Genomic DNA, 72,089 nt, shown 5'->3' on the forward strand with positions numbered 1-72,089 from the left:
TCAACAGATAATTGGCATCACCTATGGCATACTTAGCAAAACTCGTACCTAAACACTGGAGACTCTTTACTTTGGCACGATGCTATGCCCTCCCCTCAGCTGATCTTGAAGGCTGATATAAGAAGATCCCCTATTCAGGCAGACTATGCACCTGTGACTCTGGCCAAATAGAAACAACAAAGCATGTATTACTCCAGTGCTCATACTACAGGGATATCCACCTCAGCCTTATCTTATCTCTACTGTATAAAGACCAAGGATACACAAGTCAATTCTACACTTCCTTGCTGCGTTTGGACACCAGTCTGGATATAACATATAATGTTGCCAGACTCTGTGCAGCTGTGGTTAAGATCTGTCAGGCAATGATCTCCACAGTAGGCTAGTATTAACCTTGCCCTGCCACACTGAATTTTAAAAGGAAATACTGTTTTTGCCTGGTTCTTACCTTGCTTTTACCATTACTTTCTTTTATTCTGTATCCTCAACAGCAAATGTCTGGAATCCTGTTGAGGCTATACTGTTTTTAACCTGTGTTTTTATCTTGTTTATATCTGGTTTTTACTCTGGTTTTACCTTGATTTTACCCTTGTTTTGACCTTCTTTTATTCTGTATACTCTTTTTACCTGTGCTGGTCTATGACTGTAATAAAAATGAACTATAATTAATTTTTGTGTTTATGCCCCAAAATATGAAATGACCACTGTCCAAGGTAACTTAAAAAGAGATGTAGACAGATTAATAAAGGAGGGGATTTATTAGCCGCAGCCTATTAGCCATGCAAGTTAAAATCAGGCAGCTTCTTCCAGCTCAGAATTTCCACATTGAATTTGATAATTTGGTATTGTAATAAACAGTGGAAATAATAGTCTACTCAGCTATAACCAGCCATAAAATGTGAATAATTTGGTTCACAGTTTTACTGGAAAATTTTATATTTAGGAATAAAGAGTAAAAAAAGAGTATTTCTTTCTTTTCTTTTTTTCCTCCAGTGAATGCTGCAAATCAGAAAGGCACAATATAGCAGAGAAGACTGACAGGAAATAACACAGAAGGGTGGCATTTAGTAATTTACAGATGGTCTTACTCTAGTTGTCTGAAACCATGGTGACTAGGTAATAGAAGTGGAATTCCAAATGCCTAAAGCTACCCCAGATGGTCCTGCAAACACTCTGGAGAATACAATTTAATAATCATTATACAGCATGTGTGACACTTGTGAAATTTGTCATTCAGCACCATCCCTGCACACTATTCCCTTGTGTGTAATTTAAGGACATATACTGTATCAGAGCTATGAACTGAAAGTGATTATAATTGCATTCTCATTTCACATCAGGTATGGGGGGGGGGGAGTGGAAAGTTAATCAACTTAAAAAGATAATTTTAGCAGATTTGGATTCTGTAATGACACTACTGATCAGAATGAGGCCATAATTTGGGCCACAAAGGAAAGCTGCTAATTATTTTGAAGGGAAAAAAATGATCTTCTAGTGTTCTGCAATCCAATGGATACTGCAAAGTCTAGAGTAAATCTTTTAAAAATTAAAACACAGATCCCTAATGAATCAACAGTATGGCTTTATTTAAATCAATTTTAGCAGCATGGATTTCAATGACATCCAGTTTTGAGTTGTGTTCATGCAAATCAATAAAGATAGATGCTCAGAACACCTTATATGGAAATCTCTGTAAGCACATGAAGAAGACTTTATGTTGTTCCCAGAATGATTCAGCCCTGCAAACAACATGACCAAAACCTACTCATTATTATTTAATGTTTTGCATAGGTTACAAAGCTGTTTCTTTTAAAAAGATTTTACATATCCATATCATTCTTCATATTAATACTCTGTATAGTTCCTTAATATATTGTTAGCCCTGCCTTCTGCTCAATTATTTACTATTCAAAGGAAAGAAGCAAAACAGAACTATAGCTATAAGACCAACACCTAGCATTGTACACACTTGCCATGCTTAATGTTAAAACAAAAACAACCTGGTTTTGACTCCAGTGTAAGCAGAGAATCTACTGCCCCTGCATCATGTAAGAAGATGGACTCAGCATTAGCTTTCATCAAAAAACTTCTGTCTCCCCCAACAACTTATGAAGTACAGGATGTGTCTCTCTTAATGTAAAATGCTTGGGACTGGTGTTTTGCATTTATTTATTTATTTATTTATTTTTGGGATGTTGGAATACTTGTACTTGTATATATGTACATAATGGAATATCTTAGAGATGGGACCCAAGTTTAAACACGAAATTCATTTATATTTCATATACACCTTATACACATAGCCTGAAGGTAAAATTATACAATATTTTAAATAATTTTGTGCCTGAAACAAAGTTTGTATATATCAAACCACCAGAAAGCAAAGATATCACTATCTTAGCCACCAATGAAAAATGTTTTGGATTTTGGAATATTTCAGGTTTCAGAATTCCAGATAAAGGAATTAAATTGTACTGCAAACAGGGTCTATTTTCTCATTTCTGAAAGCTGGAACATGTTATTCCAGTTTTGGTTTATATCCAAATTCTAATTTCCTAATTCTTCTTTACAACACTAACAACAACACCTAGTTTGCACAGGACACACATTACAAAAGAAAACATCCTAATAACAATTAATGTGTCAAATTCTAAAATAGGATAAAGTAGGGAAATATATTTATTTAATTAATCACTTTATATACTGATTACCAAACATGTCTAAAACAATATCCTGAAGCATTGTGCAAAAACAAGTGCTTTGAAATGCCCTATCATCATCATTTAATATATTATGTGCTTGTTGAAGGTGTTATATATTGTGGCTTGCTACAAGGGAGAAGCTTCATGAACATATGGGATAATTATTTTTAGTAATTAAAACTGCAATAATGTGAGGCATATTAATATTAGGCTTAATTGCAAATAACGGAAGCTCCAGAATCAAAGCCAATCTTTTCTAACTTCTGCATATTTAAATGTGTAGAAGGTGAGGTCATTATTACTGTACTGTTAAATATTTATGACCATCCTCCAAGGCTCAGAGTTTTTGCTCTGGGTAAATATGACTCACTTTTTTTGCATAAGCCCATTCTTAAAGTTTACCTTTTCAAGCTCTCATTTGGATAAAAACAAAGTCATTTAAAGTTTTCAGTGTATTAAATAATCAATGAAAACTCTACATACAACTGTGAGTGAACACATAGTCAATGTACAGTGGACCCTTGTTATACACTGGGGTTTGGTTCCAAGATCCCCCATGGATAACAAAATCCATGGATGTTCAAGTCCCATTAAATATAATGACATAGCAAAATGGTGTCCCTTATATAATTTGGAAAATCAAGGTTTGATATTTGAAATTTATACTTTTTTTGGAACATTTTCAAACCGTGGATGCTCGAATCCATGTATAAAAAAATCCGTGTATAAGACGGGACAACTGTACTACCAACTGTCTTCCTGGTTCTACAGAATCTACTTTTATTAAAATGTCCTCACTTTCATTAATGTACACTCAGCTGTATAAAAATTTATCAACATAGCTAGTAAAGTTCCATTCGGGCAGGCCTGGTGCCTAATAGCTTGATAGGATCCACAATAAAATCAAATACCTGGGAAAAAGAAAGAAGGCATCAAGGGAGACTATTTCATGCTGTGTACAATGGCAACAAGGTATACTATTATGGAATGTATTGTGTATTATGTATTCCATGTATTATAAAATTTTATACTGTTTTGGTTAGTTGATTTTAATTATTTTTAAATTTTTAATTGTAAAATTTTAAAATGGCTTTACTTATGAGCCACGTTGAGTCTCTTTCTGGGAGAAAAGGAGCATAGAAATTAATTAATTAATATTATATGTAACTTTGAAGAGGGACACAACATATTGAAGAAATTACACAGCATATTCCTGTTAATGGGTAATTATATATAGCTGAATTGATAAAAGAGATTAATATGGAGTGAACATTGGACTCTCTGGCTTTTCTTCGCGAACGAAGATTCAAGAAGGACTCATCCCGCGCTTTCTACAAGTGCGATGATGACTAAAAAGGCCAATCTGAGATAAACAAGTCCGGTTGCAGAGAGCACAGCAGAAAGTCTCCTTTGGTGATGTTTCCGGGTTGTGGTTCTTTCTGAGTTTTCAAAAAAGGCTGCAGCACTGTGGATAGTGCGTCTCCATGCCTCCCGATGTGAGTCCAGGGCGGACCATTGTTGGTGATCAATTTGGCCCAGCCTGAGGTGTTGTTTCAGGGAGTCCTTGTATCTCTTCTTTTGGGCGCCCCTCTTATGCTGACCCGTGGCGAGTTCACCGTAGAGTATTATTTTTGGGAGGTGAAAAAAAAAAGCATTGGACTATGACTCTGGAAACCAGTGTTCAAATCCCCTCTTGGCCATGGAAATCCTTTTGACAATCGCAGGAAAGTCACACTCTCTCAGCGTCAGAGAAAGGCAAGGACTACCCCATCTGAACAAATCTTAATAAGAAAACCCTGTGATAGGTTTGATGTAGGATTGCCATAAGTCAGAAATGACTTGAAGGCACATAATATACACACAGAGATAAACACACCTGAAAGCTTGGCAGGGGTGATTACAAGTCTAGACAAGCAAAGAAAGCTTGTGTATCTTCAGAAGTATTGCTGATATTCTAAGTTCTCAGAATTCATCATGATTACTCTTCTGCTTCTCTTCTTTACCTTCCAAGCATGGACGCTTGAAACAATATCCTACCATGCAAAAACACTGATAAATAAAGAATCAAGTATGGTCCATAGATGAAATCTAGACTTAAATTGTTACTGCTTCGACTGACTGCTCCTGTCCAGTTGACAAATGATTTTCAAAGCCTCATTTCCTTCATTCACAGCAGTAGTGTGTATGGAAGAATGTGTGCCACACATAGGCCAATATCTTGTTAGTGATGTAAGACTTATGTGTACATAAGTATCTTTTTGGAGAGAGTGTTCTCTTGCTCTTGTGCTTCATCTAAAAAACCTTTCACTGCCTAGTAGCTGTCAAGGGTGTGTGTGTGTTTGGGGGGGGGGGGGGCTGCTGTCTCTTACTAGTGAGGAAGGTAGAAGGCAGGAATGAAGCAATTCAGACCATGAGGTTTCAGCTTCTCTGGGCTCCTAAGAGAAAAAAGAGGGGAGTGAAATCTATTTTTGAGAGTGCAACCCCAGCCAAGGCCAGCTGCTTCTCTATGGTCTATATGAATTCCTTCCTCTCTCCCTTCCCACTAGATGAGAGCAGCAGAAGCCATTTCTGGGACTTGACAGAGTGTTGGGAGCAATATAGCATCTCTGCCATATTGTGTCAAACTGCAGGCCCTGAGCCAATGATTTGCTATAGCAGCACAACTGTAGTTGGTCTTTCATCTTCATTCATCTCTCCTGCAAAATGAAATGTGGCTTTTCATCTACTGCTTAGTCTTCTGAAGCAAAACAGAACATTAGTCCTAACCACATTATTTTAGTCATCACATATATTTAGATATACTTTTGAAAGTCTGCTCACAGTGTCCGTCAGTAAGTGCCCCTGTTATTCCACCCACAGTTAAGCTATGTTAGGAATCTCACTGAGGAATGAATTTTGGTAAGCAATAGCTTGGAAGAGAGGGAGATATGTACAGAAGGAAGCCCAGAGTAGGGAGCTAATGGAAATTGTTCAAAACAAGTGAGACTTTAAAATCCCCCCCCCGCCCCCAGTTTTGAAGTATATGAAATGAAACTTGAAATCCCTAAAGGAACATTTTAGTAGCATTCTTACATTTCTCTTATGAATCCCTCTGCTGATTTTTAAAGTCTGTAGTTAACATTATCATGGTGAGTCATCTGAACAGGTGTAGCTGACTTGAATACCTTTGTACATAAAATAAAACATGCACAAAGTATTTGGCATGCTTCAATAATCTTGCAACAGGGTATACTTTGCCAAACCAAAGTTATTAGTTGGCTTGCATGTTCATATTCTTTTGTCTCCATGTTCTTAGGAAATCAGTAAGTAAACCTCTGAATACCATAACTGCAATACAGAGATTCTCAAACCTGTGTTTTGTTGTTCTCTCTTCTCCTATTTGAACTTGAAACTTAAATTAGGTGTATATTTACCCCAGAAGTCTATCATCATACTGTAGCCAGTAAAAGTAGTGGAAATACAGAAAAAAAAATAATACCAGAGTGTTTATAACTTATTCTTTAGAAGCTTTAATTAAATTTCTATGATTTTATGTCATCATGTTTAATGGATCTCTTTTGCTTGGGCTATGAAAAAAAGAAAAAAAAAACCCAAATAATTTTGAACATGCTCAAAGCATTGTTTTGATGTCACGTCTACAAGGATTTCAGTCAATCATGTGTTGTTGTTAGATGTCCTCAAATTGACATTGACTCATAGTGACTGTGGATAAGACACCTCCAAGACCCCTGTCTTCAATGTCTCTGCTCAGGTCCTGCAGCTCCAAGCACATGTCCTCCCTGAATGAGTCTAATCATCTGGCATGTGGTCTTTCTACAGCCCTCAACCTTTCCTAGCATCCATTGTCTTTTCTAATGACTCATTTTTTCTCATGATGTGGCAAAAATACAACAGCCTCAGTTTAGTTCTTGGCTTCCAAAGACATTTCAGGCTTGATCTGTTCTAGAACCCATTTGTTTATCTTCTTGACCACAAATGGTATTCTCAGTACTTTTCTCCAGCACCACATTTGATTTTCTACCTATTGACTTTTCATTTACTATAGTTTTTTTGTGGGCTTTTGGGCCATCAGCAGTAGCAGAACATATTGTAAACCAACCTGGGCATAAAATGCTATTTAAAACACTGAAATTCTGGACCAATTCAATTCAGAATGCACAGAGAAGCCATTGAAATCCACAAACACTTGGACAACTTCCAACAGAAAAGTAGAAATTCTGAAAATAAACAAAGTTTGGCTATCAGTCCTGAAAAACACCAAAATGAAGACTCAGCACATGCAAATGAACATCACCCAGGGTCAGGGAGTTTCCCAGCAGACAATGGATCACTAATTAAATAGATGCATATCCTCCCTCCCTGAGACCATACCATTCATCAACAGACCAACACACAGATTAACATGTAAATTACTTCCTCTCAACCAAGGGTCACACAGTATATATACCCTCCCCACCATACCACCAGTCTGTGAAGATGCCAGCCACAGTTGCAGGCGAAACATCATGAATAAATTCTTCCAGCATATGGACACATAGCCCCCAAAACCCCCCACAAAAAATCTTTCCAATCCTAGTCTTCCCCTGGCTTCTTGACTTTAGTCTCCATTCTGATCACTATTTGAACCAAGGTATGGGAAGTATTTGTTTCATTTTTTTCATCGTGGTTATTATTATTATTCTTTTAATGTTCAGCATTAATCCAGCCATGACACTTTTCCTCTTTGCCCTTCTTCAGTAATTGCTCCAGGTCTTTGTTTCTGTTAGTAGTCTTGTATCACTTACCTAAGGTTGTTAATGTTCCTTCCTCCTATCTTCAGCCCTCTTACCTCTGAGTCCTAGCCTGCTCTGCGAACAATATTTTCTAAATATGGGTGGAATAAACAGAGGGAAGTATGCAGCCTTGCCTGGCCCTTTTGCCTATTGGGCACCATTCTGTTTCTTCGTATTGTATTCTTCATATTCAGTTCTAATGGCAGCCAGTATAAGGTGTAACAGAAATGAATTTTGTGTTTAAACTTGGATCTCATCTCCAAGATGGAAGGAAATCTGTTGGCTATCACTGGCATGATGAATCGTAGCCTATATTTTAAATCAGACTATCCCAAACATACTCTTAAAATCTGGTGCAAAATTATGTAAACATTATCATGTAATGTGGTAACAAATATACTAACAGGTAGATGGAAACATCATCTTAGTTATATAAACACAGAACAAGTAAATGAGAGCTTTACAAACAATTCATACAGATCTCATTGTAAAAGGAGGGCTTAGCAGGAGCAGATTAAAACCAGGCCAAAGTAGTTTCAGGCCTCAATTACCTGTGGATCAGATCAAAAGTAATTTGGACTCATTCAGTGATTATCAAATCAACATAAAAACCAGATAGTGCCCATCCAAAATGTTGCAAAACAGTAGCATTTAAGAAAAAATCCATGGTGCTGGAAGGATGAGGAAGAATTATAAGAAAAATGGGTTTTGCTCATTGACAGCTTTAGCTTCCAGTCTGGGGCCAGAATCTCACTGCACTGCAGTCATAATGCTTGGGAGAGGATGGCAAAGAGTTATCTCCTCTGTTCTACTTCTTTATTATTGTATATACTCATGTATAAGTCTAGAACTTTTAACCAAAAAACTGACCCAAAAAACCTGAGTCGACTTATTCACGGGTCAATATAAGTACTGTACTTTAACTCATACAAAAAGGAATCATGTCTTGGTGAAAGGTGAGAGCTTAATCTCTTTTCGGATCACCTAGAAGAAGCATCATCCCCTTCACTATCATCCATCCAGCCTTTAGGGTAAGCATAAACAGTTATGCCTGTCAGAACTTTTACAGATGTTTAGCCTTGTTTTCCTTTCTTCAGCCTTTACATTATTTCTTACATGCTGCTAGGTTTTACCCTTGATTTATCCATGGGGCATATCAAAATCCATAATTTTGGTCCCCAAACCTGCCTTCAATTTATACATGAGGTCAACTTATATTCAAGTATATACGGTAATTCTCTGTTAGCACAAGGAACATTTTTGAAAGAGCTTTGTTGGGGTTTAGTGGCAATTCTGCATTTATTGTTGCATTTGTTTCTCCTATCTTCATCCTGTCACTGCACAAGCTTCAGTCCGCTTTCCCCAATCCTTTCCCAATTCAGTCCAATCATTCCTTAGTCTTTACATTGTTACTTTGTTTAATGGGTTTCTTGGTAGGCTCAGTAATGTTGTGGAAGTAGCTTTATTAGACTGCAGCATTTCCCTTATCCCTTGACTACTGCATTTGTGTTCATGGTTAGGTTTTTTTTTTTAATTTCAAACAGCATTGTTACATTAGTGTGTGTGTTCTGCTGGCACTTCTTTGTATCTGTTTCCATCACACACTGTCAAGCACAGTGTAAGAGTATCTCATGCTGAACTATATTATATAGTTACCATCCCCAGGACTCACTGTTTTGCTGTAATATCTTTCCCTCCCCGTTGCTGGTGGTGAGGAGGGGATCAGAGAAGCATCTGGCTACATTTCCATAGCCAGGCACAGTAGGATCCTCTGGAGGTCTCAGTGGATGATGTCATTGCTCTGCCTCTGGCTAGGGAAACATAGCCAGATGCTTCTCTGATCCTCTCTGTTTTCCACCAGCAACAGAATGGCTCTGGTGGGGGTTGTCACAGTGAAACCATGGGTCCTGGAGTATATTTGGACATTGCACAGGGAGGAAAAGAATACCAACCTTTTCAATAACTAACAAAATGTATACACAAGCGTAAGTTGGACTTTCAGTTGCATTGGTCACTAACAGGATGCTGACAGGAAACAGCAGACAGCATCAGAGACAGAATCTGCAATTTGGGAAGTCTAATAACCTCTAAAAGGATTACTGTATGCCTAGAGTTTATGAACCCATGTAAAAAAATTAATATATATATATATATATATATAGAGAGAGAGAGAGAGAGAGAGAGAGAAATTGGTTTTCCAAAGCATGTAAATAGGGAGTATGAAGATGAGGATTAGATCAGGTCTGAACTGATCCAATCTGAATAGAACTCAATCTAAAATATTAAATCAGGCCCTAAAGTGAAGGATTGTGTTTTTTTTTTTAAAAAAATATCGTTTACAAGTGTGGTTTATTTAATTAAAACAGGAGGAAAGGTAGAAGTTCTTTTGCAAGGTAAAAACTATTTAGTAAGGCTATTTAGTAAGAACTGCTGAGAAGGGTTGTTTTTTTTAATGGACCTAATATAAATACCAATATATTAAATATGTTAATAGTTTAAGAAGTAATAATTTCTAAACATTTCTTGTCGATAGACATATAGAGATTTTAGTCCTCTTGTTGATAGACTTTTAGCAATTTTAGCTCTAAATCCAACTGTTAATCCAAAGTAAATAGCAATAGCCATAGAAAATACATTTTATACTGCTTATCAGTGCACTTAAGCACTCCCTAAATGATTTACAGTGTGTAAGCTAATTGCCCCTAACAAGCTGGGTACTCATTTTAGTGACCCTGGAAACTCTGCCTGGGATCGAACTCACAACCATGTGGCTGTGAATGGCTGAAGAATTGGCATTAAACCACTGCTCCACCAGGGCTCCTGGTGTTCATTGATTCAGTGGAACATACACAAGTTTTGATTTACTGATTCAATGGAACTTACACAAGAGAAGGAGCCCTGGTGTTGCAGTGGTTAAATGCTGGTCCTGCAGCCACAACGTTGTATGTTTGATCCTGGAGGGCTCCTAGGTCGACTCAGCCTTACAAGTACCCACAAGTATCCACCCAGTTTGTTGCGGGAAATTGGCTTACACATTGTAAACCACTTAGGGAGTGCTAGCCTGAGGGCAGGGAACCGTCCAATTAATAAGATTGTATGTACAGCACTGTGTAAATTTACAGCACTTTATAAATAACGGTTAATAATAATAATAATAATAATAATAATAATAATAATAATTTACTGATAAGCAGTATAGAAATGTACTTGCTATTGCTATTGATTTATCCAGTTCCCATTGATTCAGTTGCCTGCTGTAAGTAGGACTAACAATTGGATTTAGCCTTTAATAGTCGAGCTTGCTTCTAAAACCAAAGTTTTACTGAACTTGGTGCTATGCTGAAACTTGTCCTCCTTCCATTTCTTGAACGTTTTCTTTTCCTAAGAAAGAGATGTGTATGTGTGTGTGTGTGTGTGTGTGTGTGTGTAAACGTTCAAGATATGGGACTTATATTTTGTTGCTATATTATTATACGAAATATAGAATGCCTTTACCCATGTTTATCCATTCTTTAACACTATTAAATAATTTATTATGTACTGGTTATTAAGAGAGAATCATAACTTTAAGATAATGTTGACTTTCACTGATTGACTATCCAACATTCTTCAGTTAATTTTTTCACCATTAAACATGTATAGTTATAATATTATATGAAATGCCATCCAGAATACATTTTTAATTATGTTGTGTTTTCCCTAATGAAATATCTATTCTCTTAAGTCTTAATTATTCCTTATGAAACATCCTCATTTCCCTTTTGAAGTATGACACATTCTGTTCCTTGTTAGCAGAGAAGTTAGTACTGTTCCCAACATCTATTCTTAACAGCTCTAGAAATGCCACATTAACTGTTCTCTCAAAATCCATGACAGTCATGCCCTGATGGTAAGAAGCTACTTTGCTAGCTATCCCTTTGGCACAAGGCTGATTGGTTTAGTTATATGGATTTTCTTATATGTACATGGAAATGTGTGTTGGACAGTTACATTTGGATGCTGGAATAACACACATTTTAAAAAAGATCTGAATATATTGGCACGGTTTATTGTTTTATAGGACAAGGTGAACATTCACTTAATATTTGAAAGAAGTCATCTCCTGCTGGAAGGGCTTTCCTCTGTACCCCACAAGTGGGATCAATATACAGTAAGAGGATAAGGGAAAACCTTTTCTGCTGTGACACACTCATTGTGAAATGTCCTTTCCTTATTAGATTGATTTGCACTGATAATTTTTCATTCCACCACTAGGTTAAAACTTAGCTTTTGAGTGGTTCTATCCCTATCTGTAAGTTGTTCAATATGTTTTTAGAATATTTCAATTATATTTGCTATTTTAAATGTTAAATTCTTTGAACTGCTTTTACTATGAGTTGTCCAGAGATTTTATGATACAGGACAGAGATTCACCTAGTTATACCACTAATAATTCAGAACAAACCAGATGCTACATATTATTTATGTTCTACATGGGTGACTTTCTCTATACTTCAGCATTAAGTTAGGAGGACTGATCATATATTTCAGATGTTCTTATGAAAAGATTGAGGAAAAGTCATGCATGACATATAAACATGTACAGCTGCTCATTGAACAAAGACATTTTAATGTACTTAACTTTATTGCACACCTCTGTAATACTTAACTTGTGGGACAGGTAAGATTTTGGAAGATAAAGGAGGACTTATTTGCAAAGCATTTGAGATGCAGTGATTATTCGACTTGCTAAAATCTCCTTCTTCAAGAGAACCAGGAAATTTGATAGTTATTACCTGTGCTATTTAATTCAACCTGTTTGTCCACTGTTATTATTATAAACATTAATTTTCACATTACTATACAATATAGACCAATAATGTCAAAAACTTGAACAACCAAATATATGCATTCACTCAGACAACATCCAACAGGTGCATTTAAAATGTTTCAGCAGCTATATGATACATTTATTTCCTAGTAATACATTACATTTACATCCAGTTTTCCTCCAATGGGATCCAAGAAGTATATATGGTTTTCCTCTTCCTCTTTATCCATACAACAGCTCTGTGAGGTAGGCTACATGGGGGAAAGTGACTGATCCAAGGTTACCAAGGGCCAAAACATATTGGCAAAACCCGCTTGCTTCGGGGTGGTGTGGGAGTGTTGCAGATGCACGGTGCATGACCCGCTGCCACCCTCAAGCTGGTATCACACTAGCCTGCTGATCACACAGTGGGGGGGGGGGGGGAGTGTGACGGCGACAAACTGAAGAAACACCAAAAAGTCACCACCACGGCAGAAAGGGCACCTTTTTTCCACCCCCTAAAGGAGTGGCATTTTTCTGCTTCTTTTTGGGCCAGAAAAATGACAGATTGCGGCTGCTGTACGTGGTTGCATAGAGCCACCCCCTTATGGCCATCTGTTTCGGGCCCAAGTGAGTTTCATATCTCATTGGGAACTAAAACTTAGATTTTCCCCAAACCCCAGTTCAGACGTCTAACCACAATATTACATTGACTCTTCAGTTTCTCTCCCTATTTTATTCTCTGTGTGACACAACTTAAACACATTACAGTTGTCTCAAATGTTATACTCTGGAAAAAGATTCAATTAAGCATATTTTATGTGCATCCTTGTGCTTTCTTTAGTTCTATTACCAGTCTTAATATTTATAGATATTTAGATACAATCTATGCTTGTTTCTCTCCATATTAACACACACATTTTATATGACATTACCATATGTTTCATATCTACAGTTATGTAGATGATTTTTTTTCTGGAAACTAGCAAGCAATTACAGAAGATTATTCATTCTTTTACAGCTCTCTTTTAAAACTCATATCAGTGCTTTCTGATTATTTGATGTAGCAATTAAATTATTTAAGATGCCCACAGAATAGAAAAATATTACATGGTCTTCTCTGCTTGCCAGCTAGGCAGCTAATTAATTTAAAATATACTTTAGACATAATTCATACTTGTATCATTGATTTTTCTGTGTGATGTGGGTAATGCATTGATTGGTCTGTATTTTGTAGTTCCTGGACATGGAGCCCATTTACATTAATAGAATTATAGTGCTGTTATTCCACTATAACAATGGTGATTTCATCCTATGGAATCCTGGGATTGGCATTTTAGTGAGGATGATTTAAAATTCTCAGCCAGAGAGATTTCTAGTGCTTCACCAAACTATAAACTCCAGGGTTGCATAGGATGGAATCATGGCTGTTAAAGTGGAATATTAAGGCTATAATTTTCTAGTGTGAGTGGGCCAATGGTTTCCACTTTCTGAACAGGAACTACAAGAACTGGAACATTGGGATCCTCATATTTTCACCTTTTTCTGAAAGCCATTATACAATTCTTTGCTCAAAAGCATGTCAGAATGATATAGTTGGTATTTTTGGTTATGATGTAGAGGCAACTATATATTTTAGGATAAAACGTGTGTCAAAATTACCATTTTTAGGGTAAATTTGTACAAAATTTCAGACTGATATGAAAATGAAAGTGCACATATTTATGAAGAAACACACATGATGTTATCCCAGATCAGAAACAGGCTAAATTAATCTATTCTTAAACTGAACTCAGTGGAAATACTATTGTGCAGACATTCCTGGGACTGTATTGTAGGTCTCAACCTTGGTATATTTTAATGGTGAAATCTTGCTATAAACTGATGTTGGATGTGACCTTTATGTGATCAGACCTGGATAAAGTCTAGTAGCTTGTCAGATAGCTATACAACAGTCATGACACCGGATGACATATAAAACAGTAAACAGAACAGTAGGTCTTGATACTGAATTCTATTTCACCTTTCCTTTTCAAATTATATTTAGGGTGACTGTAAACTTTATGATAAAGTGACAACCTATTAACCAGGTTTTCAAGAGTGGCTATACTTATCATTCATATCTTGAAAATTTTTATTATCTTATCTCTCAGATTTTCTCAGGTGGTGTTCAACAACATTTTAAAAATACCTACCCATGAAATGAAGCCAATAGGTTAGATAAAAAGTAATCATTTTGTGGACAGGAGAGCTTTTTTTGATTTACAGAGCACATCAGGATCCCCCAGCAGATCTCTGTAGGACAAATCAGGGAGAAAAGCCATGTTTCCAATTCCCCTTTTCCCCTGAAGCCCCCATGTCTTCTTTCATGCTGCTCCAAAAGTTACCCAAAATCTCCAGAACAACTTTTCTGGAGTCACGGAGCTCACAGGTCATAAGAGGGGAATCATAAAGTCACCTCCTCCCAATCACCACCATGGAAGGAACTCTGCAAAATATTACAAGTTCTAGCTTCACAGCAATACCACTGATGCATCTATTTCCTCTAGAAATCACTAGTCATTTTAGTTGGTCAGCTTTCCATCTTACATTTTAGCTTCTACAGGAAGAGTTTTGGAACAGGTTATGTCTCCACTTGAACTCCAAGAGGCTACTGACCTGTAAGAGGGCTGAGTCACCTTTTAGTGAAGAACCTAACAAAAGTGAACAGATAAATCTTCTACTCTTCAGCTGACAAATCCTATTAATCTTTCAGACAGAGGCTCAGACTCCTTTCACCTACAATTTAATCCTCCATCTCATAAGGGGATGTAAAAGTAGAACAAATTTCAAAAACTGACACCCTAATAAACAATTTATTTGGTTTCTGTGGCCTTAGCTTATCTGGCTGGCTTTTTTTTTAATTTTTGTTGTTTTTTTATTAACCGCCCTTGAGTTGACCTCAACTCATAGTGACTCTACGAGACATCTCCAAGACCCCTTATTCTCAGCCTCTCTGCTGAGGTCCTGCAGGTTTAGGACTGTGATCTCCCTGATTGAATCTTGCCATGTGGCATGTAGTCTTCCTCTCTTTCTACCCCCTTCTGTTTTTCCTAGGATTATTGTCTTTTCTAATGAGTCATGTCTTCTCATGATGGCCAAAGTATGACAGTCTCAAATTGATCATTTTGGCTTCTTGGGGGAGTTCAGGCTTGATCAATTGAAAGATGTATTTGTTTGTCTTTTTGGCTGTCCATGGTACCCTCAGCACTGTTCTCCAGCAACACATCTCAAATGAGTTGATTTTCTTTCTATCAGCTTTTTTCACTGCCCAGCTCTCACAACCATACACGGTGATGGGGAATACAACGGCTTGCATGATTCTGACTTTAATGTTCAGTTGTATATCTAGTTCTTTCATGACTGTTTTTCCCATTCCTAGTCTTCTTTTGATTTCTTGACGCAGTCTCCATTCTGATCAACATTTGATCCAAAGTATGGGAATCCCCCCCCCCCCCTATTTTGATTCCCTTTGTATTGAGATTGAATTTATGTGCATCCTCCATGATCATTATTTTGGTTTTCTTTTTATTCTTCAATAAGCCTGCCTTTGCACTTTCTTCTTCATCTTTCCTTAATAATTTTTTCAAGTCTATAATGTTTTCTGCTAGTAGTATGGTGTCATCTGCATATATTAGATTGTTGATGTTCCTCTTATTTTCATTCCTCAATTATTTTCACCCAATTCCGGGATTACCATCAATATCAGCAGCTCACATAATATTGTTGGAAATACCTAATTATAGATTATTAACATCTACACTCTTGGAGTGAAGATCCAGGTGTCTGCAACTGGCTGAACAGATTTCTTTACCAGCTCCATTCTGTGGCAGCAGCTCTAGCATTCTGAAAATGTTTGAACCTGCTCAATGAAGTAGGGTGTATGTTGAGGAGAGATGAAAGCAACAGGGGTCCCTCAAAGCTGAGCAGAGGCACATACCATGAGTGGAAGTCCTTCTGACTATGGAAAGTGTTAATTACAGGTAGAAACCTAACATGACTATACTCAGTAGCTGCTAAGAGTTTAAGCATAGCATATACTCATTCATTTCCTATTTGTTGGTTTTGGCCATACCCTCTTTCCTCCTGCATCAGCTAATCTGCAGTTAGCCAATGTTTGTTTGTCCCGCCTAGCCATGGAAATTCACTGGGAATGACACACTTCTCAGCCTCAGAGTAAGGCAAAGGCAAATCTCCTCTGAACAAAGCTTGTCAAGAAAACCCAGTGATAGATTTCCCTGAAGGTCAACATAAGTGGGAAATAACTTGATGCTAATAATAAAAGAAGCCAAGGAGAAGCTGCAATAAGACCACTCTGTCAGTCTGCAATGGATGAAAAAGTGGCTATGATGCAGCCTCTGAGCTACTGATCCTGATAACTAATAAACTGACAGTCATGCTGATAAAGTTAGATCATGCTGGTATGAGAGAGAAAATCTTTACTCTTGTCTAGACTATGCTAGGATAACTATATGATTCATTATGAGGTAATGGAATCCCACCAAGTTGCTTATGGATGCAATGGATGCTATTAGATTTAAAAATGCTCAAGGAGATTAACTCATTGAATGCTCCTTTAGAGATGTGTAGTGCCTCAACAGATGAAAATGTATTCTTTGATGGATAGATGGTTATGGATATAATACAAAGGACAGAATTCTGTACAAGTTAAAGCCTTTATGAAATGTCTGCTTAATGCCTGATCAGACACTATGGGAAGTATGAAAGATAATGACAATGCTATAAGATATATGATATTCTATATGCCATATTATGCTATGGAATAGAATGAAGCAATGTGCTCAGACACCTGAAGTGTCTGCGTTTCTTCCTAAGGACAATGTACATGTTTTTATATCTATGACTGCATATAATAAATAGCCTAAAGGATTACCAGAGAGCCTGATCATTCTGCCACATAAATATTTTGAGATTCCAATATTTAAGAATGCTTACCTGTAGTGTTGACGTTATCTCTGCCTGTCTGGTTTTCACCACCATGAACTGGGTGGCCAGAAGTTGAAGATATCACCCAAGAAAGAATATTGATGAGGTGACAAATACAAAGAAGTCTCAGTCCCTCAGTTTAAAGAGATAGGGATAAGGACCCATGCTTGTTTCACACTCTTTCTGACACACAAGAGACAACTGAAGCCTGAATCTGAGTGGTGTATCTTACTGGCCTATTTACTATAACTTAAGTTATTATGATATAGTGCAAGAACTGTAGTCAAGTGACATTAACTAAGGATTTTGCTGGTCATTTATACTTGAAACATTATGTATAAACAATTACATGATCCTACTTTTCCTGCAGGGAGCTCAGTGCAGGATAGATGTTTTCACTTATTTTCACAATTCCCCTTTCAGTAAGTTAAGGTGACAGTTAATGACTGGCCAAGATTACCTTGTTGGCTTCATGACTGAAGCTGGATTTGAACTGAGGTCTTCCTGTCATATAGTTTTTTGATTTTATTGTGAGCTTAACTGATTCATTCTTCCTGATCTCATACAAAATTATCCTTCTGAAAGTATTGTGGTTCAGATGTTTGTGGTACCATTCTCTACTCAAAATGTATACAACCCCCCCCCCCCCCCCGATATACTGGAGCAGGGGGAATGGACAGCAAAAATATGTGCTTTAATAAAAGTAGAATCCCAAATATATTACTTAAGGGCAAGGGTGAGCAACTGAATGGCGAACTGGAGGCTAATTTTTCATCCCCGATACCCCAGGGATTTGCCATAAAATACCTTGTTTTCCCTTCGTCTTTTTTCCCCACATTTTGGAAAGGAAACAAATGAAAAATAATGTATTTGAGAGGAAGTGGCAGTTCTGAGAGGGTTTTGGAGCTTAAGTGGATCTTTTTGCTTTTTTACATGTATTTGGAACTATTTATACATTATTTTCATATTACTTTTGCTCAGTAATCACACTAATTTTTAAATTAAAATGGGGGAGGTTCAGAGGACTTTGGAGAACTGGTTAGGGGCTACAGTAGGCACGAAAATGGGATCTACTGGTTATATGTGGCCTCTGGGCTGCATTAAGGGGAAACTACTTGAAAAAGATGTGGCTATTAGGCAAAATGTTGTAGAAAAGTGTGGATATAAGGATAAATGTCTGTGAAAATGAGTGGCAATTTTTGTGTGGATTATATTTTTAAATCTGAAGTTGATGTGGAATCTGATGTTGATGCAGAATGAACATGAGCAAGGAAAAATAAGAAACTGCTGTGGGCACAGGCGGTGCCTGATGACATCTTGCCCACAATGCCTGTCTCAGACATCTATGCATATGACTGTAATATCAACATCAATTACATCTCTTCATAAAGAGCCAGTTGAGGGCAATCTATAAGTTCTTGCCTTTGTAAATCTTGAGCTGCTCTTTGCCTGGATCTTGGCAAGTTGAATTAGAAATAAATGGAGAGGTTCCTAATGTGATTCAGACTGTGTCATCTTGAGGTACCTATTGACATGATCACCCTATTTAGGTTCAGAATTCTAATATGGTTTGGGCATTAATATTTTACAGGGGTTTACTATCCATCATGAATATATGAAAGAGGTATAATGCCAAAGAGACAGGCAGGCTCTGTGTGGGAAATGCTAATTTATTTGACTGGAGATGAGGCATGCCTATTTGCATGATTTAAATGTCTGTCTTAAAGGCTTTCTCTGCTGTGAAGAAATGATCTTGCTGCATACAAATTTTTAAGCCACAGAATTGGATGTGAAGAAAAAAACATGACTATAAAGCCATTGTAATGGAAACTTTAGCCTTATTGATAAAACAGAAAACATAAAATATTTGTTGCTATGGGATACAGATAACCTATTGACCATAGATATAAAAAGTGACCTGAGATTTGTGTTTTACATGCTCTTCAGTTTTCAAAATGATTCAGTGTATTTGTTTCTAACAAATGTCTGAAATATGCATCACTATGAGAATATCAATTCACATGGGAATTGAAGGATGCAATGAATGGAGGGTCAAGGTTGTAGACGTTCAAATCACCAAGATGAATCAAGTGGTACATCCATGGACTTTAGCACTCTGTCACAGTCAGTCAATGGATCTTGCAAAGCATGCTGAAGTGTATGCCTAGCCCAAAGCACATAAGGACACAATACACAAAGCTTAAGCATATGTTTGGAAAGAGAGATCAATATGACTTTGATGTTAAATTCTGTTCAATGGCAAAAATGAATCTTACAACATTTTTCCCAACTGCTCAAAATGTTGTCAATTTCCAATTCATTTTTACTTCTGATTGCCACACAACACAGTGAATCTCAAATTGTGTGCTGTGTCTTTTTTACATCTAGAAGGTATATGCTACATGGAGGGGTGTATATATGTTCTAAGGTTATATAGAATCATGAGGCAGAAATTGACTACCTCATCTAACAACCACAATCTGGATAGGTTTAATGTTTCATGGAAGTGGATGCTCAGTCCTAATTCCAATTGGTAGCCCTAACCAGAGCACACCCATTGGATCACTTTCTCAATAGAAGTCAAGACTTTTGGTAAACTCCATTGCTTCAGTGAGTCTCCTATGGAAGAGACTAGCAATCAACTCTAGACCTCATTGATCATAATAAGTTTGGTAAGGTAGCCTGATGAGCACATCTTTACAATGGTGCAGAAGGAAATTTAATAGGATGGGAATTTAGAAACAGCAGCTGCTTTGCTCTTGTAGCTTCCTGTGTGCCTTTTGGAGTTGAGATATCAAATCTCTTCTCTTTTTTCCCCTCAAATACAGTGGCTGGCAAATGTGTCCTTCCCACCAGATATTTTGGGACAATTAAGTCCAATAATTATTCACCATTGGCTATGGTAGCTTAGAGCTTTTGAGCACTATGCCTTCCCCAAATCTGAAGAATTCTAGTTGCTATGCTGTAGGCCCAGCCTGAGATATTTCTACCCAAGTACAACTGTACTTGCACATAGGAGTAGATGTATTTATTTATTCAGTGCATGCAGCTGCATGGAAACATCTCTCAGGATCCACTTGTGCACATGACCATTACTGAATTTGTGGAGGTCTGAGAAACAGCATCAGTTTGGAGGAGGGACACTGGCATCTAATGCATTAAATATTCACATTTTTAAACTAGGATCAAAAATCAGAATTATAAATATAAAAAATTGCATTCTTAACCAATGCTATAGTGGTACCTCTTGATGTACAGAAAATCATCCTAACATTCTCCATAGCCATAGTGCCAACAGGAATCCAAAAATGCAGGGAGCTACCTTGATCCATGCAAACCTCCTAGTTTTAACAATTTTTATCTTATCTCTCAACTGTCCCTGTTTGGCAGAGATAGTCCTGATTGATCCTCTCTCATTCTTCTTTTTCGATTGCTTTTGCAATGGCCCAGTTTCTTTCCCCCTTCAGCTCACTTCAGTTGTGCCAACTGAGTCCAAAGTTATAAATATTTATAAATATAAATAAACTGAGTTCAAAGTACAACAGTGGCTCCATTAACTTGGACTGGACTCAGTATACTAGACTCCTGGAAAGGAATTTTGGACTACAACTTTGTTTCCCCCCTCTGTCTTAATACTATCAGACTAGTCTTCAAAGTCTGTAAGTTTTACTCCCTGATGGCATTCTTGCTTTGACTTCCTGCTCCCTGCCAGCTAAACTAAACAGGACACACCAGCCACGCTTTTCCAGGAGCTTTTGAGAAAATATCAAGCTACAGGTTTTGAAAAGCTTCTGGTGATATATGCTAAAGAGAATTTGAACCCAAAAGAGATATTTAACGACTCTGATGGACATTATGTTGGCATAGAAGTGGACTGGGGTAACGAGAAAATACTAGTGGTTGGCATATATGGACCTCAAATAAACAAAGGGAAATTTTATAAGAAACTGCATGAGAAAATTAACACATTAGGATACATGGATATCATACTATTAGGCGATTTCAATGGGGTGATAAGTCCAAAGATTGATAGAAAATCAGATAAGAAAATAGGGGCTAATCAAGGGAAACTTCCTAGGTCTTTTTTCAATCTGATCAAAAACTTAGATTTGATTGATGGGGGTAGACAATTATATAAAAATAGAACAGAATTTACTTATTTCTCAGAAAGGCACAATTCATTTTCCAGGATAGACATGGCCTTTTTCTCCAAATCTCTGATCGCGCAGCTAATCAAATCTGACTCCTACCCAAGAACAATCTCGGACCACAACCAAATTTCATTCACATTAAAGGAGATGGCGAATTCCTATAGTTGGAGGCTTAATGATGACCTATTAATGGATCAGGATCTCATTAGCGACACAAAATTAGTAATTAAGCAATATTTTAAAGAAAATATGACAGGAGAAACAAAAACTACTGTGGTGTGGGAAGCCTGTAAGGCAGTGTTGAGAGGACATTTTATACAACACAGCTCAATTAGGAAAAGGAAAAAACTAGAGAGTATGAACATATTAAACAAAGAATTAGAACAAAAAGAAAAAATCCTATTAAGGAATCCTGCTAACAAAAACGTAAGGGAGGAAATTAAGATACTTCAAAAGAAGATAGATATTTTAAATATCTCCGAGATAGGGAAAAATTTAAAAAGGGCAAAGCAAATTACATTTGAACACTCCAATAAGGTCGGTAAATGGTTAGCTGCAGAGCTAAGGAAAAAGAAAAACAGAGGTATAATATCAGAGATCATAAATGAAGAAGGATCTTTGGTTCGCAATGAAAAGATTAAAGAAGTTTTCCTAAATTTTTACGAAGGCCTATACAAAGCGCGACCCTCAGATACAAAGAAAAGTAAGGACTATGTGGACAGGATAGGTGTTTATACCCCCACTTCAGATCAGTTAGAGAGATTAAATCAGGAAATAACGTTAGAGGAAGTCACTCAGGCAATAAGGAACTCTAAGGAAGGCAAGGCCCCAGGGATGGACGGATTTACTGCAAAATTTTATAAAACTTTTTTAGCCGAATTGGCTAATCCTTTAAAAGAAACTATGAATGCTATTTTGAGAGAAGGGATCCCGCAATCATGGACTGAGGCGTGTATAGTTGTTATTCCTAAAGATGGCAAAGACTCTAAGGATCCGAAAAACTATAGGCCCATATCCCTTTTAAACCAGGATTACAAAATTTTCACTAGTATATTAGCCAACAGACTGAAGGAGTGCATGAGATGCTGGATTGACACTGACCAAAGAGGTTTTCTTCCGGGAAGGCATATGCAGGACAATTTAAGAATAATACTAAATACATTGGAGTATTACCAACTAAGAATTGACAAGAAGCTAGGAATATTGTTCGCTGACCTGGAGAAAGCCTTCGACACTGTCAGTTGGGATGTTCTACGTTATATAATAGGAAAAATGCAATTGGGAGATAAATTTGGACAGTGGATCACGGAGATATATAAAACACAATCAGCCAAAATTAGTATCAATGGCCAGAGAACCCAATTTTTCCGCATAGAAAGAGGTACGAGGCAAGGGTGCCCTCTCTCACCACTGCTTTTTAATTTAATAATTGAACTCTTAATCAAAGATATAAAATGTGATAGGGAGATCAAGGGACTTAAAATAAAAACACACTCATATAAAACAAGAGCGTATGCAGATGATCTGGCGATTATACTGGATGAACCTAGCGAGAGCGCAGAAAGGGTAATGTCAAGGTTTGATGAATTCGGTGCAATTACCGGATGCAAAATAAACAAAGATAAGTCAGCCTTCTTAATTAAAAATTTAACATCAGAGGATGAGAAAGAGCTATATGCTAGGACGGGTATACAGACACAGAAATCTGTGAAATATCTGGGCATAAACCTCTCTAATAACAATAGAGATTTATTTGATAAAAATTATAAATTGATTTGGGAAACAATAAAAGGGGATATGAGAAGATGGAGTAAGTCTAGGTTATCCCTTCTTGGAAGGATGGAGGCAATTAAACTATCAATACTCCCCAGAATGATCTTTTATTTTCAAATGATCCCGATACCAATAAAGAAAAAAATATTTAAGAATTGGCACAAGGAAATTTCGTCTTTCATCTGGCAGGGGAAAAAATCCAGGGCTCGGTTGAAAATTCTACAAGACTCAAAGCAAAGAGGAGGATTGGCGATACCCAATATTGAACTATACTATGATGCTTGTTGCTTGTCGTGGCTAAGAGACTGGATTACCCTTGAAAATGACAATTTGTTAACCATTGAAGGGGCAGGTCTGCGGTTTGGGTGGCACGCCTACCTTATTTATGATAAAGCGAAAGCTAACCCTGAGGTGAATAATCATTGTATTAGAAGGTCTTTACTAGATGTGTGGAAAAAGTACAAGAAACGATGGATAGCTAAGCTGCCAGACTGGGTGTCTCCCACGGAGGCGTTTCAGAGGAGGGATACCATTCAGAGCGGAAAGTGGCTTACTTATAGAACATTATTAAAGTTTAATGTGGATGTAGCAAAGTTAAAAACCAGAGACAAATTAGAAGCAGAAGGAATTAAGATAGACTGGTTTCCATACAGACAAATCTTTGAAAGATTTTGTCTGGATAAGAAACAGTGGGGATTCATAGATAAGAACAAAAGCCCAGAAGTATTCAAAGTTATTCTGGCAGATAAGAGAGGTATGATTGGGAGAATATACGATATATTATTGAGAGAAGATATGGAATCGGAAATAATTAAGGAAGTAATGATCAAGTGGGCTAGAAACATTGGGCACGAATTAAAATTGGCAGACTGGGAGAAATCATGGCAGAATATTAAAAAATATACTGCCTCGCAACGAATTAGAGAAAATTGTTACAAATTATTTTATCGCTGGTACCTGACGCCTGACAAAATCTCTAAAATATATAAGAACAGCTGTAACACTTGCTGGAAATGCAAAAAGGAGCCTGGCACTTTCTTCCACTGTTGGTGGTCCTGTGTGAAAATAGGGAAATTCTGGGATATGATCAATTCAACGTTATCAGATATGTTAAAAATACATATAGATAAGAAGCCGGAATTGTACTTACTTAATATGATTGATATATCTTTGGAGGAAAACTTTGGTAAAATTCTGTTTTACTCGATTACCATAGCAAGAATCCTGCTGGCACAGAAGTGGAAGGAAGAAGTGATTCCGGACAAAAAGGAATGGCTATCTAATCTCTATGAAGCAATAGAAATGGATAAGCTAACGCAAATTTTAAGAGGAAAATTGACAGAGACTGTAAATGACAACTGGAAACCTGTGACGGATTACTTAAGGAAAATTTGGGTAGTTTAGACGATGGGTTGTATTAAGGGGCGGTAATTCTGGGTTACTTGGAATACAAGATATATATAATTTACATAATTGAGAGAATGGAACGTTACAGTTAGATAGAATAAGCTGAAATAGAGAGGATTGCTGCGATCTGTAAATGAACCGGGTAACTTGTATATTCTGGTCAAATTAAGATAATCTCAACAGACACATTGTTTTACTTGGATATCCTAGGGTAATAGAATTAGGTGAAGTCGCAAAACATATAATGTAGGAAAGAAGGTCACGACTGATTACTCGCGGTATAAACAGTACGGAAAGGAAAGGAAGTTGTATGAATGTCAAAGTGAGAGAGAGAGTTAGAGAGAATGAGAAGATCAGAAGACCCAATACTCAAGGTTTGAGAAACACTTTTTAGGAAATAGAAAGAAGTAAGAAGAATATGTTTTAGATACTTGAGTAGGGAATCGTGAGTATATTTGTCATAATAGTATGTTTGTAATATGTTGTTGTTGTCTGGTGCGGGACTGTTTGTTTTATTACTTTAATGTTGTTGTTTGATTTGTGATATTAGAATATGTATACATGTTTTTTATATCAATAAACTTATTTAAAAAAAAAAAAAAAAAAGAAAAAAAAAAAAGAAAAGCTTCTGGGTAAGTGTGACTGGGGTCCAGGCTGCAGACTGGTTGCACTCATCCGGCCTTGGCTGTGTGTGATAACACCTGGTTTTGACTTTTCAATCCCACATCTACCCCCTAGGGATTCATAGATTTCAGATTAATGAGCTCTGGGATGGCAGTATATGCCAATAGACATAAACCGCAAGTGCAGGTCATTTCACACAACACAAGTGTGTCAACGCAGGTTTGTCTCCCACTGCTTTTGCATCTGTTCTGTTACACCAGAATAGATGCTGCAGAATCTTTTGAGCTTATAGAGATGCCAGGGCAGTTTTGTGCACTGTGCCATACACATCACCTTTTGGTGTGTGATAGAGGGAGAGAATGAAGAAGAGCCACACATTAATACCTCCCCACCCCAAATTATGTTTTTATTGAGGAAACTTAAGTGAAATATAAATTTTCCAGTTGTATTTTATTAAATTTCCTTCCATCCCTCTCCCTCCGTGCTACTTTACTAGAAAATAGTAATCAAGGGTAGATATCATTTTGCATACATAGGTAATCCTTTGATTCAAAATTGCAACAACAAAGATATAGTAATACAATTACACTGGATGCCACTGGTTTCCTAGAAGATATTTCTGAAGCTTGCTGGTTGATTCTTTGATGGCCCAGGTCAGAAGATCATATAGCAGAGAAATGCTGTCCAGATTGCTTCACATTTATTAGTATTTAACCTTTCTAAACTCCTTTTTTGTATATAAGCTTTTCTGAAGATAACAGTGCCCATATGCTGTCTAGGCATCTGGGAAGCCATGGGACAATCTTTTCCAGCTTTTGAAAGGCAAGGAAGGACAAAGGAACAGCACATTGGTAGCTACATGCCCCTATTGGCACTGCAGCAGTTAAAGAACTACACTGTAGAGGTTGTGTGTATATGAATACCCACACAGGATGAACTGGCCAGACATATTACTTTTTACTGATATAAGAAAATATGTTAGGAAGTCATTTTCTTGAGTTTCACCGTGCAGTGGCTTTTGCTAATCAGCATGTCTTTATTTATTCAGAAAGGGAAGGTTAAATAAGGTTGTCAAGGGAGGGGGGCACCTTGGTAACACACTTGGTAACTTTCATGTTTTCACTGCAAGTACCCAAGATCCTCAAGGACTCCAGCAGCCCCTGCAAGAGCTCAATGCATCTTTTAGCTGCCAGAATTCTATTGTTGTATGTTTCAAAGACAGTGGGATGAAAGGACCAGCATGAAGAGAACATAGAACATATTTAAGAAAAAGTGAACTTCCAATCTTTGTAAGAGAGAGGTTTTCTCATATTATTAACATGGCTAATGCATAACTCAAGTTGAGTAAATACCATGTGAAATTATAGTATTTATCTCATCATGATGAATAATAAACAGAATATTTTTCTATTTACACATCCCTGCCAAGGTTTGCAAATAAGCTGTTTAACAGAGAGTCAGAATTCAGTGGCCACAGGAAATTTATCAGTGGAGTGAGGCAAGGAGAATGTGGTAAGTTTCCTACGCAGCTCATAAATCATCAGGCTTATTTGACACCAGTATTCTCTGAACTTTTGTGCTTTCAAGCCACTCTATTCATCTCAGCCCCCCTACAGCTATTTCTTCAGACAAAAGTAGAACTTGGAGGGGTTTAGTTCTTTCTTAATCGCTTTGGTGTTTGAGAGAACATGGCACAAATGTACAACATCTCCATCAGAAAATAAAAGGAACAAGGCTCAGAGTAAGGATGGGAAAGTAAACTTAATGGAGTGTCAATTTCCCTTCTCTCTACAGCCTGGATGATGGCAAGGGCATGGCCATGCCTCCTGATACCATCAGGACTCAAAAGTGCTACAAGATCCCTTCACATAGGGCTATGTGAGCTTTTAAAGAGCATCTGTTTGAGAGATATCCCAATTACAAGTGCTGAACCATAGTTCCTTATGCCAGTCAATAAAGCTCCAACATGAAAAGGATGCTTTGACAGCTTTAAAAATCTGTTAAGATGGATCTCTTCTGGCAGGCCTTCCCTGAATAGAACAATCAGCTTATGATTTCTCCCCACCTTAAGTATCATTCTACTATTTCCCAGTAGGTTGTTGTTATTATCAGTATTTTAACAATTGATTTTAAACTGTAATGTGTTTAATCCTTTTTTAAGGGAGGGGGTTAGATGTAGTATTGTACAGACTGCATGTAGTGTATATTGACTGTCTTGTCATCATATAAGCCGCTCTGATTGCTCCTGTAGCAGAAAAGTGGGGTATAAATAAATGTTTTATTTATTTATTTATTTATTAGTTTTTTGTGGGTTTTTCAGGCTTTGTGGCCATGTTCTAGAAGAGTTTATTCCTGACGTTTCACCAGCATTTTGGCTGGCATCTTCAGAGAATGCTATTTATTTATTATTTAACAATCCTGGACTGCAATGGCAACCTTTTCCAGCCTGGGCATTGAATTCCAGCTTGGGAAGGGTCTTGAAATCTAGGTTCAAAGTGAGGAGATGTTGTTATGGGCACAACATAAGGCTAAAAGCAGGATCAGAAGTAATTGTTGACATTCTGAACATATCTGCATCAAGCATACAAAAACTCAGCAGAATTCCTTGCATGTGTGTGAGGAGCAAACCCCAATGAAACAAAAATGCATAGCTCAGTTTTGTGCAATGTTTTCCAGGCTTGCGAACCAGAGTCCTCAACTACTTTCTTGGTTTTAAATAATTTTTTTATTTGTTATCTCCAATTAGTGAAGAACCTTGTGGGCCAGAAGGGGAGGGTGAATGTTGCCTATGAGCTGGAGTTCCCCTAGCTTTTTCTTAGACCCTTTGCTTGATTCAATAACAGGAAAAGTAGACAGCAACATCTAAAGGGATAGTGAACTCAGGCCATGTGTGTGGTGCATTTTGGTCACATAAGTGCTCATGTGTTGTGCTAGGCTTTCTCCAGTGCTCAGAAAGGCTCATTCTCTAATATTCAAAAGGTAATGTATTTAAATCAGCAGAAATAAACAAAGCATTGTTTCATCGATGAGTTGATGTCTTATTTACAAAAGTGCTGATATGTTCTTGTGGCAAATAGCAGTTAATATGTCTCACTTGGAATCTTTGTACAATGCCATTAGTCTTTAGTTATTCCGCCTGGTGAATTTACTGTTACTCTTCTTTAAAGAAAAAATACCCTTCCTTCATTTTTTAAATGTCTGATTAATTACCAATTGTTAGAGTCATTTTCTTGCATTAAAGATAGACGTAATAGATCATTTAGGGGATGATCAACTGTAAGTTAAAGTGCCAGGATAGAAAATGGAAGTAATTAAATCTGGGATGTATCTTTCAACTTTTGCCATCAGTCATGAAGAAAGCCACAGATATGTAAAAACGATTGCAAGTTTGCAATTGTCTTTTATTGTGTGATGTATGATAAGTTTTGCTATCAAAGCCATTTCCATTTTTTACTCTTCCAACTTCTCCTTCTAGTGTTTTATTTAAATAACTGAATATAACCTTGAACACTGATGAGCAATGATGTGAGATTCACCCAAACCAGATTCCTACAACTCCAGCTTGTATATTTCTAGAATACGAATTGGATAATTGTGGACTTTATCACATGCAGCTGTTAAACTGGGATGAAAGCAGGAAAACAGTGTCTTTGGAATTACCTACCATTTGACATCACTTCCAACCTCTTGCTGCTGTGTATCCCAATGTTGTAAGAGTGTCTCTGGCTATTAATGGGGAACTGCCATGAATGGCCCACCAATTGCACTGCAATTCTTAGAAAAGTGTGGTAAAATCTCCAGCTGCAATGCTGGGATTGGGCTCTCATGTGGTGTCAGTCTCTCTTTACTCCCTCTTTGCCCTTACCCCTGCTATTCCCAAGCAGCCATTGTTCTTTTCCTCTTTTTTTCACCTTCTTTCTTTTCTTATCCACATTGCCATAATTGCTGAATTCAGTAAAAAATAGAAATAAACAGCAAAAGAAAAAAACCCTGAAAGGCATGCTGGTAAGGCAATGGGAAGGGAGTCGGGGCTAAGGGGCATGCTGGGAAAGTAAGTCCAAGCCAAAAAACATCTCCAGACATGCTAATGAAGGACACATGATAAGGGAAACTCCCAAATTGCTATGTATCTGATTCTTCTGTCTAACACGGTTAAGGTGAGATTGCAGTGATACTGGGGCGCATGTAATAAAGTCCTATGTCTCACAAGCAAAGCAGGAAAGAGTAAGGCACCATACACCCAATGTAATGAAACTGGATAATGAAAATTAAAATTAGTAAGATCAAACCAATGAACTATCTTACATTAAGGAAGGAAAAATCAGAAAGGAAGAGAGAGAGTGAGGGAAAGAGAGAACTGACATTATGTATTCACTTCAGCTATTAATGAATTGAGAGTGATTTGTCTTTCATATTGCTGCATTCAGCATTTTCTTGAAATCAGAACATAGACATAGGTAATATTTTCCCAATGCAGAATACTGTTACTTTCTGAAAGTGAATATCAAATTAATTTTGAATAAACCACTTTACATTCAGTGTTGCATTACAGTTTGTTTCATTTCTGTATTATTCACTAAATCTAACCCATCTTTTCTTCCAGGAGACATATTAAAGGGTAGGGTGAATAACCTCATTTATTACAAACATGGCGCTATACATGACCCTATGTGCTAACTGACAAGAGCCAGCATGATGCAGTGGTTTGAGCATTGGACTAGGACTCTGGAGACCAAGGTTTGAATCGCTACTTGTCATAGAAACCCACTGGGCTACATTGGGCAAGTCACACTCTCTCAGCTTCAGAGGAAGGCAAAGGCAAACCTCCTCTGAATAAATCCTGCAAAGAAAATCCTGTGATAGGTTAACCATCAGGTTCCCATAAGTTGGAAATTACTTAAAGGCACACCACCACAACAACAAAAACAACAAAAACAAAAACAATAATGTATTAATACTGTGTCTGTGTGGGTTGGGGGAAATGTGTGTGCCCTAGCTGACAGCCCTGGTCCAACCATCTGTGTGTCATTAGAAAAGTAGTATTTATAAAGCCAAAGTCTGGGTGCAGTGCAAGATATAACATTATATTTGCATCCAGCTCTTGGAAAAGTTAGCTTTTTAGATGACAAATCTGAAAATCCCCCAACCAAAATAGCTAGAGAGGGATTAAAATTGTAGTCCAGAAGATCTAGTTGTCTCAAGTTTTGCTCCTTTTGATAACTAGTTGATAACAATTGATAACTATTTGTGACTCAGATACTGCCAACCATGGCAGTAATCTCTTTGCTTACCTTTATTTATAAGCATCAGTAGAAGATGTAATTTGACTGAGTGTTGCAGTGTTGTTCATAATCTTTTCATCCTGTCAATACTTTGGCTTATTCATAATAGCAATATATATTCAAATGTCAGTGAGTACATGTTTGTAGGAATAAATTGCATAGCAGGATATGGTTCTTGTGAGTTTAAAAGTCATATTCACCAGAAGGAAATAAATATAATGAAGGTAACCTTTCTCTGAAGTGAGTGGGTCTAAAAGTACAAATTAATTAACAGTGAAATCTAATGTACATTATTGAGAAGTGCCATAAGTCCTACTGTGTTCAGTTGGGCTCACTTTATAGAAAATGATTTTTAGAGTTGAGTGTAACCAATTTAACAGACAAACTGTTTTCTTAATCACACATTAAAACATTGATTTTAAAATGGCTTTTAATCAGAGTTGTAAAAGCCATTCAGAGAGTTTTCAATATGTTCTAACACTCTTTTTGTGATAATGTTGTTCTGTGACTTTCAGTTGTTTCTGTGAACTTATCACAGGCTTTTCTTTTCCAGCTTTGTTCAGAAGGGGTTTGCCATTGCTTTCCTTTGAGGCTGAGAGAGTGTAGTTTGCCTAAGGTCACCCAGTGGGTTTCCATGGCCAAGCAGGGATGTGAACCCTTGTCTCCAGAGTTGTAGTTCAATGCTTAAACCACGACATCATGCTTGCTCTTTGATAATATATTTATTTGTATGCATAGAAAGACATTTCTACATTTCTTCCTATTATAGTGGAAGGAAATGCACAGGGTTTATTTTTAAAGCATGAAATATATGTTGATTCTTATAATTGTTCACAGTGATTTGTATTATAGAACAACAAATTGATTTTATGTCCGTTCTTATTCCCCCTACCCAATAATCTCCAGGTCCTGCACAACAGTAGTTACAAGTAAATGTGGGAGGAGGCAATTGAATGAAAGTTCACCAAGTTTACTAGAACTCCAACTTGGAACAAGTTAATTAAAGTCAATCATATGGGTGGGAAACCACTTAGCACCACAGCTCTCTACATTTGCCAGACACGTGAATGCTGGAAAGGTTAATTAGAATCAACCATGGGCAAAGTAAACATTAAAAGTATTTTCTGGGGTTCATTAAAATTGAATAAATAAAAAAGTGAGATTCTGCTTCGCAGTTATAGCCTACATTTATGTTTCCACTTTCCCATCCATCTTCTCTCATGGAAGTGCTATTGAAGCTTTTGGGGGCATAGATGGAAAGGGACAGGGCTGCACCTATGTCCCAAGGAGGCCTATCTTACTTCCTACTTAATAGTCTTTCAGAAGGTAGGGAAGATCTTACCTTTTAGTGTGGTGTTAAGTAAAAAGGCCTACATCCTAGCCTTTACTTGTTACTACAACAAATACTGCTGGACTTCAATTTTGGTTCTGAATTAAAAATGCTGGTGACCATATTTAAAGCCTTAAATGGCTTGGGAACTTGATCTCAAGTTCTCAAGTGAGAACAGCTCTTTTCACTATATATGCCTGGTTAAGAAACTGAAGTCTATTGGAGGGGCCCTCCTCTGTGTCCCACCAGAGGGGCAGTAGATTGTGTGAGAACATGGGAGAGGCACTTGTCTACTGTGATACCCCTTCAAGGTCCATTTGGCACCAATGTGGATGTTATTCTGGTACCAAGTCTGTCAACAAAAGAGATTCAAATTCATCATCTGAATTATCATGCACTATTTGGGATCATTTTAGGGCCCCAGAATAATAATAATAATAATAATAATTATTATTATTATTATTATTATTATTATTATTATTTGGCACAACCTACACAGAACTAGAGCTAGAGTGTAGACTTTTGTGATATTTTTGCCTGAACAATTTCTCCAGATTTCATCCACTTGCAATGTACAGGGCTGAATTTTTTCACCTTGCAAAACCCAAAACCAACAAGGATAAAAATGTTCTATGAATTGAGGTAGTTATTTCTGGCATTTTTATTGTAGATACTATTACCTCTTGGTTCCAGTCAGTAATGTTTCATGTTTTAGAAAACCATGATGCAGACAAGCAGAAGTGATGTACTCTGGTTCCTAGTTGAGTGGACCTGTTTGCGACAGGGAAAGCATTTAAATCTTCATTGGAGTCAGAAGATACAACACTTCTTCTATCTCCTTCCCTCTGATAATCCTTACCCTTTAATATACACATTAATGAAGTCTATAATTCTAAGTAAATAAAACACTCAATAAATTGGAATGGTCATAAGAATAAGATAACACACAATTCTGTTATTATTATTATTATTATTATTTAAAAAACAATTCTGGTGTATCTGGGGTAAACTGAACATGAAATAATAAAAGCAGTTGAGAATCTAGAAATACCTGTGATGTTTAAATTCTACTAGCCAGTGGAAGAACTTGCATGTGGCTTGCAGCATGATCTTGTGCATTATTTACTCAAAATTGTTCCACATTGTTCAAATGTATATACTCTTTAGTAAATCTTTATAAAACTTCAGCCTTGAGAAAAATGATTCAGTTTTAAAGCCAATTTTTAATCAAAGTTTGTAGCAATGTTGTCTTACCCTCATATTGCCAAGCCTGCTGATTTGTTTTTATTTTTCTCTACAGCTTTAGAAAGTCATCTTGCAAGTTGCCAGCATGTCTTTCCTCATTTTTTGTTAAAATAAACTTGAAGAAATGTGCTTGGCACAGTTACCAAACATTCAGCAACAGATGCCATTCCTGATAAAAGCGCTAAACCAAGATGAAAGTGTGCAAAGTAGTTATCCAGCAAATTCCAGACTATTGGTGCTTTTCTGCATCAAGTTCATAAGGCAAAAGTTTGTTCCTCTTTGTAACAACTATTTTGTAACTTTCATAGTATCTGCAATAAAAAAGAAGAAAGAGGCAAAATCCTACATTAGCTCTAACTACACCAGTTCTATTGAGATCAATTGTACTTGTATATATGAGATGATGAACCTTTCATTTCATTGGACCTACCTGATTTTAGATCACTTTCTCAATAAAAAAGACTAAGAGCCAGTATTCTATATCAGCTACATACCAAGTAAAACATAAATGGAGTAGTTACAAACATGGCAATAGTGTCACAATCACGACTAAATATAGATTGTTAATATGGAACATTTAGAGGTGGGTATTCATGACTGCTACTTAATCACGATTATGACACTATTGCTAGAATCATAATCCCTCCCATGTACTTTACTGAACATCAGCTGCATGGGGAGAAAGAAGTCTATTCTGCTGGTGATCAGAGCATGGATGAATGACATTTTTCTCAGACTGAGGGGTGGTCAGGCCAGGAGAGGTTAAGGAGAAGTTACTTAACTAAGTGGCTGATATAGAATATTGACCATTCTTATTTAAAGATTACATATATGATTACTAATTTGGATGGTATAAAATTAAGTTATGTCTTAAATTGGAATTTTGTAATTGTGCTTGCCAAATGGCTGTAATAAAGTTTGTTGTTGTTACTAATTTGGCTCTGGTCATGGTGGAAGGAATTATATTTCCCACTCTCTTCACTCCCAGGATCCCCCCAAATGTTTCCTTGAGAGTTGGAGGTATCTGCTGAATATGTAAGGCTGTCATGCAGTTGCTGAGTAGGAATGTGAAGATAGCAGAAAATTGGCCTGAGGTAACTTCTGCACCGAGAGTTGGTGAGAAGAGGATGCCAGCTTCCATTTACCCTCTTCTATGCATCCTGCTTGTGGCAGCAGCATTTAGGGATGAAAAGAGTTTTGGAAATGAGATCCTTTTCCCTTTGTCATTGTGGAGGGATCAAAATCAACTCCCCCCCCCCCCCAAAGAACACTTTATGTACTGATAATAGTAGCAAGATGACAATATCACTCAGTAGGTTAGAAGATGCTATTAGATAAGAATAATAAATAATCTCTGGACAAAATGTTAGAACAGTTCCTCAGCAAAGCAGCTATTCCTTCAAGCCTTTCCTGTCTGTCTCAGTAAAGGTAGAATTTGAAGATGGAACATAGAGGTGCTTTCCAGATATTGATGTGGAACTTATATGGCACCAGACAAAATGAAGTCCTATAGCTGTAATAGTATGCCAAGTCTTAGTAACAACTGATATGTCTGCCCTGGAAGATTGTAAAAGTAGCACTGACAGTTTATTAATCAGCATACCAGTTTTAATAATAGCACATTTAAATTCATTAACTATTTACAGATATATTGAGAGACAAGCAAGAGGAAAAAGTGTGGTAACTCCCCCCCCCCTCCACAAATGATATATGAAGTTGAATATACCTAAAATAACATATACACCATTAACATATTGACCTCAGGTTAGTAACAGTAGAAAATGATAAAACAGTTTGAGTCAATATAGATTAGATGAAGCTCTGTGGAGTCTGTTAGCTAAAGCAACAGGCCTTTGCCAATAATTCAGGAATAAAAAGACTGAAAAAAACCCATAGATCAGAAGATCAATCAAGAAACTAAGTCTAGTGCCCACTTCACTTTGATTTTTCAGAAGCTATATAGATTTAATACTCCCATCTTGTAGTCTACTCCACTGCTCTTACAGTAAGGTAGAAAGTGTTTAAGTAGCATCTGTTTTCTTTGAATCTGTAGGTTTGTGTTCCAGTCTCTGGAAAAGCAGAAAACATGCTTGCTCCATCTTCTACATGACATCTCTTCCGATATTTAAAGATAGCTATCCCTTCAGATATTTAAAATTTGCTTTATTTAATGATAGCTGTCATGTCACCACTCAAGTCTTCTGTTCTCCAAGCTAATCATACCTAGTTACCAAAGTTCTTCCCAGTGAGGCTTAGTTTCCAGAGTTTCATCATTTGGGCCTCGTTCACACTATATTTTGAACCAGTTTGCAAACTGGTTTAAAAGGGTGTCATTCACACTTGCACTGTTTTTTCCTGACCTGAATTTTGGGAGGGGAGAGCTCAAATCCCTCTTAAGCAGTTCTTTTTGGGGCACCCAGGAGGGAGGGGCAATGGGCAGAGGGTGGGCAGAGAGGCAGAACATACCCATCCTAGAGGTCTTGGCAAACCACCATTGTTTTTCCTCTCTTAAGTTTGCAGTTCTGCGGATGAAGATACCAGCTCTTTAAATCCTGGGAATTGAAATTTCCAGTGCTGTCAAGTGGTCCCTTTAAACCACCATGCATATGTTTTCTCCTTCTGCCAGTGAATTAGTCCCCTTATCTGCACCAATGCCTGATGTCCAGAGGTCACCAAAGTCAGGGAGAGAGGGATCTTTTGGGGACATGGGGCAGCGTGGATTTTTTTTTAATGTTAGCAGTTTCTGTGAACCATTCCATTTGCATGGTACTGGTGGTTGTATTGCTGGCACTGGGGGTTGCATGGCTGGCACTGGGAGACTGGAATTTCACCTCTGCTCTATGTGTCTGTGTTACTTGTCTCTGTTTCCTACCCAACAGCCATCCTATCATGGAGGCTTCTTGGCATGAGGTTTCTTCAGAAGAGTTTGCCATGGCCATCCTCTGAGGCTGAGATAATATGACTCCCCCAAAGCGGAACCTATTACAGGGTTTTTGCAACAAAGATGTCTTCAGGGCATGGCACCAAAAAAACCAGGTGTTGCGCTATAGCACTAATTTGACAATTGCACTCTCACGTGACAAGGCAACATTAAACTCCAAAAATAATAGAGTTGAATTTATCAAATCCTGAAGATCTTGGGCTGCTTCTTGCAGCCCTTTAAAAGTTAAATATCCCTGGTTGCCTCTTGCAGTTCTTTAAACATTAAATATCCCTGGCAGCTCACTGCACCCCTTTAAAAAAAATAAAGATCCTTGCAGTTTGTATACTTTAAATTCCTCAAATTTGAAAAACATTTCAAGAACTTCCAATTTGGAAGTTGTTCAGAACAAAATTTGTGCTTAGTTGTTTTCAACAGAAAATAGCATTTTCTGTGTGAAAGAAAAGCATTTCATGGGAAATAATATTTCAATGTAATCTCTGTGCAGAAAATGCTGTTTTTATGCAAGTCAACCAAGAATAGATGTATGAAAAACAGTGAATACTTTTGGCTTTGCTCTGCATATAAATATTCAACAGCAGGTTTATTTTAAAAAAAGAAAAAAACATATTTTTAAACAGATGTGAATTTCAGTGATGTTGTAGAGGTTCACATAAATGTTTCACATGTACATAGCTCAATATCAGACTCTGCAAGTCTTTTTTTCACATGTAATCATCAGATTTTTATGTAGAATCTTCACACTGAATCTACACTGATCATTCTAATTTATTCAAGCCTCCTGTTGGTAAAAGCAGGTTGTATTAAAGGCTGAGCCAAATGTTCAGCAGAAAGACATGGACTTGACTTTGATTTATTCCGCAAATCCAATGGGATGGATAGCTCAAGATTTCTGTATCATCAAAGTTCATCAAAGTTCTCTAATGCTTAAATGAGGAAGATGACTAACTACTAGCATCCAGAAACAGGAGACAAATGGTGACAGATCCTGGAATGTGTTAAAGACAGATCTTCTGGTGAGATCTTCCTTACGTATCTCCTCCTGGTAAATCCATGTAATAGCAGATTGTGCAAGAACAATCCGAACCTTCTGGTTACACTTTAAGTAGGTGTGAAAAGGCACAGTACACGTAATGGTTTTGCTAACATTTGATTCTGTTCACTCTTCTTCCTTCTTACATATATTACCCCCCCCCCCCATTTATTTGCTCGTTTCTCATTTCTGTCATGACTGTGCTTCTAGTGAGACTCAAAAAGTTTCAGGATGAAGTCTTCTGATGACACACAAAAGCATGGATACAAAGATTCTCATCCTACAGAAAAAGCGGAGCTTCTAATTTCAGCCCAATAATTTTGTCTCCTGAGTCCCATTACAACTGGTAAAGACCCAATTTCATTCGTTTATTTCCTTTTTAAAACATCAATTAAATTGGAAGTGCCATCATTTTTTTAAAAAAAATCACCAAAGGTTTCCTATGCTCTGGTGGACTACAATGGGGAAGTATGTAGTCTTTTTTTAAAGCAGTGTGGGAAAAAAGCAAACTCAGATTTTACTATTCAGTTTCATGCATCTGTACTCAGAACCTGCCCTATTGACTTCAGTATGACTTAGAGTGTAGCCACACTGTGGAATTAAAGCAGTTTTTTAAACACCTCTTTAACTGGCATGACTATTCTACAGAATACTGGGATTTGTAGTTAGGCACCAGAGCTCTCTGACAGATCTGGCTGAATAACTGATCAAACTACAAATCACAGGATTCTCTATGATACATGCCAGTTGAATTGTTGCCAAACTGCTTTAATTCTGCAGTGTGGATACACCCTTACTCCCATGTAAATGCGGGTAGGATTATGACTTTGAAAAAATAATAATAAAAAGAAGTCTTGATTTCATGATGGAAGGACCCCCCCCCCTCCTGTAAAAAAGTGTATTATACAGTTTAAATTTCAAGAGTTGTGCAAAACAATTACTTTTTCAATTGCCTGGATTTTAAATGCCTCAGAACCATGCATAAAACATTATGGCCAATACTAATGTTCTCTGGAACATGTTAGCACTCAATGGATTAAAGGTGCACTTGAAAATATATAATGACAGCTGCCGAAGCCATCTTGACATCAAAATGTTGTAATATAATTGCTATGGCTCATTAATTAATAGAGTAGAATTCAAAGATATAGCCGTGTTAGTCTGTAGAATCAGTACATAGAGAGATCTTGTAGCACCTTTGAAGACTTTCAGAAGAATGGATGGGATAAAAATGTTTTAATGTGATTTAAATAAATGATAAAAGTAATAATTTAAATAATAACAAATTAATAATAATGTATTAAATTTGATATTTAATGTAAGTTTAAATTAGATTTAGCAGTTGAATCAATGGATCTATTCTAGCAGTAGCTGGATCTTAATACATGTTGTGGGTAGGGCCAATGATCCAGGCATGGGGAGGTGTCCCTGGGCTTCCATGGCAGGGCTTGCAAACAAACACACGTGGCTCTCTCTTGCAAGTGTTCAACTCAAATTTTAATGAAACAAGTGCGCCTAGCAAAAAAACAAATTGAGTTGATTCTCCCCCTCTGTCCCGAGGTAAAGGAGTTCTTGCTTCAGACTCCTCTCCTCCAAGGACAACGTTCTTTTTTAATCCATCTCAGGGGTTGGAGTTCAACATCCTTGCTTCTCGGGAAACTTTAATTCAGCCTTTTCTGGTCCACCTGGTTTAGGCTCATACTCCCACCTATCCCCAGCCTTGTCCCACCACTGACCTTCTAAGTTCTCAGCTTCTCTCCAAGGCATCAGGGTCGCAGGGTTCCGGGTCCACATGCCTAAGTTGCCTTCCCGCCGAGGGTCTGGAAGACAAATTGTGGCATGTGGACCAACCCTAGGGGAGTTCCGGCTGGTTTGGAGTGAGCTAGGACTCCCTCTTCTCCCAGGATTCTGGCTCACGCTTCCTAACTCTGTTCCAACCACTTCTTCATGTCCTCCTCTTCCACGATAGCCTCTCCTCCCAGCCGCCTTTCCCTCTCTCCCTTTAAGGGGTCGGCTCTCCTCCGTGTTTTCCTGGGGTGTAGCCTGCCCTGTCCTCTCCACCTCCCTCAGCCCCAGCTGTCTCCACTCTTCTTCCTGTTGGTCCTCTGGCACCCCTGTGTCTCCCTGCTCCCTGGATAGCTTTTCTGCCCCGTCATAGCTCCTTAACCCTTTACACATTTAGTATGTTGTACACTAATTTTGGATTCTTTAGCAGCCAGTCAGATTTCTAGTACAAATAGGATTGTATTGCCACTGCTGTAAGAAGTCAAGATTTTTGTTTTCTGGAATGGAGAAATTCATTTTTGATATATTGATATATGTTGCAGTGGTTGAATATCTTTTTGTGTGCAGTGGTCTCAGGGTTCGAGGAAGTTAGCACATATTGCCACCCTGCTGTCTATGAGGCTAATGAGCAACTGGGAGTTTGTTCTATGTATTTCTTGTTGAATGCACATTTCCAAACTATATTGTCAGTCAACTCCATTGCTTAGTACTGACCCACAGTATTGGTGGAGATGCTTGAAGGGCATTTTGAGCACAGTCTGATATGTTCTGAGAAGTAAGTCTCATTATGTTTAGGAGGACTGATTCCAAGTATATTTGTATAAGACTGGAGCCTTATTTTACAATACAGTTACCCCTCCATTTTTGCAGACTTGAAGTCTGCGTCCCTCGCAGGGTGGCAAACAGAGGGGGACAAAATGGGATGCATGCTGCCATTCAAGCCAATGAGGCTTGAATATAGATGAATTTCCATTTTTGCGGGGTGGTGGTGGTCCAGAACGAATCCCCCGTGAAAATAGAGGCATGACTGTACTTCACAAAATTGTCTGTTATAAGGGGGAAGTGCCTTACCTTGCTCTATTGAAATGAGAAGAGTTCAAATAACAGCTTTAGGATTTTAGCAATAATAATAGCAGCTTCATTTATATACCGCTTCATACTGCACTAAGCAGTCTCTAAGTGGTTTACAACTGTAAATTAAGTGCCCCCCAACAAGCTGGGTATTCATTTTAGTGACCTCGGAAGGATGCAAGGCTGAGTCAACCCTGAGCCCCTGGCTCAGACTGAACTCACAACCTTGTAGTTTGTGAGTGAGTGGCTGAAGTACTGGCATTTAACCATTGTGCCATCAGAGCTCCTTAATGCATGAGAAAGGGCAGGCAAAACCAATCAGGATAATAGCAGATTTCTCTGTGCTACTCCACATGCCCTAGTAGCACTATGTTCTCTTCCTGAAGGGAGACAGTAGTCCAAGCATGCCTTTTTGCTGAAAGGAAAGTTCTACGAGGGCATGTGGAATTGGCATGGAGAAAGCTACTACCTGTACAGTAAAATGCTTAGTTCTTTGTGCCATTTCACTGACTGGTAAGATAATTATTATTGATTAATATCACAAATTGAGGTATTATGTATGTATCATGTTCTGCTAGTATATGCTCCACCCATTTTTAATCATGTTTACTTATACATTTTTAAAAAGTATACATTGGCATATGTCTTTTAAAGGACAGTACTGCCAGGTTGCAACCTAGATGTTTTTACTGTCTTTCTGGAATGACTGAAGGAGATGAAACAGCCTGGCTTATTTGGTCATTTGTTGTTGTTTTTTCCTTCAAATTCCTTTGTCACTTCTACATTCTAAGGGTGTCCTGCTTATTTTAGTAACTCTCTTGATAAATAAATTGGGAATAGATGGTTTGAGGTGGACATAGCAGACTGATTGGAATGAAGGGGAACTAAGCAATTCACTGATTTTATATCGCATTGATTTCATTGGGTCTATAATAAATGTGACTGAGGGACCAAACAGACAGCCTCAATGGGGCAGGTTGGAGCCACCCCACTTCAGGCTGCAAACAGATGTGCAGCCCCAATCCAGCCAGCCTCTGTTCCAAATAGGAGAGGAAAAATCTGCTCCTATTTGGGGTGGGGAAAAAGCCACCCCTTTGCCTCTGGAGCCAGCTTTTACTGGCTCTGGGGCATGTGGTGTATAATGTAAGCCCGCTGAAGCGGCCGGTCTCCTTTGGCCCTGGGACTGGTTTTTAATGCAACATATTTTTGCTTTGTGAAAACACATCAGGGTTAAACCTAGCATATCTATGTTTTGTTTACTTTACAGGATAAAGTAAACAAAAAATACAATCAATTATGTATAGTCTAAAATCACAGTTTCTAAACATAAAACAACAGCTAGGAATGATTAGCAATACAATGGTTATTGTTAATAATAAAAAAGCTGTTGGTTTTGTTACCAACATGTTGATCTTTCTATTCCTCCAATGAACTAAACACAGTATATGATTCTCCTTTCCCCTCACAATAACCTTGTGATTCTACTGGTCGGGCTGACAGAGAGTGACTGACCCCATGTTATTCAGTTGGTTTCAACCTTTAAACTGAATCTCCCAAGTCACACTCCAACATTGTACAGCCATACCATTAACAGCCATAGGTGATAAGGTTCTTGTGGTGTAGACCCAGAAGACTTGGTTCTTTAGTTTTAGATGCAGTTGTGCCACTTGGACTTGACTCTTCTCTAAAATGCAAAATTTCAGAACCTTTTCACTGTGTCATATGAAATACAGTGAATTTCCATGAATGAAACCATAGAGGCTTGAGTTCTGCCAGTCTTTCCACTGTTGGATCCACAGATAGTATATTTTTCCCCTTTTTGTTTTTGTCCAAGAATATTAGCTGGAGAGACAGTCATTAGGCATTGTTACTTAGCGTACTACTGCAGAAGATCTATTTAGTCAAATAGTACATGGGCTTTATACAATTTGTCATGAATGAATTATATTGAGATTATCCAATTGATTATTTGTTGTATTTGGACTGTTCCTAGAGTTGCAGATCTCAGTGCACCAGATTACATCTCAGAATTGCTTAGCTTCTTTGGCTATCCAGGAGGGGAGACAAATTTCAGGGACAACAGCACTGCTGGAGAAAGTCTAATTTTTGTATGTGAGATGGCTTTAAAGCCAGGATACATAATTCCATCCATTCCTAGCTGGCATTATGGCTCTGTGCAAAGGTGTTTGTAATTGAACTGTACTTATGCAACACCAGTGCACCAAAAAGCCAGGAATGAGGGGAGATGACTAAGACAGGGGGTACATACCCTTCAGCTGATCATGCAATTTGGAGCAAGGCAGTGTGTGTTGCACAAGCCCTGCCTGTATTGGGGCAGAGTCTGGGGGGAAATGCCCCCCAGGGCTGGCACTGAGGTTCCCCATAAGCCAACAACAGCCTGAAAATATTCTCCATATGGCTTGTGTGCTGTATGCAAAGCCACATATCAAAACTAAATAAAGCTCCACATGTGAAAACTAAATATGCACTTACTGAGCACATGCACCAGTCAAAACTGTATGGTGCTAAGGGCTAGAGTGCTGAGCCCATTTATAACACAGAGTAATACAACTGAATCTAATTTGTTCTTGACATTTTTGTGTTTTCTCTCAAGAATACTTTATTTTATTTCCAAAATACTCAGACAGACACAATTTTTACAATACTTTATCATAGGACCAGTGGGGTCAGACCTTGAGTTTCTGCCACCATGACAACCAGATGGAACGATGCTTGCCATCATCAGTGCTGGTCATTAATCAGCTGGAGAGGTCACTCTTGCACAATATTCAGGGCACAGTTTGTAATACAGTGAAGGTAGACAAATTTGAGAAGATATGATTAAAAAATAAATGGCACGTACACATGTGCATACACACAGAGAGGCAAGAGTTCTTTCTTTGTTTAATCCACATAGAATATATGAACATCTCAAAATATATATTAACAACTAGGACCATTATGTCATGTTTTCAAAGGTGTTGTGTTTCTTACTTTATTTGTGATTGTGGAAGATCTGACAAATTGGGAACAAGGAAGTGGCTTTCTGACTTGCAACTTGACTTCATGATGGGTAGCTTGCCTGGAGCAAGACTTGTAGGTCCATCATGTATCATGTAGATAGATTTTCTGTTCATGCACAGAAGTGGCATTGGGGAGTAGAGTTGTAAGTGCCAGAAGCAACATTCACTTTGGAAGTCCAAGATGTCTAAGAAATGCTTTCGTATCTGCTGTCTATTCCATATACACAGCCAAATAGATAATCAAGAGTGAAGAGTATCAATATGTGAGTGAGAGAAATTATGAGATAAATCTGCAGTTCAACAGTGGCTATACTTGGACCACAGTGAACCCAGACAGATTAAGGGGGGGGGGGGAAGCTTGGTTAGCCTACAAGTCACCACAGTTCACTATTCAAGGTTAGTTGTATTCCTGTCTCATTAGCACAGCAGGGAAAGAGCACAGCTGTTTGGACTGCAGCTAGCAAAAACCGATGGTATTAAAGCTGCTGGGGAATGCTGTGAGTTGCAGTTTAAGGAGGTAACTTTTCCAAGCTCCACTCTTAACCAGTGCCTTTTACACCACACATTGCACCATGCTTCTGAGTGTTGCAAAGAAGATAGTTCACAAGAGGGGGTGGGAAAATGTCAATCAGCTGCTTCCTGAGAAACAGCAGAACAGACCCACCATTGATCACAGCAGCTGCTTCCTTATAAGTGGAGACTGGGGAAGGGTTGGGGCAGAATTCACTGTGTAGCTCCATAACTATGGTAGTTGGGTATTTGTAACTGCCAAATAGGATTTTAATCATAATGTTTAACTCTATGCTGACCTTCTGTTTAACCTATTTTTGTATTATACAATTATGTTTTTGAGGGGTTATCTGCATGGGCCAAAAGTCCCATGTCCCTCCCAGCCTTGCATCATCCAGTTTAGATGACACAGGCCAAAACCCCAGGGGCACAATCTGGCACAGTCCTGACAGACTGGACACAGATCCAATAGATCTGTCCTAATACTGGGGTAAACAGCTGTTACCCCAGATCAATTTGTCCCCTGGTTTGCCACTGAGTTTCCTGAAAACTCCATAGCAACCCCCAGTTATTTACATGCCCCCCCCCCCCATTCCTTACTTAGTATGAACTAAGTAGCTGGTATTGAAAAGCCTCCTGTTACTGCATCTGACATGGAAACAGGGCTCCTGGCCACATGGCTACAATGAGGCACCCTGTTTCTGCATCAGACTCAGCCATGGGGAGGCTTCTCAAAACCAACAATGGCATGACAAGGTAAGGAGTGTGTGGGTCTCAGGTCATGGCAGGGGCAGGTGTGTAAACATTTGCCCATCCCCATGTTGACCTGAGAACTAACCTGGATGAGCACAGGGACCAAGATAGCAGGGACTCAGTCCCTGCTATCTTGGCCCATCTACTCAGCCCTTGAGAATGCTACATAAGGGTTATTGGAATGCTTGAATTCAGCTACATGGTGTCTATCATGGCAGTAGTTATTAAAATATGGTAGTGTCTCTGATGTCATTGCTTTGTATATAAAAATGTTGCATGATTTATGGTGCATGCATGAAAGTAGCTGTTGGACAGTTGGAGGCTGGGGGGGTTGAGTTACATGAGATGTGAGAAGTGCAGTCTACGAAAAGAGTTTGAGAGGGGTTTGAGTTAGACTGGAGTTAGACTTGAGTTAGACTGGAGAGGGTTTGAGTTAGCACTGGAACGAAAAAAAAAAGGAATCTTAGCTGAGTGATTGGTAAGGGTCTGATTTAGCTGGAGAGGACAATGAGTGGTTTTTAAAGGTTATATATAGATAATCTGTTGTGTTATGTTTAATGTCTATAAATAAAGTTTTGGTTTTCTTTATTATACTTTTGTGTTATATTGTTTTATGCAGTTGTCCAAGATTAAAGATAGGTGAGGATTTAATTCATTTTTTGAAAATAAGAATTTGTCAGAATTCACAGATTTCTTCATATCTTTGGAAGAAAAAATGTGAGATTCTTTAAAAAATGGAAGAATTCTAAACTGGCATCTGTTTGGGCCCAGGGCTTATACCGTTCACCTTTTAGACTGCTGAGTATAAATCACTGTGTATGCAACTAAATTAATGCTATATTAGGTCACCTTTTTCCCCCTGAGAGACTCCTTGTCTTTGGCATGTATATTGCAGGCAGATCCTCACCCTGATTGTAATTACATATTACATTTTGATGTAGCAAGTGGAAGAGACCCATTTCAATTTTCTTTTGAATAAATCTGTTAAAATTCACAAATTTGAGGTTTTAAAAAAAATATTGTTGGGACTGAGCAAAAAAACATTCTGGTTATACTACACAGAATAATAGATTTAGTAGGAGTATACTGACTGAAATCAGTGGAACATAGTTTATTCCCATTGGGTGTTCTCTAAATTTGAGTAAATTTGGAATCAACTCACTATCTTTAGAGAACTGTTTGTTTCTATTACATATTAACCATGTGAAGAATAATGGAAGCATTGCACTGCAATTCAACACAATTCATAATAATGTAAAAGCATATGATACATTTTGAATTCTGAAGACACTTGCTGTTTCTCTTTCGTATTGTGTTCTTTATAACTTAGATCTGCTAGGATCACACATCATTTGCCTATGACTATAAATAATAAAAACTTTTCAATATAACATTTTCCTCCTCCTCTACTTTTATTTTAATAAGACTAGTGCCAAAGTTATTCATGTGTACTCACATTATGAATTTATCAGCATATAAACTTCATTATGATATTTGATCAAGCTAGAGTTAATCCCCAGTTTTGTGTACTCAGATGTTTTAAAAGCCATATTTCAACCTTGGGAGCAATTAACAAATATGGCAAGTAAAACACAGAAGTGACAAAATTGCATTGAATATTAATGATTCTGAATAGCTGAATTTGCTGCCTTCCCTTGTAAGGAATTCCTTCTGGAAAGCTGGAGGCATTTCCATTTCAAACTGGATTTTCTGCTAGTGTTTTGACTTATTTTAATTTTAATTTATTTTAATCTTTTCCAGCTTTGTATTTTGTTTTTATTTATTATTTCTTGTGGATATATTGCTTGTTTTTACATTTGATTTGTAAATTACTTCAGAAATCCTGGTTCAGAGGTGGGTATAAAGGCTCAAATGCAAATGAATACTGGTAGAGTGAACATCCCTGCCAGAATTGCAGTGCTGGATCACACAAGCACATGATCATACTGTGCTCTCACACACCAGTCCACCATGCTCCCCCCCACCAAAATGTTGCTGTCTTCTGAATAAAATCCTGAAATGTTTTTAACCAGGAAGAGGTAGTTGCAGCACCTGATAGGGAGGGAAGTTGATGTCTGCAGAATGATGGGTGGGAAATGGAAAATATGTTTACTTGGCTTTGCAGCAGGAGGGAGAGAGAAGCACAGAAAGAGTGACAGAGAACCAGACATCATGATGCAGAAAAAGGAGGCAACACATACACAAGAAAGGCAGGAAGAAACAGGCAGACAAAGACACCCAGAGAGTGTGTGCTACCTGGGTTTGAGTTCAAGACTTCATCCCTCTGCACTAGGTGACATTGAAAGCAGCAGGTCATTTGGAGATTGCTTTGCATAGCTTCTTCCCCTTGTTTTCCTCCCAGAGATATATGCAAGAACTACATCCTGACATACAATTTTGTCTCTTTAGGTTATTGTAGATACCTGGAATGGGGCAATTAATATCTTTGCAAAGCAATGATAGCAACTGGCTTGTTAACCACCATGAAAACTTTAAACAAGGTTCCCCAGACACACTATGGAGGACAATTTGTGGGCATCAGAGTAAAACGGAGAATCAGGAAGCTGCTGTCTTCACCCCCACAGTGTGCTAGTGTGCTTCTCAAAGTCCCACATGCTGGTTTTGTGGGCACTGGGAAGTCATCCAATCAAAAAGAGGTTTGCTCCTGTGGGGAATCAAACTTTCTCCTGGGTTGACATCAAAGCTAAAAGCTTTCACTCAAGTCAGTCCCTTGGTGCTCTCTTCAGCATTTCAACCTGAGTTTGCTTTCCTACCTTTGACTTCATGCTTGCCTTGTTTTGATGTAATCATGGCTTATTAACTGTTCCATTTCATAACTGCCTTTGTTATTCTTTTGTTAACTATTATTTTGCCTTTGTCACAGCTATGTCAGTGTGGCATGGAAATGGATTCAGTTTTGAAAGACAGAACCTGAATGCCCACACCTCTTTGGAGGGAGGTTCTCTTAAGGAGCCTTAGGGGCGCAATATGTCAGGATCAAGCCCTGCTCAAGGGCTAATGGACCTACTGCACTACTAGGTGTCAGGGAAACCACATAGTGACTCACTTCATAGTTGCCTTTTAGAAAGTTAGCTGGAGAATCCTGGTGCCGTCTGTCTTTTTAATTGTAATTTTAATTGTATGCTGTGTCATTTTACTGTTGTGATCTGCTTTGATTCCTTGTGAAAAAGTGGAATATAAATAAATCATCATCATCATCAGCAGCAGCAGCAGCAACAACAACAACAACAGATGTTGTCTAATACTTGGATCTGTTGCCCCATGCCAGACCATGCCTAGTTAGATGTAAATAATAAAGTTGTGGCTGCATTGTTCACCAATTATTTCACATGTGTTTTTTTCTCCATTGCTCCTTTGCCTAACACCACTCATGTGGACCATAAAACCACTTGCATGAGGAAAATTGGATGCCTCCTTGCACATGGTTCTAAAATGCACTACAGCTTGCACAAATGGACTTGCACCAGCAGCTATAGCACCCTTTCCAGGGTGCAAAAAGGAGCCTCTTTTTGTGGCTCCTTTTTGTGCTAGGGGAAGGCCAGATTGGGGCTGAGGTGTGCAGTTGTCGTGGCCCTGATCTGGTGAAGATGGAGGCGGCTGCAGGCCACCCCTTCAGGGGCAGTCTGCACAGCCCCTAAGTAGCTGATACAGGATCCCAGCTAAAAATGTTATCTTTATGCCTGTAGCTCCATCTAACCCATAATTATATGTATGTGTTGCTTTTTATATTTATGATATTGGCATTTAATGAAGTTGGAGTCCATGATAATATATATAAGAGATATTGACATATTTGATAGAGTATATAGGATGTATTAATAGAAATATCCTCTCACTAATTTGTGCAGAGAAGTACTACAATATTTAGTTCATATGTAATAATCAGAGATACTGACATATTTGGTGGAGTATATAGGGTATATTAGTAGAAGTATCCACTTACTAATTTGTTCAATAAAGTACTAAAATAGTTCAAGTGTAATCATTCCAACTGTTTCTTTGGGTTATTATGAACTCAACTTGTCCAGGGAGTCCCAAAATTCATGTGATCTCTGTGTAACACCTTGATTTGCATTTGAAGTTTCAAGTCAGTTAAAACATTAACTAGCTCTGACTTAGCCAGTTCAAAAGCATACTGTGAGGCAGAGTTTTATGTGACAACTCCTTTTAATTGAGACTTTGTAAATCTGTTTTTGAAATCCAACTGGCATGTCTCACACTTTGAAGACCCCATGTGGATTTGGAAAATTCCATCAGTCTTTGAATCAGTGAATCTATTTAAAATTACAGAAAAAGTGCATCATAACTGCAGTACATCTTGTAGAAACAGTAGACTACTAAGACATTAATCTTTCATTACTTCCACAACAATATTATCAGAAGGAGTTGGCAAAAAACATTGAAAATGAGAATTATATAGAGTATACAATAAAGAGTGTCATCCACATGAAGTATGCTATACTTCCACAGGGACTAACAGTTATGTCTAGGTGACTCAGGTTAAGGAGGTTTACGTAGAGGAGTTGTGCAGGTTGTCAAAAATCTAGGAAGACTGTATTTTAACTGTGCTGTTAATAAAAGATAACTGTATTGGATGTGGAGGATCACTACTCTGATTCAGTAGGAAGCATATCCTATAAACATGGTTAGTGTACACCTCTGTGGTTGTCTTACCAAGTCCTGGATAGGGTTGATGTTTCCAAACATACTCACCTAAGCTACCTACAGAGCTTGAGATAGAATAACAACAATAATCATAGGCTTAAAATTTGTTTATTGGGTGGAAGTTCTGTCCATTCTGAACAAATGGATAGGATCCTTTCAATTTAGAGTAAATGTATCCAAATGATAGATTTGATACATAATTGTTTAAGGAATTACTATTACACACATGTAGAAAACTGTATATATATACACATTACAAACCAGTCTATAGACAAATTTGGGAGGAATTTCACACTACACAAATATAGCAATTTGATACCACTTTAACTCCATGGCTTCATCCAATGGAATCCAGGGAGTGTTATTTGATGAGGTATTTAGAATTCTCTTTGACAGAACTCTATTTTTTCACTGAACTACAAATCCAATTGTATAACATTTAATAAAGAAAAAAGCAGTTGGTTTGTGGATCCCATATTTGGCAGCTTTTCAAAAATGCCAGTTCATTAGCATACCTGAGGATGATTCTTTGACAACAACAACAACAAAAAGATTTTCTCATGAGATGCACAAATCTAATCTATATTGATTAGACAGCATTCCATTTTCCCCAATTACTAATAGCATACACAGGTTGGGAATACTCTTTGAAGAACAGTTTGGAAAAAATGTCTATGGACATCAGTTGTTCCATATTTAATCATCCACTTTTTGATAGCCCAGAGAAGTGGTTGTGATTAATCCAGGGAACACACTGGAGAGGGGAAAATCCACAATTTTATTTACTTCAGTAAAGAGGTGTCAGGGGTCTTAGCAACCACAAACCACAAAACTGACACAAAGGGAAAGAAACAAGCACGCAAGCATATATTTGATATGGTAATCACAAAGCAACCTATATGTATTTGCTACCATGTCACTAATTAGCAGGTCATATTTCTCAAGCATTGCATACTAGACAGGTCACATACTGCTATCCCATAAAAATCTTTTATTTAATTATTTAAGCTGCATTAGTATTTTAACTCTACAGCCAGAGAGGTGTGTTTTTAGTCCTGTGACATCAAAATAGTTCAGAACAAGTTCAGAAACTTTCTATGACTTTCCAGGAGCTGTCAAATGGAGTTGAGCATCTTTCACTTAATGATTCCCCAAATCTATATTCCTTCCGTTGTGTCTTGCTGACTTTCCATTATAGCCATTTGCCACTATTCAGGGTCATTAGGCACATTCTTTTTAGGGATAAAGTAGGAGGGAGGGCAAACAGATACTTTTCTATTCAAGCTGGCAATTCTTTTCAATTGTCCATACTGGTGTTGTAAACTGGTGTCTCAGTTTTCCCCAGTTTACCTCATCATGTGCAAAATAGGGAATGAAGATCAGCCAAATTATAAACATTACATGATTTAGATATAGGATCATGACCTTAATCTGAGTTGAAAATTTGTAGCCTATTAAAAGGTCAATCAGTTAAATGGCTTCACATTTTTCAGTAACCCAATTCAGCTTTAATGCATGTGATAGAGAATGTGATGTAAAATCGCTAACCCTCTTTGAGAAACTTATTACTTTAGAAAATAGTGTTCAAGGTCTAACAGCTAAAATAATATATGACTTGCTGATTTAATACAAATATAAGCAAATACAAATATAAGCAAACAGACATGGAGACATGTGGAATAAAAGTCTTATAGATTCTGTCTCAGCATGCATTAACTGCAGGGGCAGGATAAAAATAAATTATTATTATTGTTATTGTTATTATTATTATTATTATTATTATTATTATATAATTAAGTTTATATAATTCCCACCATGACACTTCTTTTCCCAATACAGTTTCCAGTATTCCAATACCCCAATACAGGTAAACTAGATTTCAAAAGATTTAAACTAAAAATGCTGGAGATGTAAATGCAGTGGTTTTGCCCTTTGATTCAAGCTATGTTGAAAGAGATACTGTATGTACGGTTACTAAACAACAGGTTGAAGTTGGTCCAGCAATATATCTCTTAGCACTGTTCTTGGGATCCAATAAACCTATCCTGAACAAAGACCTAATTAGCTGCTTCTGCCTAGCACCAAGATGAAAAATAATGTACCACTGGAAAGATGCAGTGAACATGACTTTTTATAACTAAAAGAAGAAACTCGGGTCATTGGGTGTTACACAAAAGCTGATCATGTTCATGCATTTATTTAAAAAAAAAAGAATAATGGAAATGAAACAAACTATGGACACTGCTCATCATCCCCAAATGGATGAGCAGATTGAGAGAGTAAATCAACTTTGGATCAATATTTGTGATGTTATATTAATTTTCAACAGGACAACTGGATAGATACACTTGCTTTTGCAAAACTAACCCTGCTCACCAAGACACTGCCCACTCCCCATTGTAAGTGATGTCATACAGGAAGGACTTCAGAGCATTGTCAAGCCTTGCGATCATCCAGTTTGACCCCTTGTCTTTGATGGAGTAGGCTGATAAGATTCAGAATGCTTGGCCTGTCCTTGAAATGGCTTTAAATGAGGCTAAAGACACTTACAAAAAGTATCCCAACAAAAGCTATTGGCATGATCACTCCAAGACATCCTCTTTGACCTGGTACAAACCAGGCACCTTGGTATACAGAAGATCTCAGAGAGCTGAAATGGGACAGATGATGACTGGAGTGCAGGTGGTAGAAAACACCACTTTATATCCAGCAAGAGATGATATAGAGAACATCTTTGTTCTTAAAAGGTGGCAAAACATACAGCAAAGAAAACCTTATTCTCTGCACAAAATGCACCCATAAATTCACACCCAGCAGAATTACATATGGTGGTGTGGGGTCTAACTGAGGCACCTTCCCCCCTGAATCCAATTCTAGAGTCCTCAACAGTTCTACCCATATAAATATGCATTTCCTATAGCTATTACTCTTCCACATAACTAAGGGCATTCTTTGGAATAAGCTCCATTGAAATGAATGGGTTCTATGCAAGCACTCTGCTCTAGCTTACTTCATTTGTTCAGTGCAAGGGAAATCTGCTCACTCCTCCTCCCTATTTTTAATCTTTTGAAATATCTAGTTCTTCTTAAACATTGAATAATACATACTAGAGAGCTGGTGGTATTAATCATGTTTAACATTTGTCAGTCCATGCCAAAAATGCTTGGGACAAATGTCTGTTATTATGCAGATGAGGTTCCAATTGCTTCAAGCATCATTCTGTAATTACTCAGCTATTTCTCAAGTGTGATTTATTGAATCAGCAATTTATGGAGATGGAGTGGCATAACCTAATTTATCAGTGTAGATTCATTAAAAATTCAGACTCAGAAATATGTTTCCTGTCACTTTCATGCTAGGATTTGTGAGCACTGCAACTTGATACAGGTCATTTAATTTGTTTATGCAGATTCGTTCAGGCTAGGTTTCAGGATCAGTGACTGCTTGACAAGTATGTCTTCAAAATGTTTCCTGTGGTATTCCCACTCCTAGGTTTTGGTTTTATAGTTTTTAGGGACATTCATTGAGAAAAATAAGAACAGCTGAGGCCTGAAAAAGGGGAGGGGAACCAGAACAGTGAGATGAATGGTATGGTATACACTTTCAATAATTGCAGAGGAAATTATTGCATCCATAGCCATTGCTCCATAGTTGTAAACAGTGATAAATGGAAAATTCTAAATGGAGAGGACAGTTCAGAAGCTCTAAACATTGTCTATGAAAAGAAGCAATAAAAACATTTTTGGCTTCAATACTCCCACTAATTTACGGAGCTCTCTTGTGCTTAAACCATCATATGAAATTGCATCATTTTTTTTAGCAGCTAGTAAATAAAGCTTTTCTTCTTCTTCTGTAATGCAACCTCTTTAATTTGAAACAAATATAAATTTAGTACAGAGTGATTGTTGTTGCTGACACTACCTGTGCAACTGTGGAAAAAGACAATAAAAACAACAGTCTCATCATCTGCTTTCTGAAAATTACCGATCTTTCCTTCTGTTTAACTTCTTGTACAGAAAACACTGAATCTTACAAGTTAGGATCATTTATAAAGAAGCAACCACTTGCTTCACATTTCATTCTAATACTTTTATTGGATCCCAAATTAATACATTTATTTAGAAATGTAACCTTCTAACAATCTCAAAAACAGAGGAGTTAATGTACTTGTTGAACTTTTCTCTCTCTCTCTCTCTCTCACACACACACACACACACACACACACACACATGCACCCACCAATTATGTTTTTGAACATGGGGGGAGTAGATTGATTCTGTCGTTCTTTCTTTCCTATAGAACCTATGGTTCTGTAATGGGCTTTGAGGCAGTAAGTGTAGTATCTAGTATGGTCAGCATGACCTGGGTAAGATGTTCATCTACATCATCACATTGAACACTGCAGCTGAGGTTACAAATCCCTTGCTACCTTTCCAATATACTGTCTGGGGGGTCACACTGTGCACATTTATTACATATCTATATTAAATCCATTTCATTCAACGATGAGTAGCCCTTTTATTTGTGTTGAATGTGTTATATTTGGAATAAGGATGCCTTAAAAAAACATTCTCATTTGGATTTCTCCCTAATTTTCAATTACCTTTTCTACTTTCCCAACCATTTATTTGGCCTTCTCTGTTGCCGTTCCCCCCCCCCCCCCGCCCAGATCCAGGTTGTATACAAAACATTCTACATATGAAGTTCTACAATTTTCAGTTAGTTCCATTCATTTTCTGCCCCCTCAGTATTACATATTTTTGTATGTTTGCACAAACATGTTCACAAAATGTTTTAAGCATATATTTTATTTAGTTACACATATGTGGCAAGCTAGTTCTTTTTGTGTGATGTTTCCACATAACTGAAGAAAGAGTGTGTAGTACCAATAAAACCAGACACCAAAAGGGAGGGAGGAAAACAGATTATTGGGTTGGGGTGAGGGAAAAAAGAGAATCAAAACCTCAGAGAGATGCTTGGAATAGACATGTTTATTGGGAAATGCAATTGCCCTATGCATTTTGGCATATCACCTTTTCTAGGAGCAATTTATTTCTCTTGTCCTACTTATTATGATCATCCATTCAAAACAAACAATATGTGCTCCAGGTTTTTATTTCAAAAAATCCTGGAGCACATATGTCCATGAGTAAAACATGACACAAACAAATTCTTGATGGAATAATAACACAGTCATATCAATATTATGGTGTTGTTGCTGCTGCTGCTGCTGCTGCTACGGCAGTGGCAGCAGCAGTTGTTGTGCAGTATTTCATTATGCATTCATCTATATCACTAACTCTGGGAGCAGATATATGAAAATGAACAGCAGAATATACAAAGGTTGTGCATGCTTCCGTTCTAGATTTTGTTTTTAAAATTATCCTGGTAAAACTAGAACTAAAGAGGAGCAGATAAACTGCCCTGCTCTGAAGGATCCTGGCATCTGCTCCAAGTAATGCCTCAGTTGTCAGGTCATGATATGAAATGTATGATCACACTGGGCCCTGAACAGAACAGGTTCCAAAACATGGCTGGCAATTCAGGTATAGCCAAAGACTTTCAAATCTATTTCAGAACTATGGAGCACAATCCTGCACCTAAAGCAATGTGGTGAACCAACAGGTACTTTTCCCCAGTGTGTCATTGGACTGGGATCTGATTTGTGCCCATTGGCTACATCTGTCTCTTTCCTGAAAATTTGCCAAGGACTGGTAGCCAATGGTTCTGAATTAGAGTACAGATACTCAGCATTGACTGGAGTAACTGGCAGTATTTTATAGCCAGACCAGCAGAGTTGTTCCATCCACTGAAGTTTTAAATTTGATAGAAATATTTTTCTGTAATCACTGGGAAGGATATGAGAGCTGGGAGAGCAAGGAACAAATTTGGGAATGCGTATCACTAGTATCTTGCTGACAGGAGAACTCTGGGATCCTTTCCTCAGAGTCATAGAGCAGATCAGTGTCCAAGAGCCATCAGTCTTGGGGCATTACAAGAACCAGGAACCTTACAAGAACACACACACATACTCATGATACTGGCAGTGTTACTAGCTTTTATATATGGCTTCTGTTATATTATATTGTATTATATTATATCACATTATATTATTATAGAATCATAGAATCATAGAGTTGGAAGAGACCACAAGGGCCATCCAGTCCAACCCCCTGCCATGCAGGAAATCAAAGCATCCCTGACAGATAGCCATCCAGCCTGTGCTTAAACACCTTAAAGGAGGGAGACTCCACTACACTCCAACGGGGTGTTCTCACTAAAGATTTGAAACGGTTTAAGATAATACGGTTTCAATAAAATTGATTCAAAAAAACACTGTTCTTATCCCGCTTTCAGAACCGCTTTTTTTATCGTGCCCATCTGGCAATTTAAATCGATGTATTTACCTGCAAGCGTTCCTACTTGACATGAAATCGGTTCTTAAATAAAGCGGTTTTTCTCCTCCATACCTTATTTGGAGCTGTCAATCAATAGTACGTCAGAATGACGTAAGCTTAAACCGGATTATTTGGAAGCGATTTATCTTTTGGCATCGTTTCCACATGTGTTGACCGTTTGTAAAACGAATTATTTTTGGCGGTTTTTTAAAAAAATTGGACCAATCAGGGCGCTTAATCGATCAAACGTCATAAGCGCTGCTAGCCTTATATACATTTCCCTCCCACTGGTACCTGGTTTACCTTTGCTCGGGATCTCAGCAATCATGGATCGTCGTCAGAAATTTGAGTATATGTTTTCATTGATCCCATTGCTTATTGACAAAAAATAAAAAGAAAGGCCATCACCAGAAACACCTCTGTCAAGTCTCATACTCTCAGCCTCAGCCTCTGCTGCCTGCAGAATTCAGCCATGTAGTTCAGGCCTTGGAAGTGGTGGGGGTGTGTGCATATCAATGTCCTTTGGATAGGAGGTAGAGGTACATTAGCATTTGAAATGCCAGTCCACCTCTCCCTCTGTAAGGGAACATGTTCCTCTATTTTCAATCCCTGCCTGGCTGGCTATTAACCAAGGAAAATGCACTGTGCTGTGTAGATACAAAGCCATGTTCCTCTCTGACCACATAGATTCCCCCCCCCCCCATGCTGGAGAGGAAGGGCAGAAATAAAAAGAAAGGCCATCACCAGAAACACCTCTGTCAAGTCTCATACTCTCAGCCTCAGCCTCTGCTGCCTGCAGAATTCAGCCATGTAGTTCAGGCCTTGGAAGTGGTGGGTGTGTGTGCATATCAATGTCCTTTGGATAGGAGGTAGAGGTACATTAGCATTTGAAATGCCAGCCCACCTCTCCCTCTGTAAGGAATCATATTCCTCTATTTTCAATCCCTGCCTGGCTGGCTATTAAGCAAGGAAAATGCACTGTGCTGTGTAGATACAAAGCCACGTTCCTCTCTGACCACATAGATTCCCCCCCCCCCCCATGCTGGAGAGGAAGGGCAGAAATAAAAAGAAAGGCCATCACCAGAAACACCTCTGTCAAGTCTCATACTCTCAGCCTCAGCCTCTGCTGCCTGCAGAATTCAGCAATGTAGTTCAGGCCTTGGAAGTGGTGGGGGTGTGTGCATATCAATGTCCTTTGGATAGGAGGTAGAGGTACATTAGCATTTGAAATGCCAGCCCACCTCTCCCTCTGTAAGGGAACATGTTCCTCTATTTTCAATCCCTGCCTGGCTGGCTATTAACCAAGGAAAATGCACTGTGCTGTGTAGATACAAAGCCATGTTCCTCTCTGACCACATATCTTCCCCCCCCCCCCCCATGCTGGAGAGGAAGGACAGAAATAAAAAGAAAGACCATTGTAATGACCTTTCTGCAGAATGTAATCAAGCGTTGTTGGGGGGGGGGGGGGAAAGAATGTGGCCATACAATGCTGCTGGGCTAATGAGACAAAATTAAATGTGGAATGTAAGGGGTTAGGAAGGATATGAAATGGACTAACCGCTTGGTTGAACAGGCTGTAGATTCGGAAATTCTGGTTCATCTGGCTCCACATCACCAGAAATTGGCTGTTCAGGGACGCACTCTCCCATTGGCACAGTATCATCTTGCTCAGAGTCAATTACAGTCATGTCTTCATCTCTTTCTTCCTGTACTGAAGTCAAGTTCAAAACAAAGTGTTCTTGAACAGCATCTGCAGAATTAAAAAGGGTTGGTGGTACAGTAATTTCTGAAATGGCTTTGCAACATAGATTATTGTAAACATCTGGAAATTTGTACTCGCCAATAAAGAGGATGTTTACATATTTTGCAATAATCTTACCTTGAGTGAATAGATCCTCAGATGACACATCAGGTGTTGAGCTAAGAACTTGCGTGTTGGGTGGCATTTCCGTAGGGTTGGTTTTTTTCTCAAACCTTAAAGCATTTCCCCCTGCTGCTCTTTTCGCTTCAATACTAGCGTCTCCAGCAAAGACGTCCTGGAGTTCACGGAAAAATGGAAAATCAATAGCTCCCATCCCACTGGTTTTTGACATCTGAAGAGATTTCTTAAAACCACGTTTCAACGCCTTCGCCTTCGTTCTGCATTCCGAAGCAGAACGATTAAATCCATGTTTACGTAGTTGAGACGCAATTTTGTCATACACACAGATGTTCCTGTGGTTTTTGCTAAGTTGCATCTGCACTGTCTCTTCTCCCCAAATAGCAATCAAACATCTAGTCTCATCTACTTTCCAGCTAGCGCCCCTTCCTCCAACTTGTGTTCTTTCTTCCATAGCTAAATTAGTTTCAGGGTAGCCAAAATGAGGCTGGAACAAGCACAAGTTGTCTTCACCTCAAAAGTGATTTCAAAAATGGCTCTGGAAGTTGTAGGCGGAAATGGGGGAGGGTGCAAGGCAGCAAAGGTGCTAATTTCTCACCTTTGAAGCACTGCAGCAATGTGTCCCCATGGCAACGAGAAGTAGCCCTTTCCCGTCATTTGTTATGCCAGCCAGGCATGGACCAAGGATGCTGGAAACAGATACCCATCCCCCGCTGCCCACCGCTACTGCTTGCTACTCCCCCTAAAGGCTTGTCTTGAAATACCAGCAAAATAAAATTTCTTTACCCCCAAACCAAACCTTCTTCAGGCCTCAGTTATAAATAGAATTGAACTGCCCAAGCAAATAATATGAAAACCCTCCACCTACAGCTTAACTTTCCACCCTCTACCATCCTCAGTAACACTGAAATAAAACATCATCCAAAAAAAGTATCATGATTGATGGTTACTATTACTAGGTAGCACAGCGGAAATTTATGGCTTCAGAAACAAATAAATGTAATATTAGCATCACACAGCATAGGGGGAAAAAAGAAGCCGGCAAGCGCCTGTCAGAGAAGGGCCAGCTGAGCTCCGTTTGACAGATGCAGCAGGCGCTTAGTTAACAGAGGATCCAGGCGCTTGAACGATTCAGGGAACGAGTGCCTCTGGCAAAAATAAAATATTAAAAAAATTAAAACGAGTCCTTACCTTTCTTTTTTGCAACAAGATCAAGGCTTGAGCAACGGACAAAGGAAAGATGGCGGCGGTCAAGACGGATGGGTACAGAAAGGGCAACTCCCCCAGGGACAGCCCCCATCGCGGTCCGCTCCTCCCATCCATCTAACACGAATCCACGGCTGTCGTTCCTATTTAAATACTCCGGTTCCTAACTCGAATCAATGGAAAACTGTAGGTTGGACCCTAGTGTTTTTTTAACACGCGTTAAATGAGGAAGAATCGATTTAAATTTTTATCCCGCTCTAGGATTCGATTTCTAATGGGGACGATTGCGGGTTGCTCTAGAACCGTTCTAGGTTTAAATCGAATCCTAATAGGAACGCCACTCCTTGAATTCGATTCAGAACGCGGGGTTTCACCTAATGGGAACATCCCCCAAGGGAGTTTGTTCCACTGTCGAACAGCTCTTACAGTCAGAAAGTTCTAACGTTGAGGTGGAACCTCTTTTCCTGTAGCTTGCATCCATTGCTCCGGGTCCTAGACTCTAGAGCAGCAGAAAACAAGCTAGCTTCCTCCTCAATATGACATCCCTTCAAATATTTAAACAGGGTTATCATATCACCTCTTAACCTTCTCTTCTCCAGACTAAACATCCCCAGCTCCCTAAGTTGTTCCTCATAGGGCATGGTTTCCAGACCCTTCACCATTTTAGTAGCCCTCCTTTGGAGAATATTATTGTATATCATAGTATATTGGACAAAACTTTGAGTTATGTAGAAAAACTACCAGTATTTAAAAGGATTATAATCAAATTCAGACAAGTGGAACTAAAATCTAAGCCAAAGCTGCCTGAAGCACTGAAAGCCATGTGTTCTAAGATAGAAGAACTTTTTTTAAAGATTCCAGCCTCTCCTGCTTGGGAGACACCGTGGATAATCATCTGTTGTAATGTAAAAATTATTTAATCTAATCTTAATGCAACATATTATTAGAACACTAGTTTTTATTCTGTCCTAATTCTGTCTTAAATAAATAAGTTTAAAAGATAGATGTAGTAGCTGTGATGGTATTGATGTAGTAGCTTTGTATGCTGGCAGGAGACTTGAACTGCCACGAGACAAAGGCTCTAGATCTCACTGGAATTGGACCCTAACGTTTAGTAAGAATACTGTTGTATTATAACTTCATCTTGTGCAATCTGAAAATAATTCTTTTGTCATTTTTTAAAATAAAAGTATGATAAAATTCTATGGGTTGGATGCACACTCAGTCATGCTTTGCTGTAATAAGTTAGTCTTGTTAGCCATAAGACTAAATAATATTAGCTGCATTCTGTATATGAATAAAGCAGTATCTAATCCATGATCTTTATGAAACTTAACTTTTTTTAGCATTTGGTCCCCTAATATCATATACGAACAAGCATAAAGTAGAATGAGAGCCACCAAAGATCTACAAATCAGTTTGGATGGACATTTTCTGAAAGCGGATTTGAACACTGTACCTTTGTTCATGTAATGCAGGCAATGATTTCGATTCATTCTCTTGTCTACCTGCAAATGTAATTACAACAGATTATCATTTCTAAATTGTCTTCCAATATATATGAATAGTTTTGCAAAGGAGAAAGGAGTGCTAAGGAAAGAGAGTGAAACTTCTCTCTAGTGGCTTGAACTTTGTTTCTTCTACAATGGTAAAGCTGTTTGGAACCAACATGTGGGATTTGTTGATACATTTGCTTGGATTTTTAATCACATCAATGAATTAGAAAATCATTTTAATGTTTGTAATAAATATATTTTTTAAAAATAAATAAAGAACCTCTTTTCAAATATTGTCATGTTTTTTGGAAACACATAAAGAAAATTGATACCTATTTTTGCTATTTAGTCAAACAAGCTTTGGAAGGGGAAAAAACCCTTTATTGAGTTGGAAAACATTATACTTAATTAAATCTGATTGCAACACAAGTCTCTTTTCCTGTGTTAATCACCAATGTAATTAGACAATGTACCACTAGATTAGACTGGACAGCATGAAGATTACTATGTGCTATCAGCAAGGAACTTTATTTTCATAGTAAATGAAGTTCATTACCATAACAGTGAAAACTGATTCTTTTAAAATTGGCAAAAGCAAAGAACATATTTTGTGCACTGAATTATATCCAAGGATTAAAAACATCATCTCTTGTGAAAAGTTCTGTATTCACAGTTGTAGACTCCACTCTAACACATGCTTATCTAGACATATGGCTCATTGAGTTCAGTGGGACTTATTTCCAGGCTTATATGCATAAGATCATGGTGTCAGTTTTCCAAGATGCTTAATGCTATCAGATTGTGTTCACAATCTGTCAGTTTGCATCACTACCATGAAATTTGCAGGTATAACTGCTCAGAGCACATGTTCATATTTGTAGCAGATGGCAGAAATATCTGGGCTGCTCAACATTGCTTTGTCATGAGATCATTGCCAGTAGTGTGGCTGTTTTCACAGAAGATTGTATTCAGTCACTTTTGTAAACACTTTTTGCTTGCAAAGTTATCAGACAGGATCAACAACCCCACTTCATCTCAAACTCCTTTTCAGGAGAAATGGTTACCCTTTTTGACTTTTGTTAATTCCTTATAACATCCTACTCTGCCACCATCTCAAAATTTGGATTTATGGAATGATGTTGTTTTCTGATTTGATCTATTTGCTCCATGATATATATTGTATTCATGAATTTTTAACTTTTCTCAATGGATTGTGATTTTAATAAATTATTTTTAAAAATTTGCTTGGATTTTTAATTACATCACCCTCTTTGTATTGCAGTGACTCTCATTGTGGGGAAAAGGCAGGATATAAATTCTTCAAATAAATGAATGGATGGATGGATGCAGGGTATTATCCTGTCAAAGTTAAACACATTTTAAAGGTTCCACAATATTTAACTGGGAAGTTTTGAACAAGTGCCCTAAATAGTGCTTACTTTTTTTAAAAAAAAGTCCTTAATTTGGCTATATCATACCATTTATGAAAGGTGTTCATTCTTACTTAATGTTACCCCAAATCCTATGATGCTACATGCCTGAAAATACTGCCAAATTAATTAAAGGGCGAGGTTCTTAGATTAGAATCAAATGACTGGGACAGAGAGTTACAAGTGTCAACTGAAGAAGTCTTCTGAATCTCAATTAAGAAAACTCAATTTGCTTTCAAACACCAGATTCCTAGGCTCAGGTCTTTGCAAACTGAAACACTCCCCTAAACTATGATGGAAAAGATTAAAAACCTATTACAGCAAAGTGGCCAACCAAGACCTGTCCATTTCTTCAGTAGCTGATATTGGGAAGGATACTGTCTCTGGTAATGGAGACAACATACAACTATTGTGATTAGTACCCACTACACCATGCAGTATTTAATTTAATTGTTTCTCCATGGCATATGTGAAGAAATATTTCCTTTTATTTGTCCTGAATCACTCACTGGTTTGCTTCATTAATGACCATAAAATAAATCCAATTATTGGTCCCAACTCAAAAAGTTCCACTGAATGAATGACACTTGCTATGTAAAAGATTATGTTAAATCCCATTGAGTTTAATTTACTCTATGTGGGACTAACAATTGGTATTAGATTTTTTTTAATCTAAATTTTAAATGTAAATATTTTAAATTTTTAAATTATTATTTCTCTTTCATACAAATCTTTGCAGAAAAAGATCTCAGGAAGCAGTCATGGGTTGGAGAAAAATATGTTTAAAATTTTAGTGAAATCTAAACAGAGTCTCTTGAATGTTTGTTAATAACAATTCAAGGAAGCAAGATATTATAAACTGACATGTAAATGTTTCCTTTTATTGCAAAAAATGCAAGGGGTATTTGAATGATCAGTATCATGTTGATGGAGGTTATAGTAAGCTGAAAGCTAACTTATTTTATCAATATGAGCATGATAATTTCAATTGAGGAAATTTCTGAAAGTGGTCCTTATTCGTATGGCATGAACGAATTCACAGTTCAAAACAGGAGCATTAGTATGCATTGAAAACAAAACAAACAGCAATTAAAAGCAATTTGGGGTGTATGTCTCTCTCATAAACATTCTTCCCTCTAAGTTATTCAGGGTTCATCCCATTTTAGTCTCATGATAACACAGTGAACTACGGCCCTATTTAAACGGGTGGTATGAGGCGCCCCCGTCATGTGCGAGGGCAGCGCTTTCAGACGCCTCTCGCCCCTCGCACGTGATGAAGGCGTCAAAATGGCGGTGCCCTGTACATATGGGCACCACCATTTTGACGGACGAATGCCTAGCATCCGCACGTGTCAGCGCCTTTATGATGCCGCAAGTGCACCATTGGCACCTTGCGACATTACAACGGCGCCGGAAACTCCCTTTGTTGCATGAGGGAGCCGCGCGGTTTGTCCGCTGCGGCTCCCTCATACAGCAAACTAGGGTGGCGGCAGACCACCCTTTTGGGCAGTCTGTATCCCACCAAACTTAGGCTGGGTAAAATGACTTGATCAAGTCAATAAGATGAAGGGGATAGATAGGGAGTGAAGTTTCAAAATGAAGCTTGATTTCTTTAAAAAAGCATGGCTTATTGTGCTATGTGTTGTTTTCAGTGTCTCACTTTTGCAGGGTAAGAGAATATTCTGCTAAATCTTTTTCATTTCACTTATGGAAGGGTTAGAGAACCTTTGGACCATCACATACATGATTCTAACTATTTTAACATTTAAAACTGTTTTGGTTTTTAAATTGTTAGTAAGAAAATGTATACTGTGTCCTATTAGTTTAGTTCTCATATTTGCTAGCATGGCTTCACTGGATTCAGCATAAATTACAGACTGATCCTTAAGTATGTTTTATCTGGAAGTAAACTTCATTTATTTATGTTGGGCTTATTTCGATGTAAAATAGGAACATGCATTAACTTAAAGCAGAGCTTGAAAATAACTCTTACACTGTAATTTTAGGCCCAAATTCTGTTGCTAGTCTCAATCAGAAAAAATCCAGAGTCGGGAATTTATCTTTCTGTTGACTCAATATTGAGCAATTGATCCCATGAGTCTACCATGCTTGGGATTCACCAACAGGATCCCCGCCATAATTATGAGGCTCTCAAAGTAATTACATTACGGTTACAATTAAAAGTAATTCCTTATTTACTGATTTGTAGAAAGTAGCTAAAAGATTTCCTTTTCAATTGTTCATTTTTTAAACAAACAAGCCAACCTTGAATATCTTATAATATTTTGTGAGGTCAAACTTCCATAACTACAGAATTAATTTAAAAGTAAAAGTTACGCCATGAAAGAAGTGATGATATCATTAAGTTATAATATTAATATTAAGTAGTTATGCCTAGTAATTGGGAAATTAATTAATTACAAGTAATTATTTATTTGGAACTAATTACTTCCAAATTCTGGTCTGGCTGCAGGTAATTTAACTTTAATGTTTAATAAACATAAGACATCCAGAGTAGATCCCTGGTCTCTGATGGCCAATCATTTCTTTGATTTTACTACACTTTATTCCTTCTATATTTTTAAAAGAAAGTTTGTGAGAAGAAGGGAAGTGAAAGGAATGGATTTCCTCTGAATGAATTATTGCTACAGCTCAACCTATTTTCTCATCACAAAATGCATTTCCTATCATATAGAGGAGACACACTTTGCTGCTTTGAAATATTGTGACAATATCCTGAACCAGAAAACTGAACCTGAAATCCACATTAAATCACTGTATATTTGGGCTGGTTAACAAGCTCTGTATTTCCTGACAAATACTGATGAAACTTGAAACATCCAATTCGTCACTTGAGTGCTCGTAATAAGTATGCTTTTAATCTTCAACCATTTCCTGTGAAAGCTTTGTGACAAACCACATTGAGATTGTGTTACTCATGGCTGGATGGCAGATTTCAGACACTTTTGAAGAATGAGGGATTTCTGAAATGTATGTCTAGCAAATCCAACCAATGAAATATACGTTGGGACAAGATGTTAGTGTTATTCTACAGTGAAGTCAGAATTCTTGTTAGGTTTGAGGTTCATTGCAGGGGTGGAGGTGGAGATGGGATTTTAATAGGCTAAAAAAAGGGAGAGAATCCCTTCAATTTCCTTTACCTTAGTGGTCACTGTAGGGCTTGTATTCACTTGTTGCCTCACTTTACTGTTCATTCAGAACATTTTTAAAATACCGTCCTTCTTTTTCACTGTTTTGTTTCCCAGCCAGAAATTGAACAGCATCTCAGTTCAACATAGCCCAGGTGTAGTGAAAGTGTGGCTCAAGAGCTGATCTCCTCCCCAATAGATTGTGATGACCCTCAACCCTCCATAGAATCATAGATTCATAGAGTTGGAAGAGACCGCAAGGGCCATCCAGTCCAACCCCATTCTGCCATGCAGGGACTCTCAATCAAAGCATCCCCGACAGATGGCCATCCAGCCTCTGCTTAAAGACCTCCAAGGAGGGAGATTCCACTACACTCCGGGGGAGTTTGTTCCACTGTCGAACAGCCCTTACTGTCAGGAAGTTCCTCCTAATGTTGAGCTGGAATCTCTTTTCCTGTAGCTTGCATCCATTGCTCCGGGTCCTAGACTCTGGAGCAGCAGAAAACAAGCTAGCTCCCTCCTCAATATGACATCTCTTCAACTATTTAGGGATGTCATCTCTGTAAGTAGGTTTAACATAAAAAAAAAAAAATACCAGTTGTTATCCTAGTATAACTTTACAATGACACAGCTGCATCTGTGATGTGATACACAACTCTTCTAGTCAATTGTGAAAATATATCCTGACCAATGGGAAACTGTGCAAGATACCTCAATATGCAATGAGGGCCCCATTATGCAGTAAATAAATAATAATAAAATACATAGTTTATTTATATTTCCCGCCTCTCCCAGTTGGATCGGGGTGGGTTTACAGCCTAAAATACATCCAAAAACAGTCAATAAAACATGACAGCAATAATAATTTTAGTTAAAAAACCAACTCTATCATTAATAACAACAGTAGTAGAATTACAGGACAATCATCTCCATGAATGGTTCATTGACAGAAAGAAAGTGGGAAGCCTCAATGACAGTTTCGCAACGTGACGGATGATCCAACATGCTTCTGCAACAGTTTAGCAACATTTTACCCACCTAAGTGCCTCCGTGTGATAAGGGCCTAAGTTGTCTCCTGGCAATTACACATACAATGTAAATATCTAAAAGAAGGACCCTTCTCATACATTCAGCTGTACATATAGCCTAGGCATCATTTCTTGGGGATTCTTGGAACAGTAATACCAAAGTTCACTTTCCCAAGCTCTGGTGCTAAGATGACATGCATGACATTATGGATATGGATAATTACCAAAGACTGGCTTTCCACTTTCTGTGTTGAGCAAACACATGAGCCAAGCTTCTGTTTTAGCTTGGAGAAAGATCCTGGGCAATTTTACTCCATTCAATATGTCTGTGTTGTCACATTTATTGCCACTTTAATAAATACTCTTGCCCTCCTTTTTGAACAAGAAATGACACAATTCTGATTCTTCCTCTACTCTTTCCTTTATTTTCCAAGGAGGATTTGTATCAATGTGAGAACAGAACTAACCCTCTGTAGCCACTGTTTTATCAGGAGAAAGAATAAATTTTAAAAAAGGAAAATTTATGGCAGAGGAGAATAGTAAACTGAAGAAAAATAACTAGATAATGTAGCCCTGTGATAGAAAAATACAGAGTAGAAAAGCATATGAGAGAAGTCCTTTCTGATTGGCGTGTATGCAATTTGTGAATACAAACTTGAACACTCTGCACTTTAAATTCTTTCATCTAATTTAGCCTGGGTCAGAACATGAAAAAGTTACTTTTCTTAGATTAGCTGTTTCGTGATCTTTTTTGCTAATATGGCTACTGGCTAGGGAAATATGGAAGCCGTGATCCAAAAAATTAGCTTTTCCAGGTTCTGGCCACTAAATTGTGATTTTAAATTTGGTGACCAGCTGACTTTAGCTCAGTGGTCAGGTTAGTTATTAGGCTGTCCTATGGTAGCTGCATTTGGATGCAAAAAACACTGTCCTTTCTACACTGTGATACTGAATAAACAATCATGTGTTTCAAGAATATTAGAAAGAATAGAAGGCTTAGCTGCTGTGCAGTCAGCCCCTAAGGGGCAGCAGGACACCTCCCCTTTCCTAGCTGGATCGGGGCCACAGCTCCTTTTTGCACCCTCAAAAGGGTGCCATAGCTGCATTGCTGTGGCTATATGGTGCTCCTTCGGTGCTGCGTCGTAGGGATGCAGTGCCAGAAGCGTGCCATGATGCTGCACACCATGTGGAGCATTGCACAGCATTAAGGTGCCCAAGGGGCAGAGTCAGGCATGTGTTGTGAGGACACTACGCTCCGACTCTGCCCCCATGCCAGCCTTAATGGCTCATGTGTGCAGGGCCTTAGTTTTTTATACCACTCTTCCTCTCCAAGTATTTTTACCTACAAGTCCCATGGTTTGTTTGGTTTATTTTAATAGAACAATATTGCAAAGCTATGAGATTAATGTGGACTCACTTCCAAATTATGCCACCCATAGAGTCAAGCAACTGATTAAAGAGAAAATTCATCTTGCTTCCAAATAGGCCAATCTTCTTTCACTCTCAAACTCTTCTTTTTCTTTTTGGTACCCATTGTACAAGACATAGTTTGGGTTACAGCATTACTTTATTAATTTTACTCTGGCCCTTGCTAGAAAAGCATTTACTGCTCTAAGGTACCAATGTATGCAAGTGCTGGAGATTACCATAGCCTGTTTCTGCCAAAAATCAGGTGTCTGGGAGCAGTGGTGTCACCTTCCCTTAGGGTGTCACCTATCTCCAGCACTTTCTGCACCCTGCTAGAGGTGCCCTTGTTTGAGAAAGGAGGCAAGGACCCAGAAATGAGGATGAGGAGCACACACAATTGTTCATTTCTCTACAGAATATTTTCAGTTGAAACAGAAAGCTCTTTCGGGACATAAACTTCATGCAAACAACAATCCCATGACCACAGGGAATTCCACTGCTTTTGTATCCCCCCTTTTGTTTCTGTCAGCCCTACTCCACCCTCTAAATTGTAATGGAATATTGGCACATCACTGCTGGATCCTAAGTGCATGGGCAGGGTCTCTCTGCAGAAATTCCCCAGTACATGCAGATGGGGAAGCAATGGGGACATGAGAGAAAGGCTTACAGATGTGACATTCTTTTCCTGCTCCACCCAGATTTGAGTAATGTTGAATGAAAAGCCTAAAAGGCATAGAAAAATGTGCATACAGGCAAGGAGAATATGACATATAAATGATGCCTAAGACATCAAGGTAGCTTATGCATACAATAGATAAGGTCAGAGAAAGAAGGAAGCAGTGGGTTAGATTGTCAGATCAAGGTGAGATAAAGGGGAACAAATGCCATATGACCAAATGAAAAATGTCTAAGTGATCATAAGGCTTGGAGTAGAACAAAGGAATATTAGAGGAAATAAATTGTGTTTTTATTTTTCAAGGAGAATATGTGTCTGGAAGTGGAGAAAAGAGGCCATCTAGAAAGGGCTATGGATAAATATAGAGTTGTCCTGGGGCAGCAAAGAACATCACTGATGGCTTTACCTCTGGGAGGAGAACCAACCAGCAAAATGTAAAAATGCATCTGAAATGCATTAGGAGCCTGAATTATGCATTATGAGCTTGCACTAAGGGCCTGACCCAAAGCCTACTGACGTCAAGAGAAAAACCTCCCACTCTTTCAGCATGAGTTTGGATCAGGTTAAATAAGTGACTGGCTTTTTAAAAATGCTAATAAATGCAAAGACAATATAAATGACCACTAGGATTAAGAAATCTAAACTTTTCTCCTGTTTTTTTTTTTAAGCTAGCAAGCCAAATGGTATAACTAGAGTGAATAGTTTTAAGGAAATGAATGTGTGTGTGTTTATGCACTTATCCAGTCAAAAACATGTTGCAATATTTTATCATTCTGGCATTGTAAGCAGTAATGAGTGTTTAGGGCATGTCCATTGGAAAGGCCACAGAAGAGAGCCAAATTTAAGAACAGTATTATTTAACCTCTTAATTGTGTAGTCATGATAGTCTGCCCAGTCTGGGTTTGCTTTTCAAATTTATATCTCTGCTCTAAGTTGACACTCGAGATGGATTACAGTAAAATCCATAAAACAATAAAAATACAATTAAAAAAATTAAATGTAAATAATAAAAAAATAATATCATCATAACACTGTAGCACATCAATCAAGAAAATATAAGAAAAACAAATCAACCTTCTGTCCATAATGCCTAACCTTGGCCACTGTTGTGAAAGTCATATAGGAGAAATTCAGGTTTAACTGATAGACTATTTTTTTTTTCAAGATGTGTGCCATCACTGACAGTCTGACCACAGAACAATGGTACTTTTGCATTCTAATACATGTGCCTATGCCATTAAGGTGTCTTGTACATTACACATTTATAATAAAGAAATACTCTATAGACTCTACTTTTGTCAGGGGCCATGAGGTCCTGGTTCAAACAGATGGGAACTTCAGTGAGTTTTTGTCGATTTAGGTGGAAACTGGATCTGTTGCATAACTTCACAGGTATTCTATTTATTTGAAGCAATGTTTGGATAGAAAACAAACAGGCAAAATAGTCAATGGCAGTTATTTATTCTATAATATAGATAGTCATGAGGGAGTGCTCTGGATGGATGGGTCATGTACTTAAAAGAATGAAAAAGGATACTAACCTGACAAGACCCAGAAAGTTATATAAAGAATAGAAAATGGGATATTGGATGCTGTGAGGTCTCCTGGATCCTTGACCCAGGCAGCCAGTTCCAACTTTTCTAGGTGAAGCGTCTGTCTACCAGATAACTAAAAGTTCCATACCTTTCAAGCCCTATGACACCTGAGACCTGTGGCTAGTAAATGTCTACCCAGGGGTTTTTCCCCAGGATTTTTTCCCCCCAAGGAGTATAAGGGTCAAGTCTAGAGGAAATTGCCTGTAAAGAGCAATCTGAAAAATCAATGCAGTTTCGGTGGATTGTTAAGGCATGCTACCTGCATGTACAATGAGCTTTCAGGGAGAAGCTCTAGGAAGTTAATGAGGCACCTCAATTAAAGTCACCACCTGTCCTGTACTTCCTATATTTTTGTATTTCACATTACAGTTCCAATTAAATCTATAAAAAGAGTACAGCTTCTCCCTTCTGTGCGGTCTTTTCTTGAGATTTTTAGCCAATGACACCAATGTCAGTAAGTATAATGGGTCTTATTTTGTCTTCATTTGATATCTCATGCTATGCTTCCTCAGAAAAGAATCCAGGCTATTAAATGACACCGTGGTAAATGTTTATGACCTTTTGCCTCCTTTGATGATCTAGATCCATTTTTAATGGAAAAGCTAGAGCCCTATGGAGTCATAATCTCAGTGGGGTTTTTTTTTCTCCTCATGAGAAGAGTAACAAGCCTGACAGAGATCTTCTCCTGTGCATGGATACTCTCCACATGAAAAGCAAGTTCTCCAGTCATGGGGAGAGTGTCCATGCATAGGTAAAAATCTCCTATTCAGATTGGTTTCTGCACATTATTATTATTATTATTATTATTATTATTATTATTATTATTTATGAAGCGCTGTAAATTTACACAGCGCTGTACATGCAATCTTTTTAGTTAGATGGATCCCTGCCCTCAGGCTTACAATCTAAAAAGACATGACACAGAAGGAGAAGGGAGTGGTGGAGGGAAAGGGTAAGAGGTCCAGCAGTTCCTCTCTACCTCTGAGGCCTGGACCAAGGCAGATGGACTGGAGGGAGGGCTTGGCTTCATAATGGATGGTTAATCATTTTCCAGGGAAAATGCATACTCTCAAGTAGGATAATGCATATACAGTACATAGCAATACAGGAAATGGTTTGATAAACAGGCACCAAAAGAACATCAAATAGTAAGCGACAATTATGCAATGCACATGTGAAGAAAGCAATAGAACTGGAGACAGAGGGTAAAAAGCCTAATACAATCCCTTTTTAATGTGTTGATAGAAACATGAGTCTTGCTATTCTGAAACTAACATGCTTTCTTTGCTTTCTGTTTCACTGGCAGGACTCCCTGACTCCCTGTCTCAGTGACCAGGGCCCTTGTCTCACTGGCAGGCCCTCAGTTTCACTCTCTGGCCTCTCTGCCTTGTCTTGTCCCTCGTTCTCACAGTCCGAAACTGAGTCCGGGGGGGGGGGGGCACAGTAAAACATTCCTTCTCCAACCTTTCATGCCAATGCATTCTGCTCTGGACAGCTTCTTAGCCCCTTGCAATAGCTAATGAGGATATTCATGGGCTAATTGGGAAAGAGAAAAACACCTCTTGGAATCACTTATGAGCACGGAGATTATTCTACTAGTCTGTTTATACCACTGGATCTTGTCCAGTCTTATAAACACTATTTAAACTGTGTTGGTTTGTGTTATTCTGAGATTTTCCTAAAGTAGGGTCCAGCCAATTATTAGAGTGATTATTTCATTCAAGTCTATTAAATTATTTTTCATTCAAGGCCATTAAAAATGTCATTTGAAACTTTGGTGGGATATAAATTAAAAGAAATAAAAAAGAAATAAATGAGACTTTGACAGTTGCTGGTAATATTTTAAATCATGAATGTAAGATCATAAGTAAACAAGAAAACACAATGGCATATTGTATTCTGGGAAAGTCGGACAATCGCGGTGAAGATTTTCACATGACGTCGCTAATAAAGAGGACTTATTCCGGGAATAACTAGGGAATAACCAGCAACAAATCATTAACTGGGAAATCCCGTGAATGATTTGTTGCTGGTTATTCCCAGGATAAGTCGCCTCTAATCGCAATGTGTGTGTGTGGAAATCTTCACCGCAATTGTGCAACTTTCCCAGGAAAATGACCTTTCAAACTCCCAATTTCCCCCAGTTTTCCCCATGTGTGATAAACTCCAATGTCTTCTTAGACAAGAATGCTGGATCAAACAGCCTCTTGTTTAGCTAACAGCTTTTTTATTTGTGTCAATTTCCCCTCCAAAAAAGTACTGTGTGGTGAGTGCAAGGCAAGTAAAGCTTCAGTAATTCTGATCAGGCAATGCGATCATATGCTTGCAGCAACGTTCTTTTCTACTGGATCTCATGTGACAACATTACCGGTTGGATAGGACTTTCAGGGGGAAAATGTGCCCCCCAACACTGGTAGGGACATAAATACTGGGAGAAATTTGAACTAAAATAGAGTTCGCCCATCAAAAACTTAAGGATTTGGCAATTTTCACCAGTAGACCCTAGTAGGAAAGAAGAGAGCTTTATAAGCAGGATGCCTAATTTCAAAGATTTGTTTTACAGAAGGATCTCTGCTTAAGCATGTAACATGGAAGGAGACAGATGGTCTGTTGAGCTTCATCACAGCATGCCATTATTGTCCCAAACTGAGTACATGGCAATTGTTCTCCATCCAGTTTTCATCAACCCAGTCTGCCAAATCTATTTGAATGCAAAGTTGAAAGGTCTCAGGTATCCTTAGCATATGCCATTGTGCTGCCATATGTCTTGACTATCTAAATATTCAACACAGCTGTCACTCATGAACTCATTTAAAAATCAGTGGATGGTCGCATTCTGGACATCTCTGCTGAATGGAAAAAACAACCATTTCAAAAGTACAGGAAATAGTTAACAATATTTTTTTTAAAAAAAAATCCAAACCTTGTGGGACTATAGCTCATTTTAATTTAAAGGACATAA

At 38.1% G+C, this 72,089-nt stretch overlaps 1 protein-coding gene across 1 annotated transcript; it reads right to left on the reverse strand.

Annotated features, from left to right (window-relative positions):
* Nucleotides 1–38,670: 38,670 nt before the first annotated feature.
* LOC149317229 (uncharacterized) lies at nucleotides 38,671–57,681 on the reverse strand. The gene is made up of 3 exons (XM_089518359.1): nucleotides 57,141–57,681; nucleotides 56,820–57,011; nucleotides 38,671–39,203 (listed from the first exon to the last, which is right to left on the reverse strand). The coding sequence occupies exons 1-3, from the start codon at nucleotides 57,592–57,594 to the stop codon at nucleotides 38,671–38,673; spliced, it is 1,179 nt and encodes a 392-aa protein (XP_089374485.1). The 5' UTR covers nucleotides 57,595–57,681.
* Nucleotides 57,682–72,089: the final 14,408 nt, after the last annotated feature.

Source organism: Sceloporus occidentalis, unplaced genomic scaffold, assembly GCF_023333645.1.
Source record: "Sceloporus occidentalis isolate IW3139 unplaced genomic scaffold, rSceOcc1.0.p SCAF_3, whole genome shotgun sequence".
Lineage (NCBI taxonomy): Eukaryota > Metazoa > Chordata > Lepidosauria > Squamata > Phrynosomatidae > Sceloporus > Sceloporus occidentalis.

Coding starts and splice junctions, on each gene's coding strand:
- LOC149317229 (XM_089518359.1), bottom strand. CDS start 57,594: ATGGAAGAAAGAACACAAGTTGGAGGAAGGGGCGCTAGCTGGAAAGTA. Junction 57,012..57,140: donor TGAGGATCTATTCACTCAAG/GTAAGATTATTG, acceptor TTAATTCTGCAG/ATGCTGTTCAAGAACACTTT. Junction 39,204..56,819: donor ACAGCCTGTTCAACCAAGCG/GTTAGTCCATTT, acceptor AAATGTGTAAAG/GGTTAAGGAGCTATGACGGG.